At 36.4% G+C, this 72,089-nt stretch overlaps 3 protein-coding genes across 4 annotated transcripts in view; 1 reads left to right on the top strand and 2 right to left on the bottom strand.

Moving 5' to 3' along the window:
- Positions 1-25,156: 25,156 nt before the first annotated feature.
- LOC127808304 (THO complex subunit 5A) lies at positions 25,157-50,518 on the top strand. The gene is made up of 8 exons (XM_052346789.1): positions 25,157-25,496; positions 25,928-26,218; positions 46,281-46,617; positions 47,293-47,630; positions 47,768-48,027; positions 48,377-48,977; positions 49,079-49,213; positions 49,856-50,518. The coding sequence occupies exons 1-8, from the start codon at positions 25,269-25,271 to the stop codon at positions 50,120-50,122; spliced, it is 2,457 nt and encodes an 818-aa protein (XP_052202749.1). The 5' UTR covers positions 25,157-25,268; the 3' UTR covers positions 50,123-50,518.
- A 785-nt stretch (positions 50,519-51,303) lies between these two features.
- On the bottom strand, positions 51,304-56,845 carry LOC127808305 (bZIP transcription factor 46-like). Of its 2 annotated transcripts, XM_052346790.1 has the most exons (4): positions 55,167-56,841; positions 54,039-54,110; positions 53,876-53,905; positions 51,304-51,670 (listed from the first exon to the last, which is right to left on the bottom strand). In XM_052346790.1, the coding sequence occupies exons 1-4, from the start codon at positions 56,238-56,240 to the stop codon at positions 51,596-51,598; spliced, it is 1,251 nt and encodes a 416-aa protein (XP_052202750.1). In that variant the 5' UTR covers positions 56,241-56,841; the 3' UTR covers positions 51,304-51,595. The 2 variants fall into 2 exon arrangements, with proteins under 2 accessions (XP_052202750.1, XP_052202751.1); XM_052346791.1 differs by lacking the exon at positions 53,876-53,905 and having other exon boundaries at positions 55,167-56,845.
- An 11,801-nt stretch (positions 56,846-68,646) lies between these two features.
- LOC127808307 (protein DCL, chloroplastic-like) overlaps positions 68,647-72,089 on the bottom strand; it is a 21,666-nt gene continuing 18,223 nt past the window's right edge. Inside the window, exons 2-3 of the mRNA XM_052346792.1 lie at positions 71,903-72,017; positions 68,647-69,068 (exon numbers count right to left, since the gene is read on the bottom strand). Coding sequence (XP_052202752.1) covers positions 68,886-69,068; positions 71,903-72,017 — 298 coding nt within the window. The 3' untranslated portion in view covers positions 68,647-68,885. The remainder of the gene's footprint in view (positions 69,069-71,902; positions 72,018-72,089) is intronic.

Here is a 72,089-nt window from a genome sequence, read left to right as displayed (position 1 = left end):
TAATTGATTGAAGATAAAGAGTCACAATGTAAAATATGATCAATTACATGTAAATATAATTAGCTTGTGGGGCATATCTCTAACAATCCATTTGTATTTAATAGTTTTCTTATCCTTGGGTAATTTCATTAACTTCCAAGTACCATTTTTATGTAAGGATTCCATATTTTCATGCATTGCTATAATCCATCTCCCAGACTTAGCACAACTTGCTAATTCGGAATAAGTGGAAAATTCTTCACTATGTTGATATCATTAGCCACACTCAAAGCATAGGTAACAAGATCAGCTTTAGCATACTTTTGAGGATATGGCCTTTCCCAGTTTGCTCATAACTTTCGTTATATTGGAAAAGTCATACGGTACTGTGTGAAATTTTAAAAAATTCTCATTAAAGGCATACACTACAGAAGCCTACACTAACCATACTCAGTTTGGGTATTTAAGCAACGCAATATTACATCATATGTAACACAATAAATAACGTACCTGAAAACTCAATATTATGTGGGTGTAGAAACTATTTCCACACTAAGATTGAATCCTCCTTAAACTATGGAGGGCCTAATCTATCAAGACCTAGCAAGCCTTCCAGTATCAACTTATGGTCCTCATCCTGTGCTAGCTAAAAGACGTTGAGTCAATCTCATCCATTAACCTTTTTTGGGCTATCTAGAATCTCCCAGCTCAACGATTGAGCTACTTGTAGCTACACAACAGACAAGGAACAAAAGTAAAGAAGAAGAAGAAGAAGAACATAACAAGCTAGAGGATGTTATTTAATTTCCCCTTAATTCCTTCTCCAAAATCCGGTTCTTCTGCCTCAAATGGGTCAAAGAGAAGATCTCCACATGCCTCCCCAAATAGACATGAAAATTACATGTGTAAGCCATTAAATCGAGTAGAGGAGGCAAAAATGGTTAACTATTTCAATCGAGTTTTCGAGCATTTTCCAACTCTTTGGAAGAATGGTCGACAGTCTTCTCAAATTGTCGACCGTTTCTCCCAACAATAGGGAAAGACAGTCGACCATTTATAGAGGCAGTCGACAGTTTGACTTACATGCTGCATGGTCCAACATATAGCTACAATCGGTTCATTAACATTTAATTAACCACGCCATTAACCTTTACTGACATATTAAAACTCATTATTAACTATTAATGATGTTAAGAACACAATAGGTGCATAGTTCTGATACTAGACCCTACACTATACAATGTGTAACTTTCTAGATTCACCACCTAATAGCAATCACTTAACGTTAAACTCAATTGGTGACAATTAAACACTTTGACCCATCTCAAGAATCTCTCAATGTTCTTGAGACGTTCTGAAAGCCTTGAGTAGCGTTTAGCAACAACACAAAATAATATAGAAGGCAGTGAAGTCTAACTTCAAGTTAGCTTATTATAGTTGACGATTACTATGTAATACAATCATTCCATCACCCAACATCTTGACTGAGTGAGAGTCATGGTATGATAAACTCACAAATTCAATAACTATGTGTCTGATCTGATCAACATGACTAAATGACACCTCAAGAAATTCATTCCTAATTAATTGTATTGCCTTAGCCAAGGACTTCCCATCACACTACTGATAAACCGCATAGGACATTCACCTCAACTTAATGAGGGTAACAAATTCTATCCGCGAGCACCTACCTCCATGCACCAACAATACGAGACCACATAAATGAATGTCCCCTACCTTGCAATTGGATGATTTAGTACATTAGTAAATCTCGTACACTAATACACAAGACAATTGTGTCCCTTTGTAATACCCAGTATTACATGATATTGAAAAATAAATAATTTTTAATTATTTTGAAAGAACCTCAGGAGGTTCGGGAAGTTCAAGGGTTGATTTCAAATAATTAATTAATAAAATTATCGAATTGGTGGTAAGGAGTGCCCCGAGACTTGGATGTCTAGGGAAGAGAGCATGATATTGGTAAGTGCCTCGAGGTGAGGCTAATAATTCTAGAAGCAGTCTGACCAAAAATAATTTTTGGAACAAATTTTGTATAAGCCCGAATAGGTGCCAGTATCGAATGGTCCCAATGGACTTTCGGGAAGCTAATGGGACCTTAGGGGTGGTCCAGTTTTGTGAATAAGGCAACCCTGAAGTATTTTAAGGTGGAATGAAGGTTCCGTGCAGGTGTGGGGACGAAATTGGCATTATCAAGTCAATGTCGGTTATTAATTTGAGAAAAATCAAGTTTTTAGTGAGGTTCGATGATAATTATTTAAGGCTTGGAGGGTCAAAGTGAAGTTAATAAAATCCTTAAGTGGAATTAAGGATATTCTTAAGTGAGATTATTGAATATTGAAGAGATTAATGTGTAATTGGGTGTGTGTGTGTGTGTGTGTGTGCGCGCGCGTGAGCTTCCTGGAAGCTTCCTAAGTGTTTTGGTTTTGGAATTCAAAATGCAAAGAGCTCGTGAGAGAGCAATGCCAAGTGCTAGAGTAGAGAAGGAGAAGTGAGATCGCGAGAAAGAGAGTTTGGTCAAGGGAGCTATGGCCGAGAGAGAGAGAGAGAGCAATGTGAGAGAGAGGGATGATCGGCCATGGCAATAGCTTCCATGGCCAACGATGAAGCGCAGCGGCAGCAGTCGGAGCTAGAGCGGTTGCGGTGGTGGGCGATGGTGCGGATCAGAGAGGCGGCAGAACAGAGGTAGCTGGCGATGGTTGCGAAGATTGCAACGGCGACTCGGAGGGGGGGCTGGCTTGGCCAACATTGGTGGCTGGACCAGCCATGGTCGCCATGCACACAGGCGGCTGCTCGCAACGAGTGGCAACTTGAGGCGATGGCGGCCGATCAGTGGGTTGCACGGTGGCGAGAGGTGGTCGTCAATTCCGATACTAGAGGGCCATGAGGTGGCTGGTGCGCAGGTCAGCCACGCGAAGAAGAAGAAGAAGAAGAAGAAGAAGAAGAAGAAGAAGAAGAAGAAGAAGAAGAAGAAGAAGAAGAGTGGAGGAAGATGATGAATAATGGAGAAGAAAAGAAAAAAAATAGAAAAGAAAATAAAATAAAAATAAAGGAAATCTGAAAAAAAAAGGAGAAAATTTGGGGAAAATGTTAGAAAATTCCACAAAAATGGGAGAAAATTATGGAAATTATTTCGGGGCTCGAGGACCATGCCAGAAGCTAGAAAATAGGGTTTTGAGTGCAAGGTGGCATCCTATGAGGCAACGTCAGTATGGGCGTTTTTCAGATTTCTCCTCCAAATAGCTAAGGTAAATTAATGTAATTATTTTTAGTTATTTGCATTATGTGAGATGATGTAATGTGAAGGGATGATTGGATTATGCACGTGGTTAGGATTGTTTGGAAGTGGTTGATGAGTGGGTCTTTGCAGTTAATAGTACAAACATAGACCCTGGTTTAATCTTGTTGTTGGGTTTTGTGATTGCATCTAGGGTCAACCGAGAAGGCGATGATCCTAGAAGAGTTCAAAGTTCGAGTTAGCGTTCTCGCCCATGGCGGAGATAAGGCTTCAAGCCTGGTAAGGGATGACCCCAAGGGTGGCGGCCTTGCGAATGTTTGGTAATATGGTTGAATATATGTTGTTTGTAATACTGGTTGTGCATGTTCTATAGGTGGTCTAGTGGAGTCCTATGGCCATGGGGTAGACAAGATGCATGCTAGGGGTAATATGAGAAGTAAGTGCCTCGAACAAGTGGGTTCGGAGGGCAGTGATGCCTCGCCATTCATGCATATTTACTTGTCATTGCATCGCATATATTATCTTATTTACATTCATTTTCACACTTACTGAGTCTTTATGACTCATAAGGTTTTACCTCGTGTTGTAGATGATGCATGTCCGGATGCCAGCAGTGATGATGTCAGGAGGTTGAAGTGGCAACTAGCGGTGTTGCCCGAGTTGTATGTTATGCATTTATCATGTATATATATTCTTATGTGTGAATGTAAATGTTGTTGAGCGTTAGATGTATCTAGTTTTGTAATCACCATAGTGTGATGGGTGATTCTGAGAATGCTTGATGTATATGGCTTTAGTTGGTGGAGCCGAGTTCGGATCAGGTAAGGATCAAAATGAATTTCCCGTAAATTCCCAGTACTTAGCAAAATTTGATGTGTTAGTTTTGTGCCTAGGTCACCTTTGGCTTGTTATGGGGCAAGTTGAAGAAAGGTGAAGCTCACTCTGGTTTTGGGTCCCGTTTCGCTGTGTTTCCTTGCTTGTTTTGGGACCGATTTATCGAGTGGAGTGAAGGGAATGACGAAGCCTAGTGCCCACCTAGAGCACTTCTCGATTAAACATAGTCCATATCTTCATTAGTTTGGTGTTGTGTGTGAGTAATCTGGGCGATTTTTCACCGGTAGCACCCATAAGTGAGAACGGGTCGTTACACCCTTCAAGTCAAAGAATTAGTTACACAATCGCAACTTGATGACAAGATCATTATCTACTATATCATGTGATCAGTCATTGGTGTCACGTTCACTGCATTGTTCTCTAACTACCACCCACAAGTTTACTATAAGCATCACATGTTATACGGTACGTGACTCACTACCCTTAACCATTAGTATCTTATACTAATCAAGGTAGTAAACTATGTTAGTCCATAATCAATTAATCAGGGTGCCATCAAAATAATCTAAGGACCAGGAACATTTAAGAAATCCTATTACCAAAGTATCTCATCACATATACTTAACACCTTATGAATAAGAATCCTAAATAGGAAATCTAAGGACTCAATCATATAACAAACTAGAGAGTAATGAATGATGAAAAATTTTCCTTTATTAATATATACAAAGATACATCAAATGTATTTACACGCCCACTAGATGTCATATAAATCTAACATTAGGGCACATCACTAACACCTTCATCATAGAGAGCATTGGTGATGGAAGATTTTGAGAACAAGACCTTCATCTCTTAATAGCTTTTTTTTCAGTCTAGAGTTATAATAATTTGCCACTCTCCTGTGGTATACTAATTAGCGGTTAATTTTGTAAAATTTTGTTATAATTATAACCCTTATTTTGATTTTAAATTGGTTTAATTGAAAAGAATTTGCAACATATATATAAATCTATATATAATACATTTACATGTATGCATACCATATAAATATATATAATATAATATAATCTAACACATATACTTACCTCCAGCATGAAGCCCAGACCCATATTCATGCGTGAAGACCAAAGCAGCAAATCTGGACATCAATGAAACCAAATCCGAATATCGTGTTAGACATACACGAGAAATTGTTCTAAGCAAATCACACGGTCGCATGCCTCATAAAGCCATTTCAAGAAAGCACGCGAAATTTAGCAGAGTACGGGCAGAAGTAATATGCAGAATGTTTCAGAGAATTATCGGGAGAATTGAAAGTTTCCATTGGCTTATAAATAGACTAGAGCATAAAAAAAAAAAGAGTCCCCATCCGCCATTTAACTAGAATAAGGGGAAGAGAACACTGTTCACGTTCTTTATGTTCTATTCTTTTCTTTTCTATTTTGTTCTTTAATTCTAGCTGTTTCATGTTCTTCATTTCATTCCATCAATACAGTATTCTTCATTTTTGTTAGTTACATTTTGCAACTTCTTTTCATGCTCATTTACATTATGCAATTGTCATTAGCTATTCACTTACATTTCTGTAATTTTAATTTCTGTATTTACATTCCAGCACTTTGATTCCTGTCTCTTTAATTTTTCTTTGGAGATGTGTGGCTAAGCTTAAACTTGGGCCAAGGTAAGGATTGTGTCTAGTGCTACTATTTTCCCAAGAAAGTCGAACTCCTATTGAACTAACAGAATGCTGATTTGAATTGAGAAATGTGTGTAAATGTGTGTGTAGGGAATCTTTGGGTTTGGATTGAATCGTAAGCCTAACTTAGAGTCTCCATGCCATGTATGGAGGTTACTTAAACTAGAAATGCTTTTATACCCAAGCTCAATTAATTAATTTGAATCTTCCAGTCCTACTTATTAATCACGATCCAATTTATGGTAGTTGCTTAATTTAGACTCTCTCATGCCATGTTTGGAGAGTGCTTAACCTAGAACTATCATGATCTTGAATTGTGGTTACTTACTGGATCTCAAATGTGTGTTAATCTGTATTTCAATTTATGGTAGTTGCTTAATCTAGACTCTCTCATGCCATGTATGGAGAGTGCTTAACTTAGAACTATCATCATCTTGGAATATAGTTAACTGCATAACCTCAATTTTAATCAGTCGATGTTAATATTTTGATCTCTTTGGTAAATCAATGGGCTGGTACAGAAATTGCCTTGTCCTAAGATTTATCCATCCACAATCTCGCTCAGTTGAATTTTTACATTTAGATCATTTCAGAAAACTTTATCAAAACCAATTGTTCTATGATTTTTGTTTTCATCCATAAATAATTTCCCTATGAATCGACTTGGGCTTACCAAAATATAAATTTAAAATTGTACTACACGTAAACTCGCACGCTGGCGAGTATAATCGCCTTACATCTGCTTTAATAAGAGGATCAACGTTTGATGAATTTGGTTGTAGTTTTGATGAATAAATGTGCAGAGTAGCGTAGCAGTCATATACCGTTAGTCAAGTGTTTGCTCTTTCCTTTTTTTCCTGAACAAGGTTCAGATTTATCCTTAGGACTTTAAAATTCAATTCTTCATCAAAGGTATTCACTCGAGGAGATAAAGCTCCAATTCCACTGGTATCAAAGCTTCTGTCCCATAGACCATATTAAAAGGCGTCTCGCAGGTGGAAACCCTACTTGTAGTATAGTATACCTACAAGATAAATGGTACGTAATTCATTTGCCCAAGTCCCTTTGGCATTTTCCAGGAAAGTTTTCAACCCATGAGAATAGTCCTATTACAAACCTCCACCTGCCCATTCTCTTATGGGTATAAAATTGAGGTGATTCGCAATTGTATCCCCAAGTTGTCACAAAAAGTTTGAAAGGCTTCAAAGTCAAACTGCTTGCCATGGTCAATATTGATGATCTAAGGGACTCCAAACCTTTAGATAATGCCTTTTTAGACCATGGATTCAACCTTTTTTCTTTGTGATGATAGACAAGGATTATGCTTTTACCCACTTGGTGAAGTAGTCAATAGCCACGAAAAGGAATTTTAATTGACATGTGGCTTGCATGAAGGGTCCTAGAATGTCCAACACCCATTGGGTGAATGGAATTTCTAGGAAGATGGTTTGAAGCTTAGAAACTGGAGCAAATTGAACTAATGCATGTCTCTGGCACTTGTCGCATTTTCGGACCTTCACTAAGGCATCATGTTATAGAGCTAGCCGAAAGAACCTTACACAAAGTATCATAATAACTAGAGCCCTCAACCACTGGTGTTATCCATAAATTCCTCCATGAATTTTTGCTAAAGCGTACTCAAGCCTCTTAAGGACCTAGGTGTTTGAGTAATGGCATGGTTCACTACAAGAAGTAGGGGTATTGCCAGCGAACTTTTCCCGGTGGTTTGAACAACTGTTGGAAAAACACCACAATCCCCAGCGGTTACATAAACTGCCGGGGATTTAACACAATCCCAGGCAATTTTGAAAATTGTCAGTGATGTTGACCCATCCCCGACAGTTTATTAAAATCGTCGGTGATGTTGATCCATTACCAGTGGTTTTTTAAAATCGTTGGTAATGTTCACACATCCCCGGCGGTTTCAAAAATCGCTAGGGATATGATTTATATACCCCCACACGCCTCCACCCCCGCCCAAATTAATCTTCTCCTCCCCCATTCTCTTCCAAAATCACCCCTGCAAACCCTAACCCACTGTGTCACTTCCTCCCTCACCATTACTCACCCTCAGTCGCTCTCGCCCTCGCTCGCTCACTCTCATTCGCTCTCGCCCTCGCTGCTCGCTCAGTAGTGCTCGACGTCGCTGGTGAGTTTAAAGTATTTATCGTGCGTGCATCACAGTGTACATATATATATATAGTAGCTGTCCAAATAAAAGCAGGGCGATAATGCAAGCCAATTATTTCGATCGAGCACAAATCTCTCTTCTATCTCTCAGCGCATGTCTCGCGTGAGGTAAAGCACCTGCGCCTTCATCTCTCCATTTTGTCTGCTTTACTCCTCGATTGTTGTGCAAACCTGATTAAGATTTATTATTTTGGTTTGTGTCTGATTGTTCATTTTTGCGTTGTGGTACGATGATGTTTGCGAGTATAATCAATTACCACAGATCCGAGAATTAAGCCTTTGTTACTTGATGTATTGTTCTCCTCTTGTCTTGAGTTCCGCGTACTGGTTTTGTTCTTCTTTTGATTTGATCAGTAATTTATTCGCAATATGCTTGTGTGCTTAAAATTGATTCTGGAGTTCCAAGTTTGATCCTTAGGAGATGTATGGTGCTAGTAGTTAGGAGAAAAAGAGTAAGGACATATGTGAGAGGCTAGAGGGGTTCCAAGTATATTTGTTATCTCACTTCTATAAACGAGACAATCCAAAGATGTTATTTTATTCTTTTACCTGTGCCCACAATAGAACTTTGATTTTTAACAAGGAAATATATAAATTGTTCTTAAAATGCATCTTGTAAGAGTAGGCTTCTTTCTAGTCTCTCTTCTATTGACTAATCGACATTCCCACCCATAAGATCCAACTTAAGGTAAAAATTGATAACTCTTCTACTATGTCTCTTCGTAGCTCAAAATTGAATGCTTGTCTCTGTATGGGGATTTATCTCCTTCCTAGATGTTTTCCCAAATAGAATGCACACGAGTAGTAAGTTACAACTATCTAAATACAATGATTTAGTGGCTAGCACCACACTTATAGATATATTCTTTCTCTGTTATTGTGTTACAACTGTAAAATTTGTTTTATGGAAGAGTTGCAGTACTTTTATTTGTTGAATAGGACAGTCTTCATGCCCAAAATCATAAAACTAGCTATATATGATTCCGTTGCATGAAACATGTATCATAATTTGTTTTACATTTGCATTGTCTATTGGCCCCTTATTTCTTTCCAGAAAGGAATTAGATTTGGAAATGAAGGAAAGTTCAGCGCACAAGAAGACTCTTTGAACGTGCAGCTGCAGCATCATGTCTTGAATATAATTTAGGGATTGTCTATATTATAAGTGTCAGCAAATGCATTTAGTTACTTTTTTCCCTTTCATAATGAATGTTGTGGTGTGTACGTGTTAGACTACTGGGAAAGCAGTTACAGTTGCCACATGGTAGTTAGTTGATCTTGGGGGGTTTGTTCTCATGGCTTGTTTAACCCATTGGTTGCTTGTGGAATCATCAGCATGCATGCTATGGACACGATTGCTCCCGTCATTGATGTGTAAGCAACAATTTTCAATATCACAGATGTAACTGATTTTATATCTTTTTCAACATTTGTAGTGTGTAAACAACAGTTTTCACTAAGTGAGAATTGCTATCTTATTTACAGTTCCACCTGTGACAAGTACACAAGTATGATAATTACCCCATATTTTCATCATTTTCTCTATCTAATTTTTGTATTAACTGTTGAAAATATGTTTCCTTTTGCTTTTTTTGTTTTGTTTTTGTTTAGCCCTTGAGTATCTCTTGCTTCCGTGACATGGAACCAAATTTTGAATTACGCCATCCTTTTTTTAAGTCTCAGGTGCATTTATTAAACACATTACGATTTTATTAGAGTTATCTGTGTTGGTGTTATCTGTTATTTTGTCAAATATTTCTTAACAAGTATCTCATTCTCATTGTAGCAAGCAGCCCCCCTTGGTATGTATATATGTTTATATTTTTAGCTTTCTATGTTTTGATATGTTATTTTTGTTTAACCTAAATTGATATGCTAACTAATTGTTTTTTACATTCAAATCAATAATAGGCAATTACACTAATGGCACCTAAGAGGCAGACTTGTTGGCCAAGTGGATCCATGTCACGTAGTACAGATTCACACCACAATGATTCACAGTTAATTCCATCCCATCAACTAACCCCAAACCCAGTCCCGTCACATCCCCAGCATCCTGAAGATGACTTGATCCACTCACAATCCAACCCCCAAGACTCACATAGTCAGCAAGGTAAATTCCAAAAATTTATATGAACAATAATAAATTACTATTCTTTCCTAATTCAATGTGAATTTATTGTGTTGTTATGTGTTAACAGGTACAAACTCCATGTCATCTACGGCCAAGAAAGGAAGAGGAATATCAAGACAAATTTCAAAGTGGGGAAAGGAAAAGATTCATATTGAATTTGATGTTGAAGGACAACCAGTTGGGGAGATGGCAACTAAGTTGGAAACCCAACTAGGTGTGATAGTAAGGAGTATTGCTCCCCTTACATTTACTAATTGGAGGTCACAGGGGATGGAACCATATAAAGAGTGCATCTGGCAAGAGGTCTTGGTGAGTAAATAACGTCTCTGATTCTTACCTATCTAACCCTAAGATTTTATACTCTAATAAGGGTATCATTGCAGGATAACACTGATGTACCCACAACATGGAAATCAATTTGCTTGCAACACGCTTCCAAGAAGTGGAGATAGTACAAAGCCACCTTGAAGAGGCCATATGATTGCCATGAAATACCGCCTGGGGTGGACCCAGAACAGTGGAAGGTTCTTGTGGAGTATTGGGGATGTGAGCAAGCACAGGTATGTATGATTTATATATAATAGATATATCAAATGGATTCTCTATACCTAGTTCTAATATCATATTACAAGTAGGAACGTAGTGCGACAATCGTGCCAATCGAGATAAGCAAAAGATGGGTCACACCAGCGGTAGGCGATCACATCCTTAGGTTAGGCACCAGGTAAGAATAGAATAGATATTAGTTATATATATTTATTGATAATTTAATTAGTAATGCCTAAACTTTAAACATTTAATATATTTCATCTCTTATATATATTTTTAGACGACTATTGAAAGTGGAGATGAGCCAGATAGAATCAAGCTTTTTAAAAAGACACATACCAAAAAGAGTGGAAAGATAGTAGACTCTACATCTTCATATATAATTGTATGTCTTTCTAAAATTTCAAAGTTGTAGATATATTTTATTTCTTTCACTTGTCGACTTATGTAACTAACTTGTGAAATGTTTATTGAGGAACAAATGGATGAAAGGTTGTCACAAATACCTGGTGATGAACAAACTCCAGATTCGCTAGAGGATGTCTTTACTCAAATACTAGGCAAAGATAGGCATGGCAGGGTACGAATGGGAGGACTTGGAACATGCCCAACTAAGGTTAGACAAAGATAACAGAATCAGGTGCCCCAAGAACAGTATAACCAAATGCGTGCGCAAACTACTACCGAGCTAGAAGAAAAATTTCAAGCTCAAATTCAAAGTCAAGTTCAAATGGAAGTTCGTGCAATACTTGAGGCAATGGGACATACACCACCAGCTCCAGACAATACACCACAACCGAGACAGGTATGTTGTTCCATTAGTGCATTTTGTGATTTAAAATTGCATGTTTACTTTATATATTAACTAAACTTTTTTGAAATGTAGCCATCCTCACATGCCAGTGCTTATACCGCACATGCAAGCACACCATCACTCGAAGCTGATTGTGCTAGATTATCGACACTAGAATGTGGTCATAATTTAGAGGTAATTCGTTACCAAATAGTTAATATATTGAAATGTAAAATATACTTCAAAATCATTTATGCTTGTTTAAACACAGATTGGTGAATTTGTTCAATTGATGAATGGACGAATACCTCACCACATTGTTGCTGAGGCAATCATTGTGTCCATTGATCCGAGCAAGTCTGTAGGGGGAGTAGAGCTAGGTAATGAGTTTGTTGAAATTAGTACTCAGAAAGTGTTGAAGCCTTTATATCCATTGTCTCGACAATTTTCTGAAATGCGTGTCTTGAGGCATGCTAATAATAGTAAAACTACGATACCATAGAGGGTCTCTGATGTAAGTGTTTTTGTCTTATATGCATTTATTATGATATGCAATTTCATAGTTAATGTACATACAAATTTGAAATGTTTTATACTCAAATAGATTTATTGTATACCGTTGTTATGTAATTTTGGACATGTTTTATGCAATTTCATAGTTAACGTACATACTTAAATAGATATATTGTTTTCTAATGCAGATCGACAAAATATGATATGCAATTTTGGTTGGAGAATGGCATGGCGGCGTAATCAAGGGTTATCTGAGGCCACTAGGACATGTTTTAGTTTAGAGTTGCTTTGTATGGTATTGTGTAATGAGACGAGATAAGATTGATCTTTCTAAATGATGTTGTATTTAAATAGATAGTATACAGTTGTTATACTTATTGTGTGAGTGTGAATCTTTTAAAATTGTTGGTAGTTTTTTGTTGTCGTGGTTCATATATAAGTTATTTGTTATCGTGGTTATATACAGGTTATTTGTTGTCATCGCAATAGATTGTATATATAGTTTTTTTAAAAAAAATTAAAAATTGTCGACGATTTTTGGGTTTTGCCGGCGGTTTTAAAACTGCCGGAAAAATACATTTATTTTACTGGCGGTTTGAAAAACGCCGATAAAAGTAATCATTCCCGGCAGTTTTTGTAAACCGCCGGAAAAACTTTCCCGACGAAGGTATTTCCGGCGGTTAGAATTACTGCTACCAGCGGTTTTTCAACTTTTTCTGGCGATTTTTTCATCGCCAGAAAAAGTTGAAACTCTTGTAGTGGTGGATGCCCTTTTATAGTGTCCCATTAATAAGGTTGAATTGGGTTCCCAAAATTTCATCTTCTTTACCTCCACAAGGTCATTGGCAATTCACATGTAGTGAGATATCGTCAGATTAATGTTCTCCAATCTCCAACATGTATCGATACTCAACACTTATTTCTCCTCAATGCTAAGTCGTTGAAGGATTTCTACATAAACTTCCCTGTCCATTATTTTTTTAGCTGGGGCTAATTTGGATATGGCATTTGTGTTGTACCCCTCCCTCTCGAAGAGAGAGCTCTCAGGGAGAAAGCTACGAAGGCCTTTTGGCAGTTACTGATAGGCTCTCTCTGGGAAGGGCAGATAGAGGCCTTTCCCCAATCTCGGAAAGCCTCTCAAAGAGGCCAGTATGGCCATTGCACATGTGTCCCAATCAATCATTGAGACCTGGACTCCTATAAAGGCAAGGCACGACATGATTGGTGGGATCTGAATATCTGGTAATCGAATCTTGATTCTCTCAAACTTTCCTTTCCAAAGTCCTTTACAAAAGCTAAGTCTAGGTTGCCATTGTCCCTCTGAGAGAACCCATGTTCTCTCCAAGGCCCTTGAAGCACCTTCCCGAAATAGATTGCTTCTCTTTTCGGATGCCGATCGATTCTTCTTTAAATAGGGTTTTAGACCCCCCCCCCCCCCCCCGAGAGCTGTCTACTAAAATTCAGCACCGGGCAAGTCATACCTTTTCGAGAGACGCTTTCTTTCTGAGGCTTCCCATCCACAAGGCTTTCTCATCCCTTCCACAAATCTCTTCTCTCCAGAAGCCTTCTTTTCGAGAAAGCACTTTCAAGGATTGTACTTTCGAAGACCAACATCTCACTCAACTTTAGACAATGATTTCCCTCATTCCAAAGAAGTTTCTATTGTTGTATTTTGGAAACAAGAATTTGTGTGGTTGTTTAACGACCTATTGATTTGTACTATTTGGAAATTTTTAAACAATTGGGCGAGCGTTTGAACTTTTTGTAAGTTCTGACACATAACTAGCTCCCTTACCTCATATTGCCGTGAAGTTGTTGAACAACCAGTTGTCAGTCATTGTGAGCCACTTGCTTGTTTGCTTTGAGCTTCTTGGTCAAGGTTGTACCAGTGATTAATGCTTCAAATTCAATGATGTTATTTGAACTTGGGAAGGCAAGCTGCAATGCATATTTTAGGATCTCTTTTTCAAGGGATATTAGCACTATTTCGACCCCACTCCCCTGTGAGCTTAAAGCTCCATCAATGAACAATGCCCATCTTGGTTCCTCATTCTTTAATGATTATATGGTGCGTGTGTGTGTGTGTGCGTGCGCACACACTCTATGATAAAATCAATAAAGGCTTATCCCTTGATTGCCTATTGTGGCTAGAATTTAATATCATACTCACCGATTTCTATTACCCATTACTAAGTCACCTCAAGCATTTTGGACTTGTAATATCTACTAAAGGGGTTAATCACTCAAGACTGTAATGGCATGTGCTTGGAAGTAGGGTCTCAACTTCCTTGAAGCCATTAAGAGTGCCAACCTTCCTACACACGCGTTTGCCAGAATGCCTCTTTGATTCAGGACAAAGCCAAGCTGATACATATGATAGGCAAAGGAAAGACCCTCGTTTCATAGCACCTGGGGAATGCAAGTTTGATCAAGGATTGGAGATGATAGGTGGAAGAAAAGGCTCGGGATGTTCATTCTTCTCATTAATGCTTATAGTTTCATTTTTCTCTCAAAAGACTATAGATATTATTTGTATTATTCTATTTTGGCCTTTGTATCTTCATTTGAGAGACATTATAGCTGAGAGTTTATACCTCTTAGATTATCTCATTGTAATTGCTTTTGTACATTACCTAGCGGTATTGCTGAGATTATGAGTTCAAATCTTATTAACATATTTAATTTTTACTTTTTAAGCAGTATACATAAAGAATATTTAAAAAAAAATAACACTTTGTTGATAGAGTTTCTTAACACCAAAATATGATGTTTGTTTATATAATAGTATAGATATTAAATAAATAGGTATAGATAAATTTCAAAATTAATTATGGAATTAGGAATTAACTAAATATATTATGTTCAAAAATTTATAAAAATACTAAATATAAATCAAATAAAGAGTTGGAATAAAATCAAACCTAAAAGAGCTTGGCTTGTAATCCCTAATAGTAATTTTGGAGTGGTAAGGACTAACAAAGGCACCATGGCGACAATTTGAAGTGGCAAGGAGAAAGAGACACTCATACGAGAGTATTTTTGTCCTCAAACAAAATTTATTCTCTGGTTGTAGAATAAAATTCCAAATTTCACCTATTTTGGTAAAATTTGAAATAGTTTAGTTGAATTCTACGAAATTCAATGAATTTCACAATTTTTTTTATTCAAAAGATTAAAGGCTATAATTGTTGTGGAATAACTGCCATGAGAATATATAGTTCTCCTGAATAAGGCACACTAGCATAGGTCACCTAGAGAATGTATATTCTCAACTTAGAATGAAGCATTATCTTCTTGAAGAGGTGTGTTGCTTTCAAGTTAGTTGTTCAAAAGGATTAAACAACATAAGTTGTACGTTATTTCAGGGAGTCATTCTCCCAAAGAACTCTGAGGCAACAAACATGAGACATCCTCCCAAACAATGGACAACTCACACATAGCAAACAACTTGCTATTACCCTGAACAATGGCAGCCTGCCTTAGGTCACTCCTTCTCTCGGATGACTCATCACTAGGTTCATACTCCTCCAAGACGATTCCTTCTAAGCCTAATCCATGCTTAACCCGGCGTAGCTCCATGCATAGCTCATGCATGTGTGCCACATGTCCCATTACTGACATCCTATGGGGGGTATAAATGCTCCTTGCCTTTCATTTACAAAGGAAGGATGAAAAAATTGCGACTAGGACACCTGAAAGAACTAAATTAAACCACTAGAAAAACACACCAACCTCTCATACTTAAGCTTAAGTACTTTATTAAGTTTCTTATTTATTTAGAGGAGTAAACATTTCTTTTTCTGAACTATTTCCGACCTACATTTTCATCACTACCATGACTTGTGAAAGATCACCTAAGAGGGCGGTAAATTGGGTGTATTGAAAATTTTTGCTATTTTAGAAAACTATACATCTTTCTAAAGATACATTTTCTCATAATAAAATAGAATGTAGTGGTTCAACATAAATCCATATGCAATGAAGTAGTGCCCAAAAAGGATCAACCTTGACATCTTTAAGTAAGAAAAATAACTACATTTGAAGATAGAAAACAAAAATAGTTGAGTTGGTAGCAAAAAGATTCAGTTTGCTTTTCTAAATATGAACTTCAAGTTTCATGGAAAACTTATGCATTTGAAAAATAAACATGAAAGTTGTGATTTTTAAAATAAAATTTTATGCTTGCAATGAGAACTAAAAAACTTTATGCTTAGAGCGAAATAACTAATTTTAAGATATGTAAAAACAATGCACAACAAGTGAAAATTAACATCATCAAAACACAAGAAATGTTAGTAATTTTTTAGTTTGTTAAAGTTTTGATTTAATGAGAAAGTAGGAAAATTTCTTTTAAAAGATAATGATCAAAACAGTGTAAATGATTGTAAAATAATCGAGCAATGCTTAAAGATCAACCGAGTAAACCAAATATCTTAATCGAGTACAAATTCGTGTTACTTGAGTAATGAAGAAAATATCTCATAATCAGGTTAGAGTATTGGATCTTATAATCCAATAAAATGTCTCATGTAATCGAGTAATATTATGATCAAATTCTTGTATTCAAGTAAAAATCTAATGCACTCGAGTAATGCTCTTACTAGATAAGCCTTGAATCAATGTCAGTTAAGGCGTGATATTTTAATTGATTATATCTTGTTTATCAAGTAGACATTAGCTATATAATAGATAACCGATTACAAATCTTAGTGTATTTGAGTAAAAGATCAAATATACTCAATTAAATAGGCTTTGTATTCTAGTAGATAATATAAGTTTCTAGCCGTGCAAAAGTAATAGAGTATTTTGAATTTAGTAATCGAGTAATGATTCATTTGTACTCAAAGAAATATTCTTTGTAATCAAGTATATATTCTCAAGAAAGTTGTCAAGTCTCTGGACCATTTTTGTAGTCAAGTACTTAACATATTAATCGAGTAATGAATCAAGAGTACTCAAGTAAAATATCTTGTTAATCGAGTAGATATTTATTAAAAATATGATAAGTCTTTGGGCCATTAATTCAATTGAGTACTAAAATTGTTAATCGAGTAAAGAATTTAATATACTCGAGTAAATATAACTTACTAATTGAGTATGTACTAAATTTTTTTGGGTAAAAAAATTAATCGAGTAAAAGGAAATTTGTAATTGAGTAAGTTAGGAAAATAGTCGATTACAATTTAGTCAAATAAACACCACTTTGTACTAAAGTAATATTTGGCAGATTTTAAAAAATATAGTCGTTATAGAGTATTAAATGTGATCTGTCTTTAATTTTCAGAACATTAAATGTTTCTTAGACAAATTATACGTGAATTTTGATGTTTCTAACTGAATTTTAAAGTATTGTAGAGACAAAAAAATGGCAATTAAGACACAAAGAACATTCTCTCACCTTGATGGACAACTCAGCAGAAGCATTAAAGAACATAACACTATATAAAGGCATTGGTGAAGGAAATTACTAGTACAGCGGTACAAACAAAAATAAAAATTTTATCGTGTATCAAATACATGCAGTGGAATATAATATACACGTTGTACATAGATTGGGTATTTAAGCAACACGCATATTCAATAATTGAATACATAAATAAATGTATACTTGCTATTCGATGTAAGGTTGGGGTATAAAAATAATTTTTGTACTGAGACTGTGTCCATCTTATGTTGTGGTGGTCCTAGTCTATCCACACCTAATATGCAGCAAGGTACCATTGCAATCACATTTTCCTGTCTTAGACAAAGAACATCTACGTATCACCAGTGCTTATGTCTCAAAATTATACGTGTAGCAATTATATTTATAATTTTTTAAAGAAAGTAGAAAGAAGAAGAAAAAAAAAGAAGAAAAGAGTAACGTGTAAGGATAAGAGAGAGAGGGAAAGGAGATAGAGAAAAGGAAAAGGCAGGGCGTCTACCTTATTTAATCATTTCCTTTCGCCTCCCCCCTCCAATTTTATTTTTCTCCCTATTTGATTACTTTTTAAAATCTGTCGCTCCCCTAAATTATTCTCTCAATAATTCAAGAGATTACTATGCACTATACACTATGTACTGTGCACTATTTCTAATCTACCACATTTAGTTGTGCAATCAATAATTGATTTCACACTATGCACTATTAGCAGAGGGGCCATTGGTGAACTTTTGACCAATCAATTCCTGAGACATTTTGGGCACATGATGTTGATACAAATGCAACACTATATGATGTGTGACATTCTAAGTTCACTATCTGCTAACAATCAGATAACACCAAAACCCTTTTTCAGTATCGGTTAACCCTTTGACCCATCACCGAAACTTCTTCAAATCACGACGACATTCTGAGAGTTCCTGAATAACGTTTAGTAGTGGTTCAGGATAATATAGGTGGTAGTAAAGTCTCACTTCAAGTGAACCTATTACAGTTGAAGATTACCGTGTGTTATAATCCTTCCATCACCTAACATCCCGACTGAGCAAGAGTCATGAAATGATAAACTCACAAACTCAATAACTAAGTGTCAGACCTCATTAATGTAACTAGATGACACCTCAGGAAACACCTTTCTTGACATTCAGTTTGCCTTGGTCAGGGACTATCCCGTCACATTAATAGTAAATCACATAGAACGTTCACTCCATCAAATATCGATGAGGGCGACGGATCTTATTCCCAGCATTTGTCTCCATATACCAGCAATACGGAACCATATAAATGAACGTTCCCACCTCCTAATTGGATAGTTTGGTTTATTAGCAAATCTCGCACACCAATATATAAAACTACCGTGTCGGATCAAGTCAAAGGATCAACACACTATCGCAACCTAATGACTTGACCATTATCCATCATGTCATGTGGTTAGTCATCAACATCACATTCGACTGATCATTCCCCAACGACCACCCATAGGTCTATTAGTGACATTTCATGTCATATGGCATGTGACACATCATCCTACCATCGGTATTCCCATACCAAACTAGGTAGTAACCCCTATGTTAGTTCATACTCGATTAATCGAAGTCCACATCCAAAGAATTTAAGGATTAGGAATAGTTTAAGAAGTTCTATTACTAGAGAATCATGTCACACAGTCTCAATAACTTGAGAATAAGATTCTCACACGGAAAATCTAAAGACTCATTCATATAATTAATTGGAGAAAATTTGAATGAAGAAAACTTTGCCTTTTATTGATTTATACAAAAATACAATTAATGCATTAAAACAAACCCGCTAAATGTCATCCAAATCTAGCATCAAGGCACATAACACTAGCAATTGAAGCCTAAAGAACAACAAGAATGCTGAAATTCTGGTATCTCGAGTATTAAAAAAGCCTTCAAGAAATGCTGAAATTCTGTTCACATCAAAAAGAAAAAGAGATACTAAACTTACATCTTCCAATCCTTTTATCTCTTTGTAAAACCAAGATGAGTGTTTGTAATCTTGTATAACCTATTCCTTATCTTGCATCTTTTATTCACATTTTATTATGATCTTGTAAAAGTTAAGCTTGATCCTAGCAAAATGCATTGGTTGTGGCTGATCCTACTTATAAAGGCATTGCTTGTAAAGGTTTGTAGTTAAGCCTGTTTTAAAAGTTATCCAAGTAAGTTGGTTGGACAAAATTCTTGGTGAGAAGTTAAGGTAATGGAGTAGGCACAGTTGAACCACTATATATCCCATGTGATGCATTATTTCAGTTTTTTTTACTTTAAGCTTCAAGTTTTTTTTTTTTTTTTTTGTGAAAAGCTTAACTCACCCCTTTTTAAACTAACAAAGTTTTACAAGAAGCATTCGCAAAACAAAACAATTTATAATGATTCGACCAACAAGTCTAATCCACTACCTTACCTTCTTACTAAGGATTTAAAACATCCACTAAGGGATTAACTTTTAAGGGATCAACTACAATCTATACATAGTTTTTTGTAGGCTCAATTAAAACCTTTACTTTTCACTAGCTAAGTAGGAAGCCTAGCTTTTAATAGATTCACCTAAAACCTCCACTTTTCATGGGCTAAGTAGGAACCCCAATGTTTCAAAGGCTAAACTAAAACCTCAACTTTTCAAAGATAAGTTGGAACCTTTATTTTATAGGTGTAGCAGTAACCTCTATTTTTATGGGTAAAGCAAGAACCATACATACCTTTTACAGGCTAAGGTATAACCCTCACAAACATTTGTGGGGTGGAGAATTATAAAGTTAGCTCACAATAAGGTTTTTGATATACAAGTTAGCTTAAGTTTAGGAGTTGAATTAAGTTTTTTCACCCTTTTTGAAAAATAAACTGAATAAATACAAATGAAATGGGAATGGTGTAAATAAAGAATAACAAGAGCAGAACACAGTATGTACAGTGGTTCAGCCTCAATTTCCTAATCCATTACCTTGGTTTACAAGTAAGGATTTTACAAAGACACACATAGGTGTATTATATATTACATTATAGTTTTTACAGGTTCAACTACAAACCTTCACAGTTGGCCTTTTCAAACATGTGCAACCAGAACCACTATCTTTTACAGGATCAAGTGTAACATTTACAAAAGGCTTTTTCACAGCTAGGCTAAGTGACAACCACTACCTTTTATAGGATAGGGAGTAAACTTTTACAAGTTCACAAGATATTTGTGAAAAGATTTCTTAAAAGAAAAATATAAATGAAACACTAAGCACAAAGGTTTTTCTCTTGATAAAGAGTTACAAGATTTGGAATAAGGCACACTCTCTAAGAATTCTCATAAAAAATATTTTCAATAAGAAAGTTGGTGAGAAGTAGGAAAGATTTGAGAAGGATTGCAAGAAGCTTTTCAAAAGATGTTTGAGAGTTTTTGTAATCAATTTTTCTAATCTTCTTCAAGAAACTTCATCCTCTATTTATAGATTTCTTGCATTGAATGTTAGCTGACATGGCAAAGTTCAATTTGAATGTTCCATTTGTCTCACAACTGCAACTTTTTGTCTCTAACAACATTAAACAACATTTATTAATTCATTCAAGAAAGCTCATGCTGTCTAAAATATATTAAATGATCTGAAAAGTTGAAACTGTCAAGCATTTAATGCGTCTAACAGTTGTATTTTTCAAAAACTGATAACAGTTACTCAACTAAATTATAGAGATACTCGACTAATATAACACTTCAATCGATTGGATAAAATAAGTAATCAATTATATAGAAAGCTTACTCGAGTATGACCAAGTCATTACTCGACTAACTCATAAGTCACAGAAGCTGTGCATTAATCATTCGACTACCATGGCGGGCTTACTCGACTAATAGAAACATTTACTTGAGTACAAAAACTTGATACTCAATTAACTTAAATATCAGAAACTCAGCCAGAGATAACCCAATCTTTACTCGCCTAACACATAAAAATACTCGATTAATAGAAACACATTAGTTGATTAAAAGCAAGCTTTACTCAATTGAAAAACAAAGAGATGTGTAAAGTGCTTGACTAACATATATAGATACTCAATTTATTGCAAGTATATTAGTCGATTGGAACTTATGCTTTACTCGATTTAATGTATGCTCAGATTTTAATGCTATAGAGATACTCAATTAATCTCCAAATCTTACTCAAATAGTGAAGGAATATTACTCGATTACAAAAGTGTCATACTCGGTTACAACTTTAAGAAACATAGCTTTTGCAAAACATGCTCGAGTAGCAATTTATGATAATCTATTGAATCACTTCAATACTCGATTTGAAAGCAAGTTAAGCAATACTTGATTTAATTCATAAAGGGCTTTTTATACTTGGCCAATTCTTAAAAAATATTTTCTTACAAGTTTTATTTCATTCTTGATTAATAGAAAGCCATATTTGGCTGTTTTAAAAGATATACATGTATGAGAATGAAGTTCTCCAATTTAAAAAAAAAATTATAGAAAATGTTTTGGAGATGATGAATAAACCAAATTTATTGAAAATATATTTTTAAAATAATTTTCTCCATAAATTAAAATACAATTTTTTAACAATTTTCCCTCCAAATGATAAGAAACAATGCCCACGAGGGTTATAACAAAATGAGTGAAAGGAATAGGAATTAAGCACTTCACTCATCTTGATAATTGTTGGTAGGAATGATCTTCATAAGGCACAACTAAACTTGAGTTGATAGAAGATTTGATATTGAGAAGCCAAGACTAAAGGAATAACTTGGCTTGAAAAACATATTCAGTTTAACTAGAGTTTAGCATAATTAAGTTTAACATTTTCAAAGATATGGATAGAAGATCAATAGCTTGAACTCGTAGAACTCATGGCCTTTTATAGATGGCTCTGGCTCTCTGAATTTGAGCATTAATAATCTACACACTCAACATCACTTTGATTTGACTGATAATAGTCAAATTAGTGAAACAAAACTTGCATATATTCAAGAAAGAAAGCATTTTTTCATTCCATTAAAAGATAGCCAACAAACCATATAGAATAAAGAAATCCAACTCAAATGGTTGAAATTGTCCTTTTTCTAATTCTGTGTAAAGACTAGATAATGGTTATATTTTTCAAATTAGTCACTCAAATACTTGAGTGAAGCATAGAGATAATTGATTGATTTCAACGCATACTTGAGTTGTCAAAATAGCCAATCGATTTTTCTTAAGCTTCAATCAATTGGACGAATACTCAATTGATTACCCTTTAGACTATATAGGTTATTCTTTATTTATGTCAATTCACTCGACTGGGTAAAACTACATACTCGATTGGATGGATAACACTACTCGAACACTTGATAGCCTTCAATTGATTTTTAGATATGCTATACAAGGAATACTTGATTAACTAATTTCTAGTATTCAATTTTTTATGTTATCACTCAAGTATATCAATCCTAACAGTCGATTTAATAAAGAGATATAGAACCTTGCTTTTTGTTCTATATTAAGTATTCGACCGGTTAAAATAAGCACTATGAGAGACATTCAAATGAGGATTTTTGGTAAGTTGATTGAGCATGTCACCGCTTGAATACTCAATACCAACTAGTCAACTTAAGAATGAGACACATAAACCCGTCCTTTGTTTTTTTTTTTTTTTCAAAATATTCGATTGATGGTAATACCTATTCAACTTAAATAGATATACTCAAAGAACCACAAGTATCAATCAATAACTGTCAAGGTACAAAAACTTTGACATGCATTAACTAGTCTATTATTCGATTGACACTTTCCTTATTTGACTGAATCTTTAGATTATGCTATTAATAAGCTTTATCAATAGATTGATCTTTTTTCATTATTTGATTGATTAACTTTACACTCAAAAGATAAATCAAACACATATTACAATACTCAACTACATGGCTAATATCTTATTTTAATTTTGATACATGGTTTAAACATATCCAATGCTTGAACCAAGTCATGATCTATAATAAATAAAGACATATCAATGATAACTATCATTCACTTCTCTATTAGGCATGATATATTCAAATGAAACACAAGACTTAGTCCATAACAATTAAAGACTACGAGTCTAAATGAGATGTTCAATTTAGACTCAAAACACTTATCAATTCAAATACTAACATTTGATTACTCAAGTGTTGTTGTAAAAGATGGTTAAAACAATATTTCCAATCACATTCACTTGAATATTTAGAAAGCTCTATGGATCACAACTGGAGAAACATTTCATGAGAATATGATCATTTCCTCAAGCGCCTGAAACAGATTACTCTTAAACATAGAGTAATGCTACTACATACTTTTTTGAGCTCTTAGAATATCACAAATTCTACAACATACTCATGCATTTTCTATAGGATCCTAAAGAGTAACGTATTAAAACATATCAATAAATGAAGCATATTAATAGACAAAGTATATAGATAAAACATAAATGGTCCTATAGAAAGATTCCCTAGAGAACATGATCATTTCCTCAACAAATCTTATCAAAACAATATCAATATATCCTCAAGAAATATAAGAAATTATTATATAAGAACATTAAAATTTTGGCATAAAGCATTCATTATCAAAACATTCATTGCTAAAAACTCAACAACCTGAATTGACTAAAGCATTAGAAGGCTCATGCAGGAGGAATCTCCGCGTGCCTTTTGACTATGTTCTATCTTGTAGCTACTTGCTCTTGGACAATGGAACTCTCACCTAGGCAACCATTCATTTCTCTCATGGTTTAAGATTTTGCTGCTTGTTCGAGTCCACAGCTACTTCTTTAAGGAATATAAGCTTGTCGGGATCTCTGTTAGATAACAGTGTAAGTTTTCTCCTAGATAATAGCTTTTTTGTTTTTCCTAGACTAGTGATCACCTCACATTTTGTACCTTGCTCTACCTTGGCTTGATCTTTCCGCACTATAAGTTTTAATTGGTTGTAGTTTTGACAACAACAATAATTAAAAATAAATCCTAAATTTTGTAAAATTCACTATTCATTCCAAATAAAGGGTTAATTATACTCCACGTATGGATTTGCTCATATATATATATATATATAAGGTTATTTACCAAATAATTTTAAATTTGATTGATTTATATTTTATATTTATTTATCAAATTATTTAACTAAATTTAAAAATACTATATGTACTAGAATTAATAAATTGATCTCAACTTGCAGGGCCAGCCTCAATTGGGGCAGAGTCAAAGGTTATTTGACCAAAATTGGGGCCAAATTTGAAAAATTCTCACTTGTTTGTTTTTGAATTAAGGTCGAAGCAGTGATGATATTTATCATCTTGGTCATGCCACACCTCCACCAGTATCCAATAGTCTTTCTCTATATATTACACATAAATATATTATCTATTCTATTAAGTATAAAAAAAATACATAAAAATATAAAAATATTATCTATTCTATATCTTTTTATATAATATAAATATATAAAAATATACAAATATATATATATAAATAATATATTTAATTAATTAAGTAAATAATTCATTTTAAGTTTATGAAATATTGTCAACAAATTGAATTTCAAAATATCCTTTTTATTTTATTTAAAAAATAAAAACTTATGCAAATATGATTCAAAATATATATTTTTATTTACACATGAATAATACGAAATATACACTTAAACTCTAAATTATTTTAAAAACTATTTAAATATATATAATATAATTTCGATCCTAAACCCTAAACCCGGGGCGGGTCCATCCCCTTTGCCAACACTAAGCGAGTGTATGAACCTAGCCATAACGGTGGTATTAGGCAAATGAGGCGCAACCGGACCAAATTATAGAAGATTGGCGTGGTAGGGATAGGGTGTAATTACTGACTGGTGAGAGGTGAGATTCGAGTGAGTATGAGCGCGAAGATGGAAGAGGGAGGTGATGGGGTTGGGGAAGCCGGGGAGATTGCAGAGGAGCTGCCCAAGATCCGAAAGTCGCCCTACGACATGCTGCAGCAGAGCAGGGCTTCGGTGGAGGAGATCGTCGCCATAATGCTCTCCATCAAGCGAGAAGCCAAGCCCAAATCCCAGCTCCGGGAACTCCTTCCTCAGATGTTCCTCAATTTCATCACTCTCCGCCAGGTTACCCCTTTCCCACCCAATCCTCTCCGCTAGGGTTTCGCTTCATCTATTGCGTGCTTGAAATCTGTGCTAATCCCGGTGCTTTCGGAATTTCTGAAGCAACATGTTTGGGGTTTATTTGATTTGATTTTGTTTTCTCAATTCCAAACCATCACCCAGTTTCCAATCCCAATTACCAAATTTCAATCAACAGACTACCCGTGCTTGAAATCTGTGTTCCTACAAAGAATGACAAGGTTGAAAATTGATCAAATGTCTTCTTGGTATAAAAATTTCAGGAATCAATGCTTTTTTCCCTTTTCTTATATCCTTTAATCAACCTTTCCCTGATTTTACATGTCTGCACTTAACACTAATGCAAGACAAAAATTGAAGTATTCGATTCTAACGTTTTCTTTGTGGTTTGTGGGGCTGGAAATTTTTTATTTTAGGCAAATCGCTCTATTTTGCTTGAAGAAGATTGTGTAAAAGCAGAAACAGAAAGTGTAAAAGCACCTGTAGATTTTACAACTTTGCAGCTTCAAAACTTGATGTATGAGAAAAATCATTATGTGAAAGCCATAAAGTCTTGCAAGGATTTCAAGTCTAAGCATCCTGATATTGAACTTGTGCCCGAGGAAGAATTTTTTAGAGATGCACCAGAAGATATCAGAGATCCTGTAATATCAAATGATAGTGCACATAACTTGATGCTGAAGAGGCTTAATTTTGAACTTTACCAGGTAAATGTTGAAGGCTGTGAACGTTTTGCATTTTTTTTTCCTACTTGATTGCTGTGAGAAAAGGTGCATAAAGATGAATAAGTTTCAGTTCCTTTGTTAATGTCATGTAATGTTCTCTTGGCAGAGCCCAAGTGAACTTTTTTGCGCTGAGAAAATATAAGGGCATCTGTAATTAAGTTGAATTTGGGGGGGGGGGGGGGGGGGGGGTGTTTACTGAAATTGAAGTTTAATGGATATTACTTTACGCTGACCTATCTTGCTCTTTATGATGTTTATGATAATGTTTTACATAATTGGCCAAAATGTTTGGTCATTCTCCCATATTCTTATGTGAATCTGATTTCTTCTTTCACGGGGGTTATAAAAGATAATGGGCAGCTTGAACTGCTAATAATTTTAAATGTAAAAGATAATGGGAAGCTTAAACTTCTAATAATTCTAATTTGCTGGGGAAGTTGAACTTGTCTATGAAAATAATCATTTGAATTTTCTGGGATTTGGTTTAATTAATTTGATTAGTATTGTGATAATTTGGATTAACCTTGAAATGCAGGGATGTATTATGTATTATGTGGTGAGATATTTGCAACTTTGTGGAAGCATTGGATCTACTGAATTTTATTTATCTTGTTATGTTCTCTTATTTCCCGTCCATATTTACCTTCTTTCTATTTTCTTTCTCTTCTTTTCCCTTCTCGAAATGTCTTCTATGTGCTACATTAAATTTTGGGATTAAAATCAAATTTCTTTGATTAAGAACATTCTTAGTGTTAAAGCTTGAGCAGAGTCAAGGTCAGGGTTTTTCCACCAAAGGTTTAATTGATGCAGTCAAGTTGACTGGTTGCATGCAAGAAGTGGATAAAATGGCCAATAGTTTTGACTAATTACTATTATTAGGAGTGCTATATGTATATTTTATATATAATAAGTTAATAAAAGAGAACTGTCAAATCCCGTCCTCTTGGGGACCAATCCCATGACCCTTCTATGAGAAATTGGAAGGGAAATCATCTTCTTTATCCCAAAACTAGGTTTTCCACAATTATTCAATCTCATCTACCTAGCTATGTGCAGAATTTGGCCATTTTATTTCTAGACAATTTCTGGAACATTAATAAATATTTCCTTACAACTTTTGACATTTATTTGTCATGGTCCCAGCTTGAGATATAAAATAACCATTTTATCCCTACAATCATTTTTACCATTTTCCCCTTATGTTCTTTCACTGGGTTCACTTTTATTGATCCAATTATACTCTTTTTCGGGTTTGAATTCTTCAGGGCGTCATAGGAACCATCTTGAGGGGGTCAATCCTGTACAAAGGAATAGGTGAAATATGCCAAGAGTCCAAGACCAGGAGTCTTGCTATAAACTAAGAAAGCAAATAACAATCACTCCAAAATTGTATAATGTAGGAAACCATAAGGGTTATCTGTCCTCAACCAAGACAACAAAGTGGCAAAGAGGCTGCTCTTTAGCCGTAGAACCAAACACTTCATGTACTCAAATGTCTTCTGTATTTCTTGCATTCTATGCATGTCTAGATGTATAAAGGGATAGTCATCCAAATCATCCTCTGCAAAGCAGACAGGTAGCTATTAAAATTATTTCAATATTGGACCTTGTACATATAATAGTTTCGAATCGAATCTCCTTAGAAAGAAGATCCTTTGTCTCATGGTAACTTGCTCCAGTCCCCTTACGAAGCTTTTGTTATTGGGTTAGCCATACACTTCACATGTTTCTAGCCATTCACATGGCATCATCAAATGATACAAATCTTGGATAAGAATCCACAACACACTATATGGTGGCAAGTTTGACCCAATGTAGATGCCAAATGGCAAAGTTGAAGCACCAAACTTTCCAGGTCACTCATGCTTAGTTGTCAAAGTTGTGCTTGAGGCATGCCTAGGCTCTCAAGGCTCAACTGAGGGTGGCTTGTTCTATAAGGCATGCGCCTAGGCGCTAACACCTTACCTAAGGCGCAAGGCATAGGCCTTTTACTCCTATGTAATTTTTTTTTTTTTTTGGAGGTTTTGTGGACTTGTTAAAATCTAACCAGTAAGAACCAGAAAAAATTAAAAGAAATTTGAGAAAACAATAAAACACCGTATTATTTGGTTAAATAGTGTTGGTTATTTCTTATTTATGATTCTATAGGTTTGCATTTACCACTTCATAAGTATATATTGAAAATAATGATGTTTAAGTATTTTTATACAGTTCTTTAAATGTGCGCCTTGCCCTCGCATCTAAGAAAGCCCTCGCCTGCGCCTTATGCCTCACGCCCATGCCCCTCATTGTGACTTGAGCCTTTGACGACTATGCACCCATCAATGTAAGGGGATATGTTACACTAACTTACCACTGCTCCTACAAAGGTGGTAATACCATTCTAGCACTTCCAGCTTGTGCTTCCATAGATTATCTCTCGACTTTCAAAGGAAAGTCTGGAGATCCTTCTTCCAAAGAACACCATAAAAAGAGTGGACAGATGGTCTCTGCACCCATCTATTCTCCCCCTAATCTATCATAGGATAGCCTTGGAACAAGTAATGAGAAGCTTGCAATGAATTTCCTAGTCTTGAAATTTACATCTAAACCTCAATGACTGTGATACTCCACTAGGATTGACGAAAAAGCAAATTTCCACTGTAGCTTTCCTTATTAGTGGCTACCTCGTAGAGATTCTGGCAAAGTTCATAAATGGCAACATTATTGTTTGAAAATTATAAGAAAGCCTTCTCACAGTCCACATATTGTTAGAAGGGTGAATAAGAAGCTCCCAGGGTCTCACTTAAAATATTATTTTTGTAAAATGACAGAAGTTTTGAGTTTTAAATTAGAATTTTTAAAATAGAAGTTTAAGGGGGAAAGATTTATAGGTGTAACCATCTGTTACTTTTATTTAACTTGTGTCAGGATCCTGTCCTGACTTAGGGTTTGATGAAGAACAAAATGTAGAACGAGAGAGGGAAAGAGAAAGAAGAGGGAGAAAAGAATTTCGAATTTCTTATTTCTCCAACTCCTTCAATACAATCTTGAGTAGCTTTATATAACTATTCTATATTTAGTTTTCAATTACTTGTAACTGAAAATGTACAACTGTCTTGCAACTAATCAACTGAAATAACAACTGCTAATAACAGAAATAACAACTGCTAACTACTCAAGTAATCTGCTACAATTAGCTCTCCTATGAGCCCAATACACTCGAGGTCTTGAAATTTCCTTTCCCTTTAAAATTTTCTTGTCCTCAAGAAAATTAAAGAAATAGAGCAACTTGAGGAAATTGAGCTAGGAGATCTGGCATATATTCCCAACTATTGTTATCCAGGTGCAAATGGGACCATAGAATGAATACTTGAATAAGAGGAACTTGGTTCCTGTAGATATTTCTTGAATATGGCCTCTTTTGTGAATTCCTGTAGTTTTACCTTCTTTGCTGTCAGCTTAACTGTTGCAGGTTGTAGCATCTTCACTGTTGGCCTAAGTTCATGAACAAAGTAAGGTTCCTTAGGCAGGGAACCCGAGACCAAAAAATTGAGTTCGAGAGAAATCAAAACTTTATACATGTTTCTATGCTATCTAATTCTAATATTTAGGAGATAAGATACAACAGAAATTTAAGATACACACAAGATAAGATAACTAACACATCCTACTCCTATAATTTCTCTTGAATTTTAGGAACTTATCTAGATTATCTCTTTGGGGCTTCAATCCCTCCTTGTCACTACTTATCAGCACATGATTGGGGCTCACGTCTTCGTTTCTTATGTAGACTCCTTAGCAGTTACACTCTCTTTCCTCTCGATGAGATTCCTTAGTAGCCTAGGACTCTCCAACACCCCTCTCTCAAGCTAAGGAATAGATATCTCTCATTCCTAGCTTGTTAATGAGAGTCTCAAAACCTGGTCTTGACATGGCTTTGGTAAGCACATTTGCCACCTGCTCTGTTGTAGGAACATAGATCAACTTTATACCTCTTTCTTCAATTTCCCCTTGGATGAAACTCCGATCAATCCTGACATGTTTCATTCTATCATGCTGCATCGGATTGTTAACAATGCTTATAGCTAATTTACTGTCACTATATAGTTTTGTTGGTTGGGTTAGAGATATTTGTAGGTCCTCCATTAGTCTTACCATCCAAATTAGCTCACAAATACCTTGGGCAATTGCCCTGAATTTTGCTTTCGCACTGCTTCTTGCTACCAACAGCAACGATTTTTTTTTTACTTTTCCATGTAATTAGGTTTCCCCACTATTTTGTACAAAAACCAGATGTTGACCGATTATCCATAACCGATCTTGTCCAATCTGCATCGGAAGAACCTTTAGCCCCTCTTTCACTACTCTTTTGAAACAAGAGTCCCTTACTTGGTATTCCTTTCAAGTACCTCAAAATATGGTATACAACTACCAAATGTTGTTGAGTGGGAGCATGCATAAATTGGCTCACGATGCTCACTGTATAGGCTATGTCCAGGCGAGTTAGAGAGAGATAAATTAGCCTCCCAACTAGTTGTTGATTCCTTTTATCAACCGGTGGGTCACCATCCTTTTTCACATATTTCCAATTTCTTTCTAGAGGAGTATATCTTGGTTTGCATCCCAACATTCTAGTTTCTTTTAGGAGATCAAGAGTATATTTTTATTGAGAGATTACCATACCTTGTTTGCTTCTAGCCACTTCCATTCCAAGGAAATACTTCATTGTGCCCAATTCCTTAACTTCAAACTCCTATTTTAACTTCTGTTTTAAAGCTGCAATTTTATGAGTGTCATCTCCTATAACAATTATATCGTCTACATACACAATTAAGATGCATCTTTTTTCGTTAGCAGCATGTTTAGTAAAGAAAGTATGATCAATCTCACCTTGTCTGTAACCAAATTTAGTGAGAGTAGAGCTTAATTTCTTAAACCATGCCCTTGGAGATTGTTTTAACCCATAGAGAGACCTATGTAATTTGCATACCTTGCCACTTCTCTCTTCTTTCTCAAATCCGAGTGGAATCCTCATGTATACCTCTTCTTCTAACTCCCCATTTAGGAATGCATTTTTGATATCGAATTGGAACAATTCCTAGTCTAGATTTATAGCAATGGATAATAACACTTTTATAGAATTTAACTTTGCTACCGGAGCAAAAGTCTCCTCATAGTCCATCCCATATGTTTGAGAGAATGCTTGGACAACTAACCTAGCTTTATATCGATCTATACCTCTATCTGATTTGTATTTGACCGTAAACACCCATTTGCACCCTATAATCTTCTTGTTCTTTGGAAAATCTACAATATCCCAAGTGTGATTGCTGTTCAGTGCCCGCATTTGTTCCATCACTGCCTCCTTCCACTTAGGATTATTTAATGTTTCCTGAATATTCAGAGGTATAGTGACTTCATCCATAGTGGTAGTGAATGCCTTGAATTGAGGGGATAACTTGGAATATGCCAAGAAGTTTGATATTGGATGCTTAACACATGACCTTACCCCTTTTCTAAGAGGAATAGGGATGTTCAAATCACTTTTGGCTGCAGTGTTTTCCTCCTCATTTGTTGGACCTCCCTTTGGTTCTAATGGTTGGCTGAGTTGAGGAGCTGGATGTTTAGCTCGTCTTGAGTAAACTTTTATTGGCTTTTCTAGCCACAGATCTTTCCCTGAATCAGTTACCCCTGGTTCTGTTGAGAGTTGAGGATCTTGAGGAGATGATGAATTAAGATTGCTAGGTTCAAATGGTGCTAGCTGTGAATGATCAACTGCAACTATTTGAATAGGATTATCATTGGGAGGAGGAGAAGAAATTGGTAATGTAATAGGCATTGGCATGGTAAGACCCCAATGATTTTCTTCCATTTGTAATGGAGTGCTTGATTGATAAAACTCATCTTCGACAAATGTTACATCACAGGACACAAAGAATTTTTTGTGATGTAAGGCAAAAAGACTTATATCCTTTTTGGGTAGGAGAATACCCAATAAATATGCACTTGATTGCCCTAGGTTCCAGTTTATGATGATTAGGGCTGGTTTGATAGACATATACCACACACCCGAACACTTTAGGAGATAGAGTGTTGAGAATTCGAACATAGGGAAAGATAGACATGAGGTTGTGCAATGGAGTTCGGTAATTTAGAACCTTGGAAGGTAGCCTATTGATTAAATAAGATGTTAGGACTGCTTCCACCCAATACCTGTTAGGAGTAGAACTAGTAAACACGAGAGATCTAGCTACCTCAAGAAAATGTCAATTTTTCTTCTTAGCTATCCCATTTTGTTGAGGGGTGTAGGGGCAAGTGCTTTGATGAAAGATTCCATTGGTAGTAAGGTATTGAGTGAATGGGTAAGAAAAATATTCCTGGCCATTGTCAATCCTAAGGATACAAATAGAGGATTGAAAAATGTTTAGAATGAGTTTATGAAAGTTATGAAAAATTGCACACACCTTAGATTTTTCTTTCATTAGGTATACCTAACACACTCTTATGTGGTTGTCAATGAAGGCTACAAACCATCTAGCACCATTCAAGTTTGGAACTCTAGCTGGTCCCCAAATATCACTATGCATCAAGTAGAAAGGTTTAGAAAGAGTGTATGGGTTCGGTTGATGAGTATTATGAGTTTGCTTGGCAAGAATATAATGATCAAACTTAAGTACCAACTTTTCTTTATTGATAAATAAATTTGAGTACAAGTGTTTCAAATATAAAAAACTAGAATGACCAAGACATTTATGTCATAACAAAATTCCAGAATTTGAACTAACAGTAAGAGAAAACCTAGGAGGAAATTGACTAGGGAAAGCCTTGTTATCGGATAGCCAATAAAATCCATCATTCTCCTCAGCATTGCCAATCATCTTCCCCGAGGATCTGTCCTGAAAGACACAATATAAAGGGAAAAATGTTACAATACAATCCATATCCCTTGTTAGCTTGCTTATAGATAGTAAACTACATTTTAGGTTGGGCACATATAGCACGGATTCGAGTTGTAAACCAATAGCACAAACACTCCCTTTTCCCTTGACTAAGGATACTGTACCATCTACCATCAATACGGTTAAATCGTTATCTCTAATATGAAATTTCTCAGATATGGCAGTAGATCCGGTCATGTGGTCAGATGCCTGACTATCTACCATCCAATAACTTCTATTCATCCTCCTAACAATTAAGGAAAGAGGTTAGTTACCTTTTTGTGCCATAGGTGCTGTGGGATTAGCTGCTAAATCATCTGATTCCTTTGCCATGCGAGAGCTATTCAACAATTTTTGTAAAAATTCAATTTGGTCAGTGTTATGACCCTAGGGGGTTAAGAAGGGCCTAAATGTAATTAGTAGCCAGAAGTGGCAAGGCCGTAATTAGCCTATTAGTGTAATAACCCCATAGCTATACCAATTAGTTATAGCTATATCCACTTGCACTTGGCAGTTACAGCCATGCGAATGCCTATAAAAGGATGTAAGGCACCGATGATGGGAATTATGAAATGAAATAGAACATAACTCTTTCCCTCCAAATTTTCTTTCTACTTTCCTCTAAATTCTCTCCTATCATTCAAACTATCTCTCTCCCTCCAATTTGAATTCATTAACTACATCATTCCCGATTTGCATAAGTTTCAGATCCGAGACTTATCATTTGGTATTAGAGTGGAACATCCTCGGCGATTGAAGCGGATAGTACTTGAGTAGAATTAATGGCGGAAGGCACATGTATGAAGCAACTTGAGACGTGCCTGGAGGCGCTGGAGTTTGGAATGAATCAAACTCATGAGGCGATTGCGCAAGGCCAGGAAGATCAAGTTGCTGCTAGAGAAGCGATGCAAAGGGAATTGGAGAAGCATCGGGAAACCATCGATCAGTATGGCTAGAGGATCCACGACATATTCAATATGCTCTCCGCCCTTCCACAATTCAGGTTGCCACCTGAATTTCCTCCACGATTGACAACTGAACCTAGCCATTTCAGCCACAGAATACTTCCACGACTTGACGGACTTATGGAGTCGAGTGAGCCGTCAGAAATGGACACTGGGGCACCGGTAAGAGGTCTGAATTCTTACACTCATATGCCTCATCTAGAGATTCCTTTGTTTGACGGATCCAAGCCGAGGTGGAGGATCCGCTGATGCGAGAGATTCTTCCAGTTATATAATGTGGCCGAAGGACAGAGGATCACCATGGCAGCGGCATATCTCGATGATACTGCCGACTCATGGTATCAAGGGTGGACTAAGGCGAGGGAGGTGGAAGCAAGATGGAATGAGTTCTCGGAAGAATTGTGTGTCAAGTTCGGGGAGAAGGACATGTCCAACGTGATCGGGGAATTTAAGATGTTGAAACAACGGGCATGGTGACCGACTATCTTGATAAGTTTGAGGAACTGAGAGCGCTCATGTGGAACGCACAACCGTGTTTAACGGAACAGTACTTCGTTTCAAACTTTGTGAGTGGCCTCAGAGGAGAATTATGATCGATGGTGAAGATGATGCTGCCTACGACTGTGAGGCAAGCCGCGGAAAAAGCCAAGCTCCAAGAAGCAACGTTAGAAGCCATATTTGGGAGGGGAAAACCGTGGCTTAGAAGTAATGCAAATCCTTCCCCATTGTTAGGAATGGGAATAGATTCGAAGGGAATGAGTGCTGGGGTAGCACCAGGACCCCCTAAGACAAATTACAATGGCACAAGAGGTACCACAATGGAATAGAGAAGACAGCTTGGGCTATGTTACAAATGTGGTGATAAGTATGGAATTGGCCATCAGTGCAAATGGCAACTATTGAAAATGGAAGGCAAGGAAGAGGAAGATGATGAGGAAGAAGGGGAGATCAAGGAGGAAGACCTGGAGTTGGTAAAAGAAACAGAGGTAGAAGATGAAGGAGGGGAGATATCCTTCCATGCATTAAAAGGAGAACCCACAGGGAAGATAATAAAAGTCAAGGGAGAAGCTGGAAGGAGGAAGTTGATAGTCCTCATAGATAGTGGCAGCACATATAGCTTCCTGAGTGAAGCCACTGCCACTGATCTTCAGTGTGAATTAATGGCCACCACACGATTGTCCATCACGGTGGCCAATGGGAACCGGATGCTTAGCCACTACAAATGCGCAGGGTTTTAGTGGTTCATTCAAGGGCAGGAGTTCTCAATGGACCTAAGGGTGTTGGAATTAGGAGGCTGTGTGGATTGCATGAGGACCATCAGCCCCCTTACGTTTGATTTCAATAAGCCAGAAGTGACAGTGGAGGTGGAGGGCAAGAAGCTAACATTGGTGGGAAGCCTGGAGTTAGGGGAATGTAGAATAATCACGGGGAAAAAGTTGCAAAAATTGCTTGCAAAAGGGAAGTACCGCATCTCACAGCTATTCTCCATTCACGCTGTGGAAATGGAGGAGACGAGCTACATGGAAATAAGAGGCAATGAGAAGAAGAAAGAGGAGACAGAACCACTTCAAGAAGAGGTAACCTCCTTAGGCATAATCAATGAACTTTTGATTGAGTTTAAGGATTTGTTTGCTGAACCTACTTCTCTTCCCCCTACCTGAGCCTTGGACCACGCCATTCCCTTGAAGCCCAATTCAGAAACCGTTAACATCACACCCTACCGCTACCCCCCCCCCCCCCTCTCGGGCCCAATACAAAAGTCTGAAATAGAAAAACAAGTCAAACAAATGCTTTCTTCCTCAATTATACAACCCAGCTAGAGCCCCTATGCATCACCGATTCTACTTGTTAAAAAGAAAGACGGCACATGGCGGTTTTGTGTAAACTACCGCCAACTCAACTCTCTAACCATCAAAAACAAATTTCCTATCCCCATTATAGAAGATTTGATGGATGAATTCCATGGCGCAACTAGTTTTTCTAAGCTAGATTTACGATCTGGGTACCACCAAATTAGAATGAACCCTTCTAACACTCATAAAACTGCCTTTCGAACTCATCAAGGCCTTTATGAATTCCTTGTTATGCCTTTCGGCCTCACTAATGCCCCAGCTACCCTTTAAGCCTTGATGAACCAATTATTTGCCCCTTACCTAAGAAAATTCATATTAGTATTCTTTGATGACATACTAATATATAGCCCCAACCTGGAACTTCATCTTTTCCACCTAAGAACAACGTTTCGAATCCTTAAAACACAATCAATTGTATGTCAAGAAATCAAAATGCCTGTTTGCACAAAAAGAGGTTGAATATCTGGGGCATGTGATATCAGAAAAGGGAGTAAGTACTGACCCAAAGAAGATCACCACTATGACAAAATGGTCGCAGCCTACCAATGTTAAAGAATTGAGGGGATTTCTGGGACTCACTGGTTACTACCGACGGCTTGTTCCTCGCTATGGAATAATCAGTAAGACCATGACTGAATTGCTAAAAAAGGATAAGTTCTAGTGGAATCCTAAGGCAGAAATGGCCTTTACAACACTCAAGGAGGCAATGACAAGGGTTCCAATATTGGCTCTCCTTGATTTTTCAAAGCCATTTGTGCTAGAGATAGACGCTAGTGACACAGGGGTGGGAGCAGTGCTCATGTAGGAAGGCAGGCCGTTAGCATACCTTAGCCAAGCGTTAGCCCCAAGGCATTCGAGGTTGAGTGTATATGATAAGGAGCTAATAGCCGTATTGGTGGTAGTTGACAAATGGAGACACTATCTGGAGGGAGGCCCTTTCATCATCAAGATTGATCATGACAGCTGGAGACACTTAATGCAGCAAAGGCTACACACTCAGCTCCAAAGGAAAAGGGTTTCTAAATTGCTGGGCTTGGATTATGTAATCCATTACAGACAAAGGAAGGAAAATAAAGTGGTTGACACACTGTCTAGACGGGAAGAAAAGGCCAACTGCAGTGCCATTACAGTCGTTGTTCCTGATTGGGTAAAGGAGGTCACAGAGAGCTATGAGCACACCAAATAATTAAAGAAACTATAAGAGCAGTTGGCAATAAATCCTAACGGAAGCAGAGGATATACCATGGCACAAGGGTTGATTCGTTACCGTGGCAGGATAGTAGTTGGGGAAGTCCAGAGACTTAGAAGGCGGATTCTGCAATCCCTGCATGACTCTCCTGTGGGGGGCCATTCAGGCATTTGGGCTACCTACCACAGAGTAAGACAAATGTTCTTTTGGGTAGGACTCAAGAAAGAAGTAATGGAATTTGTGCTATCTTGTCCTACTTGCCAGAGGTGCAAACATGAGCATGTAGCCTTACTGGGACTCCTCCAACCACTAGCCATTTCAGAACAGGCTTGGGAAGGGGTGTCTATGGATTTTGTTGAAGGGCTTCCTCGATCTGAAGGTAAGGACGCCATCCTAGTAATTGTGGATAGACTGACTAAATTCGCTTATTTTGTTAGCCTCACTCACCCATTCACGGCCCAAGAGGTGGCTAGGCAGTTCCTTGATTCGGTGGTGAAGATTCATGGGATCCCAAAATCAATAGTGTCCGATAGGGACAAGATTTTTACAAGCCATTTTTTGCAAGAATTGTTTAAAAACCTAGGCGTAGGGCTGCATATGTCTACGACATATCATCCGGAGACGGACGGACAAACGGAGAGGGTGAATCAATGTTTGGAGTCCTACCTACGTTGAATTTGTTTTGCTAAGCCTAAGAGTTGGGGCATATGGCTCTCCATGGCACAGTGGTGGTACAATTTTAGCTACCATAGTGCCATCAAGAAGTCCCTGTTTGAAGCACTATTTGGATACCTAGCTCATACCTTGCCTACCTTGATGAATGCTCCCACAACTGTGCCAACTATGGGAGAATATCTATAGCAAAGACAGCTAGTAACTCAGCTACTGAAGAAGAAACTAACCACTGCTCAAGAGGTTCCTTCAGCACTCTTTCTCCTCAACCCCTGCCTCTAAATTGAGCCCTAAGTACTTTGGGCCATTCACTGTGCTTGCTAAAGTGGGCAATGTAGCTTATAAGCTGCAACTTCCTAAAGGGACGTCTACCCATCCGGTGTTCCATGTGTCACTGTTGAAGAAAGCAATAGAGCCTACGGTAACAACCAATTTCTAGCTTCCCCCAGTAAATGAAAATAGGGAGGTTACCGCGGAACCCCAAGCTATTGTAGACTGACGAATCACCTATAAGGATACTATCCCTCTGATTGAAGTGTTGGTCCAATGGAACCACTTTCACCCAGATAATGCAACCTGGGAGTACCTACTAGACTTGCTGAAGCAACAACCTCGAGCTGTCTAGCTACTGTCCTTTCTTGGGGATAAGAAAGATTTCAAGAGGAGGGAAAATGTTACGACCCTAGGGGGTTAATAAGGGCCTAAATGTAATTAGTAGCCAGAAGTGGCAAGGTCGTAATTAGCCTATTAGTGTAATAATCCCATAGTTGTACCAATTAGTTACAACTATATCCACTTGCGCCTGGTAGTTACAGCCATGCGAATGCCTATAAAAGGATGTAAGGCACCGAGGATGGGAATTATGAAATGAAATAGAACATAACTCTTTCCCTCCAAATTTTCTTTCTACTTTCCTCTAAATTCTCCCTCCTATCATTCAAACTATCTCTCTCTCTCTCTCCCTCCAATTTGAATTCATTAACTACATCATTCCTGATTTGCATAAGTCTTAGATTCGAGACTTATCAGTTAGTTGTTAAACCCATACCTACACCTTTTTCACCGGTGTGGATACTAGCTGCTGCATAAGCTGGTTTCTTCTTTTCCCTCTTAGATCTAGGTTTCCAGTTTGGTGGCTTCCCGTGTAACTTCCAACATGTGTTCTTTATATGGTAGGGTCAATTACAATGCTCACACCACTGTTTGTCCCTAGGATTGTCCTCTTTCCTGGTAGCAGTAAGAGCAAACCCTAAATTTGGTTCTTTAGCTAGAAGCATGACCTTCTTTCTACTTTCCTCCCATCTAACCTCCGCAAATACCTCTCGGAGGGATGATAATGGCTTGGTACCTAGGAGTCTTCCTCTCACTTATCCAAATCCGAATTGAGCCCTTGGAGGAAGTAAAAAATCCTCTCTTTTTCTAGCATCTTGTTGTATTTCTAGCTGTCAATCGCACACTCCCAACTTGGATCATAAAATAGATCCATCTCTTGCCATAACTCTATTAGATTATTAATATTCTGTAACTTCAAAACTACTCTGCTCGGTAGTCCTAATTGCTGCTTTATTCTCAGAACACCGAGCTGTGTTTTCTAGATCAGAGTAAATTTCTTGGATTGCATCCCATACCTCTTTTGCAATCTTGTAGAACAGATAGGGTCGGCCTACTTTGGGCTCCATCAAGTTGATAAACCAAGCCATCAAAATCGAATTCTCTACTTCCCATCGTTGATACTCTTCGGAATCTTCTCGTGGAGTTGGAATAGCCATTGTGAGGTAGCCATATTTTCCCTTGCCTTTAATCACCAAGGTGACGGATTGAAACCACTCTCTGAAGTTTCTTCCATTCAACCTATGTTGCCTGATTTGTAGGGTGTGGCTATCCATTGATAGGGTGTTAGTAGGTACTACTGCAGCCGAAGTTGTTGTTTGTTGAAGAGTCGAACTAATGGATGACTCTGCAGCAGTAGGGACTGCATTCCCATGACCTTGAGCATCCATATGATCCGAATACTTAGGCTAGAAAGAGTGAACTCTGATACCATGAACAAAGTAAGGTCCCTTGGGCAGGAACCCGAGACCAAAAAACTAAGTTTGAGAGAAATCAAAACTACTACTATGATTAATCGAGAGAGCTAACTTTATACATGTTTCTAAAACTGTTACAACCTGTCTCAACTTATTGAATTCTTCTATAACATTAGGCATATTTCTATCTCCGAACTTTTCACAAAAATCCTCCACAAATTTTGTCCATTGATAGTTGTCTCCTAACTAGTTCCATCTTTGGAACCAAGCATCCACAACATCATTCAAATACGTAGAGGTTAAAGTAATTCTCTGCTGATCCGGAATGTTACACAAGGTAAAGAGCTTTTGACATCGCCTAATCCACCACCTAGGGTTTCGACAGTCAAACATTGTTATTTCCAGCTTTGGCAATGGAAAATAAGGCTGATTAGATGCAGCCTGTACTTCCTGCCTTCTTTCTACAGCTCTTTCAACTATATTTTCTCCAATTACAGCAGTTTCAATTTTGAACTCTGAAGAACCAGCTGGCATAGGAACTGTTCCATCTCCTTGGAGGATTGGATCATTTTGTTCCTTCGGAGGAAATCATTAGGAAGAGTCACCCGAGGCAGTTTAGAGAACATAAGCATGAAACCATCCAATCTTCTTGCTAATCCATCCATTGATGCATCTAGCTTGTTCTCTAAAGATTGAATCACCCTCACTTGCAGGCTGCTCATCTATGCCTCCAATTGCTTCATTCTCATTCCTTCCACCATTAACTCCTTCCAACAATTTTCTGATTCTACTTCCAACAACAACAAACCGAGGATTGGTTGCTCTGATACCAAATTGTCAGGTTCTTGTCTTGACTTAGGGTTTGATGAAGAACAAAATGTAAAATGGGAGAGGGAAAGAGAAAGAGAAAGAAGAGGAAGAAAAGAATTTTAGATTTCTTATTTCTCCAACTCCTTTAATACAGTCTTGAGTAGCTTTATATAGCTACTCTATATTCAGTTTTCAATTACATGTTGTGACCGAAAATGTACAACTGTCATGCAACTATTCAGTTTTCAATTTTCTGATTCTACTTCCAACAATAGCAAACCGAGGATTGGTTGCTCTGATATCAAATTGTCAGGTTCTTGTCTTGACTTAGGGTTTGATGAAGAACAAAATGTAAAACGGGAGAGGGAAAGAGAAAGAAGAGGAAGAAAAGATTTTAGATTTCTTATTTCTCCAACTCCTTTAATACAGTCTTGAGTAGCTTTATATAGCTACTCTATATTCAGTTTTCAATTACATGTTGTGACTGAAAATGTACAGCTGTCTTGCAACTAATCAATTGAAATTTCCTTTCTATTATTAGCAACTGTTATTTCTGTTGATCAGTTGCATGACAGTTGTACATTTTCAGTCACATGTAATTGAAAACTGAATATAGAGTAGCTATATAAAGCTACTCAAGACTGTATTAAAGGAGTTGGAGAAATAAGAAATCTAAAATCTTTTCTTCCTCTTCTTTCTCTTTCCCTCTCCCGTTTTACATTTTGTTCTTCATCAAACCCTAAGTCAAGACAAGAACCTAACAATTTGGTATCAGAGCAACCAATCCTCAGTTTGCTGTTGTTGGAAGTAGAATCAGAAAATTGTTGGAAGGAGATAATGGCAGATGGAACGAGAATGAAGCAATTGGAGGCACAGATGAGTAGCCTGCAGGTGAGGCTAGAAATGATGGAGACGGGACTGCGCCGAACTCAAGAAGGAATGAGTTGGAGTCAAGAAGTGATTTAATCTTTAGAGATGGAGATGAGACTGCACCAGACTCATTCCTTCCTGTTGCCAAGGTAATCCTCTGGTGTTTAGCTACATTGTAAAATTGAAAGAAACGCTCACACTGCCAGATTCACCACGTTGACTTGGATCCATCAAATAAATGTATCTCCAACCTTGGCAGTGGTGTGTGATTAGTAGCATGAGGGGTTAATTCCCTTACCTGAATTCCTGGCTCCATGTCCGGCAATTCCTCTGCCTCCGTCACTCCATAAGGCCTCGGAAGAATGCCTTGTTTGGCCAAATTCGGGTTGAATATAGTCCTGGGAGGAAATTCTGCGGAACTGAGGAAGGGATGACAGCATGTTGAACATGCTACTAATCTGTTAATCCTCTAGCTGTATTACTCCATCGTCTCCCTATGCCTCTCTAATTCACGTTGCATGCTCTCTTGAGAGGCCGTCAAATCCTCTTGCAAACCATTTTCTGATTGCAGCCACATCTTCCCTACTTTGGGTGATCGCCTCATGCGTCTGTCATCCCAAACTCCAGCACTTCTATCCGTGATTCCAATTGTTTTAGTCTTGTCCCTTCCGCCATTGTTCGTCCTGTGCACCAATTCACTATGCCTACCGATCGATGGAGATCTGCGATTTCTACCACTGGTCGCAATTCACTGCAATCTGATCGCAACTTCTTGTCGAGGATCGCCGGCTATGATACCAGAATGTCAAGCCTCGGATCTAAGGCTAGGCCAATTTTGGAATTATAGAACAGTTAGAGAATTTGGAAGGAGAGTTTGAAAGGAGGAGGGAGAATTCGAGGGAAAGAGAAAGAGAAAGAGAGGGAAAATAAGTTAAGAGGAAAAGAATCAGCATTCTCATTCATGATTCCCATCCTCTTGCACATGGCCTTTTATAGGTTTCTTCCCTTGGTTGTTATGACATAACCGAATAGGTACAAGCGACTTAGCTGTAACTGCTTTAGTACAATAAGCTTATTCATCCTTAGTCTAATTACAATAGCACCCATAGGGTTGTGACGAATTTTTTAGAAACACTTTGAAGCTCTAGGGAAGAATTATGTGATGCAATGTCAATATTAATGCAAATTGCAATATAAGTGTAAATAGAAAAGGTATGTGTGTATTTCACAAATGAGGTGTACAAGGACTTATATACATGTACCCTATTCTAAAGTAAGGAAACAATATATTCTAAAGATATATACAAAATATATAGAAATCATATAAGTATATATAGTTAATTAATATAAATATTATAATCAAATCGTAATCCTCTTAACAATAGGTGTGTTACCTTTTAGTTATTTTTCCTTTTCTTTTTTTGATAGAAAGGCAGAGATTTATCCATAAGAAGAAAAGCGAGAAAACATAAAAAAACAGATCCCTGAAACAAAATATCCATTATAGTTAAAAAACAGATCCCCAAAATAGAACATCCATTATAGTTATAGTTATTGTAATACCCTTAGTTATCAAGATCGAAATTTTGTGTTTTAAGACCCTAAAGAAATTATTAGAACTTTTAAGGTAAAATTATGAAATTGTACAAATAGTGTTTATGTATATAATAATCTTGTATTAAAATAGGATTTTGGGAATTATTGGAATTATGGTAGTTATGGACAAGGTATATTTATATAAAATTAGTTATATCAAATTATATTATGCATTTTATGATAGTTAAATACATTGCATAAGTATATAGCTTAAAAATAAATTGAAATAAAATATATATATATCAGAAATTATATAGTATATATATTACTGTTATATGTATATGTAGGAAAAGAAGTATAAAAGTATAGGTATATGTACGTATGTATATATGTATGATATAAGGTGTATGTATATATATATTCGTATATATATATATATAAAATAAAAAAAAAATCCAGAAAATCTGGATTGTACAGAGTAGACGCGCGGCCAGAGCATGGCCGCACCTGCAAATTGGCCGTCAGGGAGAGGGGGGGCATTTAATGCCGAGGTGACCGCCGGGATGGCCTCTAGGACGCGCGGCCATCCATGATAGGGCAAGTCGTGTCGAATTTGGGCTATAAATAGCCATGTTCAAGTGAAGCAATGCATCCGAAAATTTCATAGCTTAGATCGGGCTTTTGAGGCAGTGTTTGAGAGATTTGAGAGCGGGGTTTTAGTCCTTACTTCGTGGGCAACATTTCTGGAGCATTTGGTGGCCAACGGAGCAGCTGGGAAGAAGATTCAAGCACTCGCCGGAAAATCACGCCTCGTCGGAGCCGCGCCTTCGATTGCAAATTTGAGGTATTTCCGGTTGTTTTTTCAAAGTTTTAAGGCCATATTTGGGTTCGGGAGGTCGGGTTTGGGGGGTAGGGCTTCGTTTCGAAGCTCGGAGGCTCGGGGGGGTCGCCGGAGCAAGGAAGCCACCAGAGAAGACGAACCAGGCGGGCGCGTGGCTGCACGCGCCCGCGAGTGGGAAGAAGGCGCGTGCCTTCCACGAGCCCGCAAAAAAAAAAAAATAAAAAAATAAAGAAAAGAAAAGAAAAGAAAGGAAAATGAAATAAATAGGAAAAAGTTTTGAAAAAATTTCAAAAATTTTCAGAAAGTCCGAAATATTGTTTATGTCTTATTTTGTGAAAACTTTTCTGAAAAATGTTAATTTTATTAATTATTTAAGTAGTTTTTCTATTATGGAAATAAAGAAAAAATAGAATTTTAATTTGAAAAATTCCTAGAAAATTCCAGAATGTTAGAAATATTATTTAAGGAATATTAAAAAAGAGAAATTAGATTTTATGAAAGTCTAGATAATTTTTATTCAATTTTGAAGAGATAAGGCTTAGAAATAAAAGAAAAATTGAAGAAATTATGAAAAATAGTGAAATGATATTCTAAAAATAAGTTTACTGTTTTAGGAGTCCTTGAGGGCGAGAAGATTAAGAAATAGCCGCTCGGCACAATTTTTGAGGCCGACACGCCTTTCAAGACAACTTAGCTGTAAGTGTACCGTTTCAAGCTTAGTACGATTATAAATGTTTATCTTCGAGAATGATTACATCATATCGACATACTATGAAATGTACCCATCACGTAGATTGCATCCATAACATGATTATGAAATGCATAAATATACGTTGATGTCATTGATCACTCGCATATGAGGCCGTAGGGAGTACGAACTATCACCGCTGCCTTACCAAGGGTGCACCCATACACCTCGGCTTCGAAAGAAGTGGCCGCTAAAATGGTAGGTAGCATGAGGGGTGTAGTTGACACCTATGATGAAAGACATTGTATACACACATGACATAGCATTATGTACCCTTACTTAGATGGCTCATCATCTAACTTGGGTTCGCCCCTGGAACATTCAACGTTCCAACCGGAACTTGCAGTGATGATACTGAGGTTGGAGATGTGTAGTGATGCGAGACATTCGGAAATGAGGAAATGTGCCATGTTATGATGTAATATGAATAAGTTTAAGAATTATGTATAATTGTTTTATTTTCAAAAGCTTATGTAAAAACTTTGTGATAAATATTATGTCTAGTTATTCATGTATGTATTGCCATGAACAGGTTCGATTCAGCTTCCGCTTTGTATTTATTTTCTAGTGTAAACATCTCGTTTAGCACTAGATAAGGTCTTAGGGAATTTCGGGGATGATGAAATAAAAAAAAAAAAAAATAGACTAAATTTCCTAAGGCATAATATGCCCTGAAGAGGTGGGCTGTTACAGTTATGCTTCTTTTTTTTTTGGGTGGAGGCCGTAACTTTAAGCCTTCTAACCTCAAAAGCAAATCTCTTTTGGGTAAAAAGAAATTCTCAAAATCAAATAGGATCAATCTTCTCTTTTAGCTTTAGATTCCCATTGGCAGAACTCCAGTTCTTTCCTTTATCAGTAACTACAGTTATTTATCAAAGGGAGGGAAAAGTGATTCCCTTTTGATAAATGCTGCTATAGTAATAGCACTCAAAAGAACTTGAATCTTAAAAGAAACTGTCCCACAACTCCCTGAATAATTTCTGTGCATTGTTGTTTTCATCTAAATGTTATTTTGTAACCCTATTTCTTCCTATACCACTAAAAGTACATTCTAAATTTAGTTTTTGGATGGAAAAACAAGATATATCAAATGCTCACAAAGTTCTGTCCCTTCCCTAGATCAGTTTTGGGCTCATAGCTAGTGGGAGAATATTCATATGAAGCTTCAAGTTTGTCACTTTAATTTCTTTTGTGGTCTATAGTCTCATACCATCTACAAAACCATTTAGTCTTTGTTAGCATTGGAAGAGTGTTTAGGATATAGTAACCATCTAGTCTTCTCCAGTCCCTTTCTCTCTTCTGTTCAAATCTTTTGGACACAGAATGCACCATGAGGATTTGTACACATATTAAATACACATTTGTTGCTCTAAATTGATGCTAAGGATGTTGTATTATATTGGAAAGTGTTTCCAGTTATTGTCATGTGTGGAAGTTACTACCAGTAACCAGAGTATATGTATAGGCCACTTATTTTTGGAGGAACTTATCCTTTGGGCTTCCATTCTGTTATCTTCTGGGTAAAACTTTCATTAATGCTTTAACTAACTCCTTTGTTATTTTCATTATTACTATAACTAGATTGAGAAATACTTACACATTCTTTGTATCAGCGCAAGGAATTATGCAAATTTCATGAGAAACTTGAACAACAAAAGCAAAAACTGTTGGAGACTATTGCTAACAGGAAGAAGTTCTTATCAAGTCTCCCTTTGCACCTCAAGTCACTCAAGAAAGCATCATTGCCAGTACAGCACCAACTGGGGATTCCACATTCAAAGAAACTAAAGCAGCACCACTTGGCAGAGTTGCTTCCTCCACCTCTTTATATAATTTACTCACAGTTCTTGGCCCAAAAGGAAGCATTTGGGGAAAACATTGATATGGAGATTGTAGGAAGTGTGAAGGATGCTCAAGCTTTTGCTCGGCAGCAAGCAAATAAGGATACTGGTAAATTAAGTGTAATTTATGGTTAATATGACAATTTTTAATAAGTTGTCAGTTTTCTTAAAATTTTCTAAGACCTGATTTGATTTTATAATTTGGCTTTGGGAGAGACATTAAAGTTTAATATGAAGTGTATAGGCCTAAATGAAGATATGACAAAATATAGAAATACATGGAAGTCTAGAATTCATGTAGCCGACCCCAAATAGTGGGATAAAGGATGGATATGTATATGATATGTATTTTTTTGTTGAGGCTAAGTTGTTTGAAGTGGTTTTTAGTAATAAACTTGTTTGGCTTTTCCTAGCTTATTGATTTCAATCTTAATGCTGTAGTACTTTGTTGAATAGTACAGACAACTCATTTCGTTGATTGGGCTAGCCGTAAAGGGTTCACTGTGAAACCAAGCCTGTCAACTGATATATATCAAGAGTTGTTGTAATTATGTTGGTTTGAACTCACAAGTCTTAGGATGTTATTATTAGCGTCCTTGGCAGTTTCACACCTTATGTGGCCACAGTGATGCATTCAAAACTAATTTTTGATTTGTCTTCCAACTTGCTGAAGAGCTGGAAAAGTTTTTATTTTGATCCACTGGTTCCTAATTTAACATTCTCCTAGTTTTAAATAAGAAAGATGAAGAAGAAAAGGATACTAAAATTGTTTTTTATGTACCAGGAATTTCTACTGATGTAGAGAATTCTAAGTTGGAGGATGATGTGCCTGAAGATGAAGATGATGGACAAAGAAGAAGAAAGCGACCAAAGAAGGTTCCAGGCAAAGAGAATCTTGACCAGACTGGAATATATCAAACTCATCCACTTAAAATCATTCTCCACATAAATGACGATGAGGCTTCTGATCCCAAGTCTGCAAAACTAATCACACTGAAGTTTGAATACTTATTAAAGTTGAATGTTGTATGTGTTGGGATAGAAGGCTCCAATGAAGGACCTGAGAATAACATCTTGTGCAACTTGTTCCCTGATGACACTGGCCTTGACCTTCCTCACCAGGTATGAGATTTTGTCTTTTTTCCCATTTTTCATAGAATCAACTTCCACATGCCCATTCTCTAGTGCTTTAGTTTCTGACTAGAAAGAGGAGAAAGAAACCACAAATTCTTTGTATAATATATTTGAATGGTATGCAGTCAGCCAAGCTCTGTGTTGGTGATGGCGTAGCATTTGATATAAGAACAACTTCACGTCCATATAGGTGGGTGCAGCATTTGGCTGGAATTGATTTTTTGCCGGAGGTGTCACCTTTGCTTACAAACTCTGAAATGCCAGGCGATGAAACGGCAAAAAGTGCCACTGTTGTATCTGGCCTCTCTCTATATCGTCAACAGAATCGCGTACAGACAGTTGTTCAAAGAATTCGTTCACGGAAAAAGGCTCAGCTGGCTCTTGCGTGAGTCACCCCTCTATATGTTTGGAGTCATGATCCTTCTTAAATAAAAAGTGTATATGAGGAAGATTCCACAATGTAGTCATGTTGAAATATGGGTTTTTTCAGTTTTGAACAAGCTGGAACTAATTTAATGATATTTATGGCATATAAATGCTCATGTTCTGCTTATTTTTGAATTTAAATTTCCTCTGCTTTATATGACTTCTTCACGTGTCTCTCTCTGGTGCCTGCCCTTTTAGTTATTAGTTTATTTATTTCCTGTGTCCTTGAATCTCTCTGACTCTTTTCTCTGTCTTTTGGGGTTGGGTATTACTTGTTAAAAACTTGGAAATGTTTGGTTGGCTTACAGGGAGCAGCTTGATTTACTTTCCAAGCTTAAATGGCCTTTGCTACCTTCTGAAAACATTCCGTGGGCCCTCCATACCCCTTCATGCAGTTTGCATGGTTGGTCGCTTGTAGGATCATCACCCAATCATGCTTCATCTTTGCCTATTGTTGATGTGGAAAAAGGCCAGGGAACTTCGAACATTGAAATGGATGGAAGATCTATTGCTTCAAAGGAAGAGGTTGAAAATGCCAGGGAAGATGGGGAACTTCCATATTTACTTCCAACCTCATCTATCGTAAATGATGTTAAACTCACCCCTGTAAAAGGATCTGATTTTGAACATTCCAAAGGGCTCTCTTTGATTTCAAAGAGTATGGTATCCTCACTCACCAGGACAAAATCTCAAAGTTTCAAGAAAAATGATGAGGAAGAACTCATACTGGATTCAGAGAGTGATCTCGATGAGCTTACTCAAATTGATCAAGAGACAGGTAATTCAGCCAGGATTGCATGCTTCGAAGTGGTTGAAAATTCTTGGGCAGACTATGGTGTGCAGGAATATTGTCTTTCTTTAACCAAGATTGAGGAAAATAACAAGAGGAGCATGAAGTTGGAAGCCAAGGTGAGGAAAATGTTGGTACAGCTCACATTTGTATTTGCAATTTTCTTGCCTCTTTGCTTGCTAGTGTTTTTGATGATTCACTTGAACATCTATTATGGCAGGTCAAGATAAGCATGGAATATCCTCTTAGGCCTCCTTACTTTGAACTGAGTCTTTGTTCTACTTTACCTGGAGAAAATCATTCTGAGGGTGACAGTTCTGAATGGTATAATGAACTCCTTGCCATGGAAGCAGAGGTAAGCAATTGAGAACTCTGTATCTAGTGATTTGATTTCTTATCCTAGAAAGATGGCTTACACATACCCACTGGAAGTAAAGGAAACATATAGAATGGTTTCTGAAATAAATTTGTCCTGAGATTGGAAGGGTGACTGCGAAACACTCTTGATGTCAGTAGTAAATTATGTGTCACTAAGCATTGAAAGGTTACGACTTTCTTATTTTTCTAGCATTTCTTGGTTAATTGCCCTACGATGGCTTGGACATGTGAGAAAAAGACTAGGTGTAAGACGAGCACAGATAATGGAAAAAAATTTGTAGCAAAGGATGTAGAAGACGACCAGAGAAACCTTTAAGCATAACATGAAATACAATGGCAATCAAAGGTTATGGCCGTGGATAGAGCCAGTTGGAGAGCAAGAATTCATGTTTGCCAGCCCCACCTAGTGTAATTAACTCATTTTTTTGTTTTTTGTTTTTGCCCCTCTTAGTTATTTACCAATGCTATAGATCTCTTCCTGAAGGGGCAAATGTTTGTGATACTGCAGTAGGTCCTTACCTGTAGCTGTATTTGTCCAGTGATTCCCCCTCCAATTTTGATATCTTTCCTGATTTGTGCTACAATTGTTGACATCACCCATCATATACTCTACCTGTAGGTCAATGTTCACGCATTAAAGTTGATACCTCTAGGTCAACAGAACTTGGTCTTAGCCCATCAAGTTTGTTGTCTTGCAATGCTGTTCGACTTTTACATGAGTGAAGGAGGCCCGAGTTCTGAAAAGAGAAAGACTACTATTGTTGTTGACGTTGGTTTGTGCAAGCCTGTAAGCGGAAGGCTTCTTGCCAGATCCCACAGAGGAAGGGATCGTAGGAAAATGATCTCATGGAAGGACAGTGGGTGCAGCCCAGGCTATCCGTACTAGAAATATGATTTCAGATCTGAATCAAACCCATGCATGCATGCACCCACCCACCCACCTGGTTAATGAGGGGAAGAAGAAAGGATTGTTGGTGCATTGTGCTATGCAGGCAGCATTAGAGCAGTGGAACCAAGGTTATGAAAATTCCACCCTATTTGGATTATTACATGGTTTTGGCTATATATATGATTGAACTCTCTTGCTACCGGCCAAGTCCCTAGAGAAGTTTTACATTCTCTTGTATCATTCATTATTAAACAAGTTTGAAAGCGGCCGTGATGCTTTGCTTACGCTTACTAGTAATCATTAATCAATATTTTTGTAACCGATCATCAAACAAATGCTATGCTTGTATTATTAAGTTTTAAGTTTGAATCTTTTTACGTCTCACAACGTTTACATTTCCTGATATAGACATTTGAAATTATTTTTCACGTACCATAAAAGAACTTTCACATCACATCTCGATCTCAGATTGTCGATATCTGCACTTCACCCACCCAATGGTCGGTCATCCATCCTTCTCATGATCCTTTTCCTATTTTTCTGCAGCCTTTCAGTGGACCGGGTTGGTCCGAATTTGGGTTTGCCCGTTTCCTATTTTTATGGTTCATTCGAAATTGGTACGTTTGATTTGATTTGATTTGAATGGCGCCTTTGTTGAACTGTCCCTATAAAATTTCTCACACAATTTTAGTCCCCCGTTAGTTGAAGAAGATATATATATATTTTTTAATTTTAATTTTATAATTAAACATATTTTAATATTTTATGTTTCAAAAATTAATAATAATATTTATTTTCTAAAAATTTGAAAACATTTTTTTAATGTCCTCCAATTTATAGTACAAAATTGAAAAATTAGATTGAAGTTAAAAGTTAATTCTATAGAACCCATAAAAGAAAAGTAATTTTGAAGTTAAAAAATGTTCTACACAGCCAAACAAGCCCTTAGTTTTGGGTGGTTTCACTTGCACTAGTCTCGAAACTCAATTTTAACTTTGTGTGGAAGCTAATGCGTTCGTAGTATGGATGCGAAGGGCCCCTGGCCTGGCCTGGCCTTGGATGATGGGCTTGCTTGCGGTTGAAGTGCAACGTTTGAGCGTTTCCGCCAACTTATCTCCTCCTACGTTCCAAATGAATGAAAGAAAGAAAGAAAGAAAATTTTCCACAGTTTTGAAGCATTATTACCATCACATCACTACTGCTAATATTAGAGGTCAAAAGGCAGTAAACAAAATCAATTCACTGATTGAATCTAGCTATATACATATAAAACGAATGAAATCCATAGAAAAAAGAAGAAGCTAAACAGAGCTAGTGAGAATTAAGCAGCTACAAATACACACAACAGCGGATCCTTTTTGATATGCACAACACAAAGCATGCTCCTCTCAAATATGTACAGTCAGCCACCTACCATCCGCAAATCATCCATTTCTTCTTTCAACTATGAATGCATCACTCGTAGACCCTTCACCATGGCCCAGTCTGTGTTCGCCTAAGGCATGGCCTCTTCACCCCCTGCTGCATGTTCATCATCTCCACGACCTGCGCCAAAGTACAAATCAATGATCAATCGTTTGAAGTTCCAGTTTTCCAGCATTTCAGGGTTTTCATAAATGCAAGCACAAGTAATATTTGGTATTGCCATATCAAAGTGTGTGGCGGAGACAGGAAGTTGAAAACCACAATAATCGTGCCATGTGGAAGATATCCTTAGACTCCATGAATCTCTCAAAACCAGAATGGTATGATAACACTTACTGAGATTGAATTTACAATAACTAAGTTTGTGGGATGTCCCATGCACTGACTAGATTCAAAATCTTAGTGTAACTCAAGATTACAAAGGCGCCGACTCCCACAAACATGACTCATCTTGACATGCAGTTATTGGCTCTAGCTAGCACACAGTAGACATGCCTTTTCTGTTCTATTTTCTCTTTGCATCAACAATAATGCATTATATAAATCAACAAGAAGAAATTGAGCATACAACTCGAAACTAAAAAGGAAAAAACAGAAAAATAAGAAGAGGAAGTTGGGAATGATCAAATGAGCAAGGAATTAATAACCAGGAGATAAGCATGAAGAAGAGTTGAAATCAAAACACAACATATAATTCATTTTACTTCTTTGCATGGGTGATCTAGAATTCATGTAACCAACCCCACCTGGTATGATGGAGGTTTAGTATGTTGTTATTGCACGGGTTATCTAGAACATAGAAAACACAGTAAGAAGGGGACTCATTGGCAGATAGTTTTTGTTGATATGCACATAGCCAACTAAGAAATTATTGTAATTTCTTAGTTGGAAAAGTCACGAAATGATTCAAAGTATGAAGGCTTTGTTGGAGACATTTAAACATATAAAATTTCAAAAAAAAAAAAAATGCTAAATCGCTGTTCTTTTGAAACTATTTAACAAACTACTACCGAGTATTCCATTGGTTGAACCAACATTTCTTTAAAAAATAATAAGGAACAGCTAGTTCGACTAGTGATTTTTTTTAAATGAAAAGGCAAAAAATTACTTGGAATAGTAATTTGTTAATAAGTTTGGTTTGCAAATAGTTTAATAATTTTTTTTTAAAAATAAAAACGCCATACTTTGTATGTCTGTGCTATGAAGTGATTTCACCATCATCACCGGGAAGATTTGCTATTGTTGTGGCCGCTTTTAGAGCAGTATACTTGTTTCCTTATTATTATAACAGTCAAGAGATGATGTATTAGCCTCGAGTTTGTCTTTTATATATGGGGTTTACTTCCTAAAAACAGTCTTCGTTTATAACAGTCAAGAGATGATACATAGGACCTCTATGGTCTTGGTGAAAGATAAAATAAATAATTCCGCACACAAACTCTCGTCTCACCATTTTTCAGTATATTTCTTATTGACTGTCTTGGACAATTATGATTGGAATGTGTCTCATATCTGGGTTGACAAGATACCTGAGGAGATGTACTTTTGAATTTTGGGTTGTATTTTGGAGTATGGTGGCATGGTGGTCAAACTCTATCTTCTATAGGCACTTAAGAAAGGATAACGGCCAACAAAGAAGGTAATGACAGAACAAATTCTTTGTGACGTGAAGAGGCTGAAAATCATTTGGATTCTAATCAGTCAATGTAATCTGGTTCTTTATATTGTCAAAATGTTAGATAAAAAATCTTTACTGATGACACTAATCACTCACCATTTTCAATCAATAATGTAAACCTTTCCCAACAGGCTTCAGAATCAACATGTCAAAGAGGATAAAAAGAGTGCGCAAACTGCGCAAGACTGGAACTGAAAACATAGGAACCTTGAGAAATTTGCATCTATAATGCAATACAAACAAACATTTTGTTATCTGTGGTCAGTCTTTCATACCAAAGTGGAGGATGCAAAGTCTACATTTTGTCCATAGAGTTAGCGTTACTTAAATAGAAATGATCACTTATTTGAGATGTCAGTTCTAACAACTAGACAATATGATCTGTCATGTTTTAAATAGAAAACGTCTATGCAATCAAGAAACAGATGCTCCAAGTGGTGGTTGGGAGGATGCTTGTGGGATTTGGGAATGAAAAGAAGTATGCCAAGCTTCCGGCACTGATAGTTGACGACATGAGAAAAGGATATATAAAGAGAGAGAGAGAGAGAGAGAGAGAGAGAGAGAGAGTATAAGTGTGAGAAAAGTAGAGGCCCAGAAATTAATATCATGGTCATAGATTATCTTGTAGGAACCAGCATATCTAGTACCTGATTTTTCTGCATCTCCATCATTTCTGCCTGCAACAAAGGTTTTTTTTTTTTTTTTTTTTTTTTTAAGTAGCAACAAAGTTAGTGATTGGTTATTACATGTCAATTGAAGCAAATATATACATGCCACCACAGGCCCAAACAACATTATATCAAGACATACCTGCTTCTTTTGAAGTTCTTGATTTTGCTCTTTCAGTTTTGCAACTTCTGCTTCCAACTCCATTGTATAGGCCTGGAAATAGAACGATAACAACAAAGGCTAAGAGTATTTATACTGCACTAGACAACAATATTGATGACATTATTACACAAATACAGTTATTCTAGGTAACCAGTACTTTGAATGCTTTAAAGAAAAAAATTAAGTCATTAAGTCTTAAGCTTAATTCAATATTAATAAAACCACTTTATATGTTATACTTTTAAAGCAATTTTGTGTTCCTTTAGCCACATATCCATTTCCTTGCAATCAATGTGATCCTTACAACGTTTCATGCAAGTGCCATCTCATAATCTTTCATCTCTGGCGTACCAGGTTGTTTCACAAAAGCTTCTTGCGTATGGTGCCAGTTAGTTTCTTTTACATTATTTCCTCCATGGAAAGCAAAGTAAGAAGCACTCTTACAACAGGAGAAGCTAAAATAATGGGCACTGTTACATCAAACCCAAAATTCTTGAATTTACTCATACTGCACATGACTGCAAGTCACACTACTATGGTGGTTCTACTTTATCAACAAACTCACTTATAGCATAAACGGACTAGCCATATACACAGTAAAAATACAACAGCACCATAATTCAGTAATATTCTTTATAAAGTTACAATCTGTAGTTATATGAGCTTTGCAGAATCACACATAGAAGCAAGAGGAAGAATAGCTCATCTGCAGTTTTGTATTTACATGTTACATCTGCACGCTCACACCTTACGGTTTACTTATCGAGTAGGCACACAAGGTTCAACTGTTGAGTTTCTCAGTAAGGATGTAATTAAGACAACATAAAGATCAGAGGAGTTTCTCAGAGGAAGAATACTATTTATCATGCAAGTTCAAAGGTTTTCAAAATAACGTAAAGAGTGTCAAGAGTTAAAACTATTTATTCATTATGGTCTCATCTCAATCATTGGTCTAGTAGTTGAGGAGATAAAGTGTTCAATCTGTTACTGACAGAAGATCAGGAGCTTGCTTATGGCCACACAAACTAGAAGACCAGTATGCTGATATTCAAATTAAAGAAGTAGATAACAGCCATAAGGGCAAGACGAATATATTAAGACATTCACCTGTTTACGAGCCCGTGACCTAGCAGCTGACTCTCTGTTCTTTATCATTCTTCTCTGTCTCCTCTCAATAACCTTCTCCACAGCATTACTGGATCTTCTTCCCCGTAAACCTCCATTAAACACATAAGGAACTGGTGAAACAGAAGAAGTATCTCCATTACTCTTCCCAAACCCATCGGAAGAAACGGCTGGGGAACCAGTTGGTACAGTAACAGCACCAGTTCCCAATCCAATCATCCCCATCCCTGCAGCTGGTAACCCAGCATTCTGGACCAAGTTGCTATTCATCGATGAATCTGCAATCACAACAATCCCACCCCTGATTCCGGGGCTACCCAGCTGAGTACTACTCGATATAGGCATGGGATTGGCGTTTGCCAGAGTTGACAGCTTGGGAAAAATTTGCTGCTGTTGCTGCTGCACTGATCTAGCCCCATTTACATTCAGTGGTAAATTAGCAGCTTGATTACTGGTCTCGGGCATCCTACTTCCTATTGCTGCTGTGCTTTGGGCCATCTGTTGAAACCCAAAACCTAAGCCTGAATTGTTGCTGGGCCTTGAAAGATCACCGAAAAATCCAGAATTATTGGATTTCCCAGGCAATTGAATATCTTCCCTGACAACCCCAGCTCTGACCAAGAACTCTTCGAGTGTCATCTCTCCCAAAGTCTGCTGTCGCTGCGGCAAATTCAAAGTCGATTCCTTTCCACCAGCACCGGCACCGTACTCTTTGGCCATGTCTCTCCAAACCTCATCAACTGTCTTCTGGCTCAGCGTCCTGGGCAAGGTTAACGAGCCCTGCCTCTGCAAATAGCCATTATCCCCTTGTTGAGCACCACCACCGGCTGAAGATCCCACGGTCTGAGTCTCCTCAGCGCTCCAAATGTTCTTCAACAGCTCATCCATGTTCATCGACCCGAAGTCCTTGCCAATCCCACCCATGGTGCTCTGGAGCTCGTCAAACGTCAAAGAATAAATCGATGATTGCCTCGCCAACGGAATATTCCCCGACATCCTTCCGCCGCCTCCACCTCCCTCCGCCGGCAGCTCATTTGCATAGTTCTTGAAGTTCATCTTAGATCAAATGCTCTCTCTCTCTCTCTCTCTCTCTCTCTCTCCCCAAATCAAACTGGAAACACCCAATTCAGCGACAGCCAAGGAAATTACAACGGAGAGTCAAATTCCACCGTGATCTGAGATCGTGAAATTCAGAAGCGTTCCCTTTTCAACCAAACATCAACACCAAGTGCACCGACATATTTTTTGCTATACAGAAACAACTCCATCTACATAACGCTTTGTGCATTCCACAGAAGGGGGCATCCAACAGCGACATCGAAAGGTCAAAAGTATGCACCCAGGAAAAGTAACAGAACCAGAAAACGAAAAACAGAAAAACACAAAGAATTTCGAAAATTGCCGGGGAAGGCAGAGATGAAAGCAAGGAAGAAATCAGAGTGAAAAAGAGAAGAAATTTAACACACCCAAAAGCAAAAGACCCAGGTCGATAGTGGTTGGAAGAAGAATCCCTGGGCAGTTCCCAGCTTTATTCTCGGAAGCGACACGTGGTGGCTTTGTTCTGGTTCACTTTGTCGTAAAATTGTAAGATTATTACGCCATATTCCTTGGGCTGTTCTTCTTTTATCGGCATCACATTCACATAACATTTGTTCTTTGCTGATTTTATCCAACATCATCTTCCTGAATACGACTCAAATTATTATTATTATTATCTTCATTAAATTAAACCAGCAGTATTGCTCCAACCCCATCCTTGTTTATGTATGCGTTAAAAAGTGAAGGAAAGAACTAAGTTTCAAACAAAAAAAAACATATGGTGAAGGAAAGAAGTAAGTTTTTTTAAAAAACATATGGTCAACTCAACAACACTACACTACACCACACCACACCTTCTCTTCTCAGAACCAAATAAAATATAAAGTGCTGCTGTTTCTTAATTTGATAATGTCGGAGCCAGCCATCGCTGCTCCCTTCTTGTGGAAAATTGGGAGGATTGACGGACGGATAGGGGAGGCATGTGGTGGACCAATCACCAATGGAGGTGATTTGAGATTTGGAGAGAAGCGCTGTTGTGATGTGATCACAAGTGCGGCCAATCACCGCCTGCTAGATGGGCCAATCCTCCACGCCCACGTTTCACCATCTTCTTTGTCGCGTTGAGGGAAAGGGTACAGCGACAGCCTACAGCCTACGCGAGGCCACCCGCGCATTCCGGGCCCCCGAGCGCCCAACTTACCGTTGAGAAATTAGATTGGCCTCTTCCTCCTATTCGATCGTGATCAAATGTAAACGTTTTGATAAATTAAAAGAAACACGAATAATAATACTAATAAATGTTTTAAAATTAATAATAATTAAGATATAATAAATAGATTATTTTTAAATAATTTATTTCGAATCTCCAACTACAATTTAAAGGTATCATTTTCTTTTTCAATTTTAGTAGAATTATTAAGATTTTAAAATATTATATAATTTAAATAGTATTAAAATTCTAAAATATTATCCTTTTGCGCCCCTTCTACGGAGCTAACACAACTCTCTAGTTTCTCCTCCGCTCCTAGTGGTTGATAAAAATGCATAGTATTTTACAATATTTTATCGATCAATAAAATTATTTTAGAATCGAAAAATAAGACACAGTAAATATGTCTTATCACTAAATAAAATACATTTTATATATATAACTATTATATATAGCATTGCCTACAAGAAATAAATAAATGTTTATTTTTTGATAAAATCATACATATAAGTATTTTTACCTTATTTAGTATGAGTAATTTATGATGTGTAGTCATAAGTAATAAGTTTATCAAAAAAGGCACACTTAAATTGTAGTGAATATGAGTTTACATCAATAACAATATATAAATATGTGTGTACTTTACACAATTTGGCCACAAAAAAATATATATATATAGTTACATAATTCATGCCATAAAATAATGGTGTGTTTTATTTCATAGCCAACTCTAGAATTTTAATTTTACTATAGCTATTTTTAAGTTTAGTTAGTTAAGGTGACAACTAGAATTTGCATGTAGTAAATAATTCAACACGTGGAAGTAAAATTGTTCCTTTCTAGCCCAAATGACTAACGAAGGTGGGTAATTTTACTAACGTCAGAGCTAGTTTTGGTGATAGGAATGAGAGGTGACGGCACTTGTAAAACACTCTGAGAGAGAAGTGAGTAAGAAGTTTAGTTGGCAAAGTGTCAATAGGCTAAAAAAGAGCATACAAGTAGGTTGACTTATATAAAGGGAAAAATAGGCTTCCTGACATGCAAGCAAGCCAGGTTGCAGTAGGATGGGACGGAGATATCCGGCGCTAGCAAGATGTGGTGCCGATAGAACCTTCATTAAATGCTGCATTAAATACCGATGAAACTTGTAGTTGGCGTGAGAGTGTTGCAGGTACAAAGCTAATGATGATCACTGCTGGCAAGTACAAAACTAAGATTGGGCTGGAAGGCCAATAAGAGTCTTGGGCCTCCATCAGGTCGTGCCCGATTAGGCCAATACGGTCCAAAAATGTAACTTAAATATGCTCATTAGGAGTGCAAAAATATAGAAATCTTAACTCGTAGGCACCATAACACATGGTAACATACATGGGTTGCCAATGTTTCTAGACAACGTGATAGCTATAAAAGGTGGTCATTTGTAATATCTTGCTATTTCGAGCATATTATTAAATTAAAAAATTAAGGACTTTTTAGACAAAATAATTAATTCAATTTCCATTGCTAGATTACTTACTTATCTCTTTGCTTATCTAGTAATTAAATCGCTTAATTTGTTTTTATTTGGTTATGCAAGTTCATACTATGATCACTAAAGAATCTCACACTTAATTTTTTTTGAAAATATCACCATTTATTCTAAAATCACGATTAAAGGAGAGAATTAAAGCTTTAATACATCTAAATGTATTTGATATTGGTCACTTTTTAAGTCATCTTTAGCCTACATTTAGTCTTAAGAGACTTTTGAATCTTCTGTTGATTGGTTCCAACTAGATACAACACTTAGGCCTTGTTCGATTGGCCACAATTTTTCATAGAAAATAGCCATTTTTCACCTAAATTTTAGGTTTTGATGTGTTTGATTATCCAAATTTTTCATGAAAAATGATTTCCCTCTTTTGATCGTGTGATGGCTAATTCCCACTTTTGCTGAAAAACAAATTCTTAGGGGGGTTGAAAAAACTTTTCAGGGAATTGAAAATAGAGGGGGCAACAAAACGAGAGAGTGAAAGAGCGAGAAACTCACTAAAGAGCAAACCAACTCCATCGCATCGGAGGCGGATAATGGCCGCGGTAAATCAGCTCTCAGAATCGCTTATGGTGGTAGCTTCAATGGTGACATATGCGTCAACGACGAACAACGGCAAGTGCAACGACAGATCTGCTACTCTACTACTGCATGCAAGATATATATATATATATATATAGAGAGAGAGAGAGAGAGAGAGAGAGAAAGAGAGAGATGGGGAAGGCAGGAAGAAAGAGGAAGTGGGTTTGGGGGAGGGGGGAAGAGAGATAGATGGGGAAAGACAGAGAAGGGAGGAGACAGAGAGGAATCCGTGGGGTTGGATATAATTTCATAAAAATTAAGTTGTAATCAAACATAAAAAAATAAAAAATTATAACAAATTTTAGGTAAAAAATTAAATCAATCAAACACGTTTAATTGATAATTTCTATGTAAATGATTTTTAGACAATTGAATTGCCTAGAACTTATTTTCTTTTCCATGCAAATTCAAGTATTTCAATAGCTAGATGGTAACCTTTAGGTAGGTGGGATTTTTGTGAGAAATGAAACCCATTCATTCATTCATTCATTCATTATACCAATTTGCACAAAGTTGGTTGTTTTGAATTTCATAGGTGCAATGAAACTCTTCCGATTCTTGAGCATTTGATGTACCAAATCTTTGTGTTTTTGGATGAATCGTTGGAAAGTTAGCTCTATGGGTAATGACATGCCAAAACTCAATTCACTTTTATTAAAGTTTAACCATCACAGAAGAATTTGACTCAAAATCAATCAAATGATCTAAAAACTAGACTTGCTTGCCAATCACTTTTAAATTTTCAATATATCGTCTATTGTTCCTGGAAAGTCGTTAAAATAATGTACTACTACCTACTAGTTCACATAAGTATTCTATTTTAGACCGTTGGAACAAGTTTTACAAGAAAATTCATAATTAACTATGAAAAACAAAAAACAAAAAAAAAAATCATTTTTCATTGATTCGATCCAAAACTTCAGCAATAGGTTCTAGTTTTTGAAAAAAAAAATATATATATATATATATAATTCAAGACATAACCACAAACTAAATTTAATTTGTTAAGCAAGAACAGTGGCATCACATTAATTATAGCTAATGGTTTGAAAAATATCCCTATTAAGGTGTTGTTTTGCAAGTTATTTCAATTTTTACATTCTTTAATTAGTTTTTGTAATTTTACTCACGCTTTCCATTAATTATTTGACATTGGTCTCAATTTGGGGCAGGCTTCTATCCATACTCTGCCCCAAATTTAGACCAAGATTCAAATTTGGGTTAGGAGAAAAATAATTATTTAGTCTCATAGATTTAGTATCTGAAACATTTGGGTTCTAATGAGAATTTTATTGTTTCATAATGTTAGAATTTAGTAGTAAAATGGATAGTGTATAGTAAAATTGTTTAATAATATTTGAATTATTGAAAGAATAATTAAGGAAGAGCTGTGCAGATTTTAAAAGAAATTTAATTTGGGGGAGAGGGAGGAAGAAAAGGGAAGAGGGAGGCTCTGCCTCTCACTCTCTCTTTCTGATTTTTTCACGTAATCTCTTCCTTTCTTCTTTATTTAAAAAGTTATAAAAATTATACGTGTAATTATTATGTGTATAAGTTTGAGACACAAACACCAATAATACGTAAATCATTCGTGTCTAACACGTGAAAAGGTAATCGAAACAATATCCTACTGCATACTAAGTGTGGAGGGATTAGGACTACCACATCTTGAAGTGGATTCTGTCTCAATACAAAAATCGATTTTGTATTTTATCTTTTTATCGGATTATGTATTCAATTGTTAAATATGTGTATTGCTTAAATATCTAATCTATATATGACGTGTATATTATATTTCGCTGCGTGTATTTGATATATTATAAAAATTTTACTTTTATTTATACCGTCGTCGTACTAATGATTCCCTTAAGAGGTTATGTGCAAATGTCGCAATAAACGCTCGATCAATTATGCTTGACATTTTTTAGGGTAGTTTCCAACTTTTGTTTGCAAAATGTTAGGAATTCTTGAATTATTACAAGCATGTGAACTGTGACATGAAATCAAATTAAGTTAAAAAAAAATGCCTAATTGTATATGCTTCATAATCCAAAAATCACTTTATTTTTTTATTTAATAATATTTTCATTTACCTTAGTCTAACTTGGTTGATGTTGCACGTTTAAATATATGAAGATAAGTGATGAACTATTTAGTGAGAGTAAGAACAATATTTTTGTGCATGATCAATCCATGCTATGTGCATAAACATTTTCTTTGATAGTTTAGTGACCCGGGCCGACCTAAGGCATAGGCCTATGCTTAGGGCCCCAAAAATTTGTCGAGCTAGAGCCTTCCCTCACCCATAACCGTCCCTATCTCAACCATCTCTCTCTCTCTCTCTTTCTCACGTCGCCATCGCCATATGAGCAACAACGTCACATCGGTGTTAAACTTCATAGTCTTCTTGTGCTCCATCTGCACATCGCCTCTGGGATCTAGCTGGCCTCCAAGCCGGAAAACGAGTGCCTCTACTGGTTCTGGTGGCCTATCATTTTCATCAACCTCACCATTCTCCTAGTGTCCTAAATGACTTCGTCAACGCCTATTGGAACAAATAGTCCCTCCTCACCCTCTACCTCTTTGCCATGGCCCTCCTTCTTATCGTCCTTGCATTCGTTGTCACTCACCCCATGGCCGTTCAAGATTCACGCAGAAGCAAGACGGGACTACGGCCCTCGAGAGAGAGAGAAGGGGGGGGGGGAGGGGTCGCCTGCTGCTCAACTACTCGCTGTTGATCGCCGGCCGTCGGACTGCCACCTAGGGCCCCAACAACCCTTGAGCGGGCGCTGTTAGTGACCTATTCAGAGTAATTTTTACAATTTTTTTTTAAGTCCACAAACTTGTAAGATTTATACCACTTTTCTCCCCCTTTATATAGGCTCTATGTTTTGTCCTAATTTTCCTAAAGAGTTCCAATTTTAATTGAAGAAATTTAAATTTTCTTTGAACCTTTTCAATTTAGTGTAATTTAGCATTTTATTTCAAACAAGAGATGCTTTAGAAGTGAGGGGTAGCATGAGAAAAGGATTTAGCTACACCACTGCCTCACATTATCATGGAAGTTTTGGAGTCTTGGCTAGTAGCCCTTAATTAGGGGAGCAGTATCGTTGCTTCCCGCGAGGGCAACGCATGGCTTCAATGGCCGTGCATTCTTTTCTTTTATTATTATTATTATTATTGCTTAAAGATGTCAAGTATGCACCAGACATTAGGATAAATTTAATTTTTGCTAGAAAGCTTAATGAATGACCAAGGGTACAATAACATCTTTGGTAAGGGGAAGTTAAATTAAACTTCTTTAGGGTTCCCTTACAATGGCCAGAGCTCAGAATCAAAGGGAGATTTTTATTTTTGAATTATTTAATAATCTAATTTTTTTTTTCCCCCCGCCCCCCAACAACCACAGTGGTGGTAGGTAGTCTTGTTGGTGATTAAAAGCCTCAAGTATACATACATATATAAGACGACCGACTAGTGCTCAAATCTTGAGGGCTACCACACTTTGTCGACATTCGGGTCTTGTGTGGTATCCTTTATAATTATCAGTTGGGTTTAAAAGGATATATAAAGAGGCTAATGAACTGCCAATGAAATTTAATAAAAAGCTAGAGATTTGATAAATAAGGGGGAGGGGGGGCTGGTTCTTCTGAATGTCTTAGAAGAGGAGTGCGCTAACCCCAGGTCAGTTAGAACACAGTCTCAGTTATTGTTGGAATAGGGAAGAGGCTGGGGCCATGGGCTTTGCTTCTCACGTCAAAGGGCAATCTGAATGGGACAGGCTAGAGAGAGAGAGAGAGAGAGGGAGATTACGGCCGAGAGTCCACAAGAAGACAAGTCAATACCAATGTCCCAAAAGATTCTAGTGATGATTTGTGCTTCATTGGAGGACACGTGCGTACTTCACCACTCACTGCTTTGCGCAGCCAAAGTAGGGCTGCTTTGAAGTTAGGGGCATCCCAACACATCACATCCTCTTCTATAATTTTTCGTTAACATCAACAGCAGCGCAGCAAAAGCGTATTAAAACAGAACAAATAAATTAATTGAAAAAGCATACTCAAACAAAAACAAAAAACAAAAATAAAACTTTCCTCCATTTCCTTGGGTTTAAAATGCTTTTTGGTCATGATAGGGTTCCTTAAAATCCCATGGTCAAACCTTCACGAAAGAGAATGAGAGAAAGAGACCCCAGATGTTTGCAAAAATTTGGAAAAAGTTAAATCTAAGTAAATTTTAAAGATGAAATTTTTTTAAGGGGTATTAGATGAATCATTCAAAAAAAAATTCAGAATTTTTGGATGTTAAAAATTATTTTTAAATTAATTAAAATTATACAAAATGGGGACTTAATGGTAATTTGATGAGTTATTAGGCTTTAGCAGGAATCCAAGAGAACTAAAACATGAACTTACAAATATTAGTGATGTGCCATAATGTTAAATTTAGATGACCTTTAGAAAGTTTATTAAACATTTAATGTATTTTTGTATATATTTATAACAAAGTTAACTTCATTCATTACTCTCCAACTTTCTATATGAATGGGATCCTAAGTTTTCTATCAAATATCTCATTCTTAAGTTGTTAAGAATATGTGACGAGTTTCTCTAATAATGAGATTTCTTAAATGTTCATGGTCCTTAGATTTTTCAAATGAGAACTTTGATTAATTAATTACAGACTAACACGTAAGTTTACTACTTTGATTAGTATAAAATACTAATGGTAAATGATAGTGAATCACATATCATAGAGTATGCAATGCTCATAATAAACTCATGAGTAGTTGTTAGAGAACAATGCATCGAATGTGACACAAATTACATGGCATGATGGATAATGATTTTGTCATCTAGTTGCGATTGTGTAGTTGATCATTTGACTTGATGTAACATAGTTGTCTTGTGTACTGGTGTACGAGATTTGTTGATACATTGAAATATTCAATTATGAGGTGGGAATGTTTATTTTAACGATATTGTATTGCTGGTGCATGGAGGTAGGTACTTGTGGATAAAGTTGAGACAAACGTCCTATGTGATTTACTATTAATGTGATGAGAAAGTATTTGGCCAAGACATAATGAATGATCAGGAAAAGAGTTTCTTGATGTGTCATGTAGTCACACTGATCAGATCAAACACATATTTACTGATTTTGTGAGTTTATCATTTCCTGACTTTCGCTTGATCGGGACATTAGGTAATAGAAGGATTCTATTACACGATAATTGTCAACTATAATAGGTTTACATATGAATAAACTTTCATTACATTTTACATTGTTATGAGTTGTTACTAGGAATTACTTAGGACTGTTAGAATATCTCGAGAAGATGGAGAAATTCTTGAGATGGGTCGAAGTATTCAATCGGCATCAAATGGATTTGGTGTTATCTAATTGCTATTAGGCGATAAATCTAGAAATTCACATATAAAAAAAAACGGTGTCGTTAACCAGTTCTATGCACTTGTTATGTTTCCAAAATCATTAATAGTTAATGGTAGGTCTTAACATATCATTAAGTGTTAATAACGAAATTTCTTAAATATTAATGGACCAGATGCAGCTAAATAAAGAACCATGCAGCATGCATGTTGAAACTGTTGACCGTTTTATCAAATGATCGACCATTTCAAGAAAAAGTCGATAATTTCTACATTACAGATTGCCAGTAGAAGCTTTGGGAAATATTGTTTCACCCGTGTTAGTGGTTTACACATGGCTATTTGTGAGACATGCTTGAGGCCACTCATTGAGCTTCTATTGGGCCTTAAATTAGCTGATTAGAAGAAATGTGGGATTGTGCTTGGATTAGTGGGTTTTTCTTTCTATCTTGGCCATCACACGCTTGTGTGTTGTTGCTTATTTTTCTTTACTTCTTTCTACTTTTTATAAGCTACAATTGGCTCGAGTGTTGAGCCGAGTTTTGAAAGACTAAGAAAAACTAAACTGATATTGGTAACTTGGCGTCTTTTGGCTAGTAAAGGATGAGGACAATAAGTTGGTTTTGAAAATTTTATTTGGTGCGGACAAACTAGACTCTTCACAGTTTGAGGAGGATTCGATCTCAATGTAGAAATAGATTCTACATTCACCTGACTTCGAGTTTACAGATACACATTCATTTAATTACATATAATGTAATTTTGTGTTGCTTAAACATTCAAATTGCATATGATTTGTGTAGAATTTTACTGTAGATCTCTGATGTAAATTTTTTAAAAATTGTACACATCCACATGGCATTTTCAACAACAAAAATTTGGACCAAGTGTAATTTGTCAAAAATTATAAAATAGGTCAATTTTACCAAGTTAAAAGCTATTAGCTAACTTCAATTCAAAATTTGACAAAATCAAATTAAAGTAGGTGAAACCCAATATTTGATTTCCTAGATGAGATTGAGATGAACCCTTAAGATCCAATTTTATGAGAAATTGTCAAGTAGATTAAAAGTTATTCAAACTTGAAGTTAGTTGAAAAATACAATGAATTGGTCAAATATGGTATCTTGAACCCGAATAAAATACAATGGATTAGTGTTAAGATGAACAAAAAAGATAGGTGTTGACATAGGCATAATCAAGAACACAATGGTACATTTGAATTTCATTGCCGACTATCAAACTAAAAATAATTTAGCTTGGAAGATTGTAAAAAAGTTGTCAAAGACATAACAAATTATTTGAGTAAGCTACTTTGAGCCCAAATTATGAGAAAATGACTTTGAATAAAATTAAACCATTTTACGACTCTCGAATATGGTAAGAAAAGCAGCACGTTGACACTCTTAATTCCTATTTTTGACCATAGACAAGCAAGATATTGAAAACCAAAAATTGACAAAGATAGCCATAAGAAATTGAAGAAACCAACAAAGTATTTGTTAGGCAATGTATCAGCATTAAATATGAGCTTTAATTGCTTGGATTTGATCGCAAGGCTTTGGGAGATCAAACTGATGGATAAATTTGAAGAAATTTGTGTGAAATCCATCGAAATCAAACAAAAATAAATAAAATCTCGTTGATGTTGGTGTTTGCAACAAGGTAGGGAGAAGTTGTAAGGGCTTGCCCCATCCCCGACCTCGAACCCCCAATGCCCTTTCTCATATCCCACATAAACTTTACGAGGGCAAGAGTTTTTACCTTATACCCTACCTTAGTAGAATGTCGTCTAGGCACCCCAAACCCAATCCCTTTTACTAAAAAATTCAAAATATATACCATGTAATGCATGTAGAAGTTGTTCTTGAAATAGTTTAGAGCTTAGGTGTATACCCCATGTTATGCATGTGCAAATGGAAAAATGCATTTCAAATCATATTCGTCTAAGTTTTTATTTTTTAAGTAAAATATAAAAATATAAATACTGATGAAAAAAAGATAAGACATTGGAAGTTTTTGGTTGCCTTTCATGTTGATGGTTCCAATGGTATTTTCTAGCAAGCAAGAGGTGGCAACAAAGTAGGGTACCAACAACAAGCTTTTGAGGAAACATGCAGCAATGGTAGACTTGCTGATTGTAGTAGGGTTGATAAAGAAGATGTGGAAGGTGAGTAATTTTTGAAACCTTTTCAAGTTTATGAGGTGACACTTCTACCCTTAAATCTCCCGAGTTATTGCACTTGAACTCATTATTTTTTATTTATTATGCATATGCCCTCTTATTTAGTTTAAATTACACTACCACCTTGCAATTTACATGTTATTACACTTTATGACTATTTAATTGGCATGAATTGTACTGTTTCATTGAAATTTATCTATGAATGTAAAGTTTATGATTATTGTATTAAAACTTTTGTTTTTCATAACACATGCATATATAACCATATCATTGCATTTTATGATTTGGTAGATAAACGCAGGGATACAATTTTATCATGGGAATGATTGAAGTTTCATCATGAACCAAACAACATAAATTCACATGATAAATAATAAATAATGATTATCACCTCATTTTTCACAATAGGTGTAAGAAGTTAGTACATATTATACGTTACGCATGAAAAACTATTTTGGAAGTGTTAGTAAGTGATTATCACTTAATTCAATATATTCAAATATATCACTAGTGGTGTTAAGCACATCCAAAAAATAAAAAAAGAAAAGATGGTCAAATAGGTGATAGTTTTATCTTGATTGTTATCTATATATACCTTAAACTATTTCTTTTTACGATTGCTTAAGTTGCTTTTATTTGGTCTAAACTCAATTTAGAGATGTAATGACTTGGTTGTTTAAAATTTGCAAAGTAAGGATAATTGTTGTAGTTTTTGAAAACTTAGAAAAATACTTAATTGTTTTTAAGCCCAACGTCAAAAGATACCCCTATATTTTCTTGTTAGCACTATTAACATCTTTTTCCTAGTTCCACTATAATGAGCACGTGACAAATGAATGAATGAAAAAGCACCTGCATGACATTGAAACAAATTTAAGTATTTGAGAGAGGACAGAAAGCATCAAGCCCTTGCCTAAAAAGTTCAAACACAAGCTAAGGAAAAGGAGGACATCCAAGATAATAATTCTTTTTATCAAAAGTGGGGATAACAAGGAGTCTATTCTAATGAACAATGGAAACTACCAGAACCTGATTTTTAAACTAAGTTTGTTTCATCCCTATCATTCATTCCACTCATGAGCAAAAGCATCAAGCAGCAAGTGAGGCCTCCCACTTTAATGCACAGCCTTACCCGCAAACTATCTTCACAACTCAAATTTATGACTTGGTAGTCACGAAGAAAGAAGTAAGTTTTTACCGTTACTACTACTACTACTACTACTACAGCTAGCCTTATAAAGAAAAAATAAATAAAGAACTAAAATGATGCATATACTTCTTACAAACCATGCTACTATCTAATACTTCTGACTTCACAGTATCAGTCAACAAGACGTGTATCTTTCAAGGTTTCACGGTATCCCTCCACAATAAATCTATATCTCATTTCTCCCACGATTTCAGTGCAAGAATTTCCTGGTATTTGCATCTAAGATGAGCAATATATCTCAGATGAAAGTATTGACACACAGTGAGCAAAAAAACATAAACTGAAGAGATTATGTTACATAATACGGAGAACCACATGAGGGAATGCTGCGGTAACTTCCATCTTATAAAGACGACGTTTCACAGCATCTAAGAACAACACAAACTTTCATTTCCCATACAATCATAATACAAGAATTTCAAATATTTCCCTTTGCATTGCACAATATATTTCAGCAGGGGAAGATGAGTTAAACAAAGGAAAAAACAAGAAGATGAGTTACTTAGCAAAAAAAAAAAAAAAATCTTGCATAAATGCTGGTCCTAGTGACTTCGCTTACCTAGAGTCACTACGTCTACGTCGTCGGAAATGCCTGAGAATGAAGCTGTCGGCATACAGAGGATAATTTTTCCTGATCAACCCCTTTATGCATTTCCAATATGAAAAGTCAACCACCTCCCCATCTTTACGCACTATAAACAAACATCTCGAGCTATCAAAATTAGGGTGGTATCCGACCTGCGAAACAGAAATTAGAAACTCACATAATTCACTGATCCAGTTCAAGTAAATTCAAATATGAAAAATAGGGAAAAGCATCAGAAGAACCAGATTTGCTAAAGTTAAATGAGGGAATTTGATGAGAAATTGTTTAGTGCCTTCATATCAAAATTTTAGTTTAATGCACACACCCACACATCAGAAAAGTGAAGTTAATATATCTAGAAAGAAAGAGTCTTCCCATAATGTTATCAGGTTTTAGAAAGAAAAGGTTTAACAAAAGGACATGCTAGTACCCTAGTCCTTTCTCTGTTCCCTATGATTCGACAATGTCAACCCACCAAAATTAACAAGTTCTTACTTGGGCAGCATTTCCAATGTGTAAGCAGGGTTTGCCATGATATAGATATGATGAGAGGGAAAAGCACCTTTTGCTGCTACCCTGTTTTGTAAATATTGAGAGGATACTAAAAGCAAAAACAACATTTTCACATTTCTGCCTGCCCTGGATGAGGACAGGGGTATAAGAGAAAAAACTGCATCATATTTAGTAATAGATCATGGAAATAATAGGGATAGTAATAAGATACACATTAATATGTCACAGCCCAAGGGTTGGCATGTAATTAGATGGATAGTAGAGGGGTATGGCCGGCTATTGTAGGCTGTTACAACTGTAATAACCCACTTGGCATGGCAGCCTAGTTGGCACATGGCCACTTGGAGATTCTAGAGAGTTAGTTAGAAGGAGCCTCTATTGTAACCAACTCCTATAAATAAGAAGTTGCTCATGAGGATGGGGATATGTGAAGATTATTCCACAAGTCCTTTCCCTCCAATTCAATCTCAATTCTCTAACTCTCCCTCATTCTCTCTCTCTCTCTCGCTCACATTTTCCTTCCTGCCACTATCTTTCCAAAAATTCCAGAAATACAACCGGTCAGATTCCTAGATCTGACAATATGTTATAGTGTTAACATGAATATATTATTAAGTGCTTAGTTCTTTTGCATCTGCTTCATCTAAAAATCTCATTACATAAATAAGAACATCATATTAAGCCTTAATGTCATTGGGTGGACTCAGCTACATGGATTCCAGTTCATCAATCACTTTTATATATGGCCATATCTTCTATTAAGATATTATAATGCACATCATGCCTAATAGTTTCTCACCAAGTTTTTTTTGGCCTTCCTCTACCTCTTTTGTTAAAAGCTTCTTCTGTTCCATCTACTTTGAGGAGCATTTATTGGTCTTCCTCTAACACAATTAAGCATCTTAATCATGTTTTATACATATTATCTTCAATAAGAACCATTCCAACCTTATGACGTACAACCTTAATCATTACGCTTATATTTTGCACATATTGACACTTCACTAGCCAACATTCTGAACTGTATGACAAAACTGGTCATAGGGCCTTCGATAATTTTTTTTCTCAAAAACTGACAACATATGTTCGTAAAATGGAAACAAAGCACCCTACATTTTTCAGTTGCCTGAAAGTGGGAAAAGATTTACAGAAATCAACACAAAACAAAGTCCACCATAGATGAAGATCACCCATCAAATCATCATACTATTGTAGAAAAAGGAAAAGAAAGGTAGCACATAATGTGCCTCAACTCCAGAGTCTATGTTATGCCATTTGAAAGGTTCCCCATCCTTGACATCCTTAACTGATGAATCCTAAAAATTTCTAACCAATTTTTACTAGTGTTAAAGAAGGCAAAAGCTAAAAGTTACACCCTTGTACCAGACAAAATTCTGTCAACAGATGTCAGGACTGTTTTATCCCAGCATGTCTTCAGAAATAAAACATGATTACAGTGTTGCAGATATAAGACTTGTACATACACAGAGAGAGCTTCAATAACGCCCCCACCTCCACACACACACACACACAAAAAGAAAAGAAAGAAAGAAAAGGTAAAAAAATCAAATAAGAAAGAAGTTCATACAACTTTATGTTCTCATAAGAACAGCAGATGAGAGTGTAATGCTTGCTCTCATTGGCAGCAAATAATAAGAAACAAATGCCATAAAAATTGGAACTTGATTTTGACTTAATTGTGGAAATAACTGAATAAATTGCAAAATACCTGTATGATGAGGTAGATCAGCTATAGCTACAAGAAAATGCACAAACTTTTGTACCAGTTGTAAAGTAGACGTAATTCATCTATCTTTTTAAAGTGCATCAGAAAGAACTAAGAACAATAAAATAAGAAACAAATGCCATAAAAATTCGAACTTGATTTTGACTTGATTGTGGAAATAACTGAACAAAATTGCAAAAGAACTGTATGATGAGATAGATCAGCTATAGCTACAAGAAAATGAACAAATTTTTGTAACAGTTGTAAAGTAGACGTAATTCATCTATCTTTTTAAAGTGCATCAGAAAGAACTAAGAACAACAAAATATCCTTTTTATTAATATTTTAAAGGGGTACAAGAATAACTGGAGCCAAGAATATCACAATTAACTTCCACAAATTGCAGTCAAAGATATCTCAAATTGTGAGGTCCAGTTCAGTTTGATGGGGGTAGTTTAGCAAAGCATATTCTGCCTGTTTAGGTTTCTATTAAATCAAACTTTAAAATCTGGCATACAGAAGAAATTAAGGATGGGAAATGCAAAGCTAAACTATGCATATAGCAATTTATACAGAACTGTTTTCTTTTTTTTTGGCCAATCAATTTTTATAGAACTTTGAATTAATAATGTTTACGAGTGTAATACATTATGGACTATGCAACCAAGTTAAATTGTCAAGAGACTTTTGTAGGTTTCACCTAAAATATCCAAATAATATTAACTGCTCAGAGAGAGAGAGAGAGACCTTGATGTAATCAACTCCACATCCAATCTTCTTTTCACACTCTGGATGATATGGAAGCAACCTCTCTAGGATAGTCTTCTCATGCTCAGGAAGTAATCTATCACCACTCTCATATCTGCAACAATAATTCATTTTTCATGCATATAATGATAAATACCACTGGAATTGTGCTCATCTAGCAATTAAC

This window comes from Diospyros lotus, chromosome 8 (assembly GCF_014633365.1).
Source record: "Diospyros lotus cultivar Yz01 chromosome 8, ASM1463336v1, whole genome shotgun sequence".
Classification (NCBI taxonomy): Eukaryota; Viridiplantae; Streptophyta; class Magnoliopsida; order Ericales; family Ebenaceae; genus Diospyros; species Diospyros lotus.
Note: the sequence above shows the minus strand (reverse complement) of the source record. Positions and strands in the feature narration are given on the sequence as shown.

Bases quoted from the DNA above. Each gene is read 5' to 3' on its own strand.
- LOC127808304 (XM_052346789.1), top strand. From the start codon at position 25,269: ATGAGCGCGAAGATGGAAGAGGGAGGTGATGGGGTTGGGGAAGCCGGG. The intron at 25,497-25,927 runs GTTACCCCTTTC...TTTTTATTTTAG, and splicing joins ATTTCATCACTCTCCGCCAG to GCAAATCGCTCTATTTTGCT. The intron at 26,219-46,280 runs GTAAATGTTGAA...TCTTTGTATCAG, and splicing joins TTAATTTTGAACTTTACCAG to CGCAAGGAATTATGCAAATT.
- LOC127808305 (XM_052346790.1), bottom strand. From the start codon at position 56,240: ATGAACTTCAAGAACTATGCAAATGAGCTGCCGGCGGAGGGAGGTGGA. The intron at 54,111-55,166 runs GTGAATGTCTTA...TTCTATTTCCAG, and splicing joins GGTCACGGGCTCGTAAACAG to GCCTATACAATGGAGTTGGA. The intron at 53,906-54,038 runs GTATGTCTTGAT...CCTTTGTTGCAG, and splicing joins AAGAACTTCAAAAGAAGCAG to GCAGAAATGATGGAGATGCA.